Source organism: Callospermophilus lateralis, unplaced genomic scaffold (assembly GCF_048772815.1).
Source record: "Callospermophilus lateralis isolate mCalLat2 unplaced genomic scaffold, mCalLat2.hap1 Scaffold_113, whole genome shotgun sequence".
NCBI classification, from domain to species: Eukaryota; Metazoa; Chordata; class Mammalia; order Rodentia; family Sciuridae; genus Callospermophilus; species Callospermophilus lateralis.
Genome location: NW_027511570.1, coordinates 3,168,105 through 3,240,193, shown reverse-complemented (window position 1 = coordinate 3,240,193; position 72,089 = coordinate 3,168,105). Strand labels below are relative to the sequence as shown.

General features: G+C 37.6%; 1 pseudogene; it reads right to left on the bottom strand.

The window, feature by feature from the left end:
- Nucleotides 1-32,735: 32,735 nt before the first annotated feature.
- On the bottom strand, nucleotides 32,736-66,264 carry LOC143386131 (E3 ubiquitin-protein ligase Mdm2-like; annotated as a pseudogene).
- Nucleotides 66,265-72,089: the final 5,825 nt, after the last annotated feature.

Here is a 72,089-nt window from a genome sequence, read left to right as displayed (position 1 = left end):
CAGAAGCAGTATCTCAAATCCAAAACAAAAATCTGAAATCCAGAACTTCAGTTTAGCTCTCCGTAGGACTTAGAATAAACCCCTAATTTTCTAGCTCTCTGTTCACATATGCAAAACTAGGGTTCTCTGTTCACAGAGAATACATATAAAATAGAATAGATAGTATAATGACCATGTAATGGGGATAATGGGCCTCATTCAAACACACCTGGTGGCTAACTGAAAGATGTAAATGAGCAACATTAAGGCCTATTTCAAATGTAAAAGACCTTGAAGCCCACTTGTGGGATCACCTTCAACAAAGTCCTTTGTCCCAGGGGTGATTCCTGATTGAATTTGAAGAGAAAAGGATGGGTCATAGAAAGAATGAAAGTGAACCCTTATGGTAGTCAGGATGCCTTTTCCAAAGCCTATTCTAAATGCATTATGCTTTGTGTTCTGCCCAAAACCATCAGTAAACTTCTAAGTTGGCACACAAAAATAAGTTTGTTTTTTTTCTGGTAACATTCCTCATACCACATGGTGGGCATTCTATTTCTTCTTGCTTAAATAGATTTTTTTTCTTTCAAAATTTATGTGACAAGCACCCAGATTCAGTTTGCGTACTGAGAAATTTTGGTTCATCTCAAAACTCCACTTTCAAAATTATTAATCATTTTCCCATGTTTTATTTCAAATGTATGCATCATTTATAATGTTTTTCTTGAAGAACTGGAGGGCATTTTTAAGAGATTTTAATTTATTATTCTGAGATTTTCACATGAAAAGAAAGCAGAATAAAATTAGGTGACATTAAAAAGAATGAATCTCTCCTAAATGAGGTTTTATGTGTCCCAATTAAGGATTTTTATAAACTCTAATGGGACATCAATTGAGGGTTTATTTATTGATTAATTTGTTTGTTTGTTTATTTATTTATGATCAGACAATCTGGGGTTGTGGCTCAGTGATAGAGACCTAGCGCATGCAAGGTCCTGGGTTCGATCCTCAGCACCACATAAAAATAAGTAAATAAAAAGTAAATAAATAAATAACCCACAGAAACATTCCAAATATTTCAGAAAACTGTTTTATTCTGGTGTGGCAAAAAAAAAAAAAAAGTGGAACTAACTTGAATTTTAATTACATGCAATTTCAATCTCTCTCTCTCTCTCTCTCTCTCTCTCTCTCTCTCTGTACTGGGGATTGACCCCAGGGCCTCATGCTCAGAAGGCAAGCACTCTACAAGCTGAGCTATTTACTCAGCCCCATTTTTGTGGGTGGGAGACCAGGGATTGAAGTCAGGGGCACTCTACCACTGAGCCACATCCCTACCCCTATTTTGTATTTTACTTAGAGACAGGATTTCACTAAGTTGCTTAGTGCCTCACCATTGATGAGACTGGTTTTGAATTCATGATCCTTATGTCTCAGTCTTATAAACAGCTGATATTACAGGCATGCACCATCATGGACAACTTCAATCTTTTTTTTTTTAAATACAGTATGTGAGAGAGAGAGAGAGAGAGAGATAGAGAGAGAGAGAGAATTTTCTTTTAATATTTATTTTTCAGTTTTGGGCAGACACAACATCTTTGTTTGTATGTGGTGCTGAGGATCCAACCAGGGCTGCACGCATGTCAAGCGAGCCTGCATGCCAGGCGAGCCTGCCAGCGCTTGAGTGACATCCCCAGCCCCAACCAACTTCAATCTTAAGGGCTAAAGTACTCGCAAATTAGATCAAAGTCCATGTCAATATCTTGGTTCTATACCTATAAAGTTGTTGATAGACCTTGTATTCCAGTGCCTCATATGTGCCAGACATAAGTGAGCTCCACTGAGCCCCAGCACCTAGAATTTTTATGGGGGATATTGGAGATTGAACTCACGAACACTTGACTACTAAGACAAATCACCAGGATTTCTTTTTACTTTATTTAGAGACAGGATCTCACTGTGTTTCTTAGCACCTCGCTTCTGCTAATGCTGCCTTTGAAATTTTGATAATTCTTCCTCAGACTTTTCAGCAACTTGGATTACAGGCTTGCACTATAACACCCAGACCCTGGTACATTTTTAACACCTATTTTACGTAAATTTTAACCAGTAGCCTTAACTTTTTTTCTAATATATATTTGATTTGAATCCATAACCCAGAAACCAGTGAAACGGAATCTATTTTTTATCTGCAACTCTGCTTTTGGTTATGTCAGTGTCTGAGTTAAAATTTACCATTAAAGAATTTACTATGTCTTGTGTTCTCATTCTCACCTCCCATATGACCTAGTTCTGAGTTTTAGAATATCTGAAACAAGGTTCCCAGAGATTCCAAATTTTTTGGAGTATTTAGAAAACACCACTCTCTGAGTCTTGTCTTCTAGGGACCAGTTTGAATTTTAAGTGTGTAAGCTTCTAAAGGGATGGATTAATTGGATTTTTTGCAGCTGGAAGGCATTTTCTGATATACTTTCTATCTTAAAGGTACTTTATTTGTTTTCTTTTATTAGATACTGTGAATAATGGTACAATAAAAAATAGATATGGGGCAATATATTTAGAAAAAGGATTCCAAATTTTTTACATATATACACAAAGTTATTATTACTGGATTGTATGGCATTTTTTTACCGAGAAATATTATTTATATATTTTCTTATTTATTTAAATTCTGGAGATTAACCCCAGGGGACTTTACCACTGTGCTACATACCCAGTCTCCAACACTTTTGTTTATTTATTTATTTTTGAGGGAGGGTTTTACTGAGTTTCTTAGGACCTTGCCAAGTTCTTGAGTCTGGTCTTTAACTTGAGAATAAATCCCTAGTTTTCTACCTCTTATTTTCCTAAGCCACTGAGAGTACAGGCATGTACAATTTTGCACTTCTACCCCAAATTATTACTAGTGGTTATGTGGCATTTTTATTTTGGTCTTTTAAAGAACCTTAACACTTTTATAAAAATATATTTATTAAATTTATATTGTCACCAACATTTTTACATATTTGTGTACCCTTGAATCTCTATAAATTATTAGATATTTGCTTGGTTTTGTATGGTTTGGTGCTGGGCATTGAACCCAGAGGTGCATACCACTGAGATACATCCATATATTTTGACTTAGGCTCTCATTAAGTTGATTGTAGCCTTGTTATGTTACTGAGGCTATCTTTGTACTAACAATTCTCCTGTGGCATTTTCCATAGCTTCTAGAATTTCAGGCATATGCCACCACACATGACAATTTTAGATTTTTATAATAGCCATTCCAACAGCACTGCATAGGCTGAATAAAATCTATTTGATTAATGCATTAAATCCCTGAGGCAAGTTTATGTGAAGTAGCCAGTGTAGGAGAGTTGTGTAAAGATTAGCAAGGATTGTGGAATGTGAAAGACATTATTATCTAAAGTACATATATGGGGCTGGGGATGTGGCTCAAGTGGTAGTGCACTTGCCTGGCATGCGTGCGGCTGGGGTTCTATCCTCAGCACCACATAAAAACAAAGATGTTGTGTCTGCCAAACACTAAAAAATAAAAATAATAAAATTCTCTCTCTCTCTCTCTCTCTCTCTCTCTCTCTCTTAAAAAATAAAGTACATATATGAAGACAGGAATTGATGTGAACATACTTTATACACAAACAGAGGTATGAAAAGTTTTTCTATATGTGTAATAAGAATTGCAATGCATTCCACTGTCATGAATTTAAAAAATAAAACAACAAAAAAATCTTTATATGTATTGCTGAGAATCAAACTCAGTGCTTTACATTTTCTAGCAAAGTAGTCTACAACTGAGACACAACTCCAGCCCATGAACCCAGCTTTTTATAGTCTCTTTGTAGTAATCAGAAACAACTTTAAAAATTAAAATTGCATTTACATCACTTTTCCTAGTACAGTAATGTATTACTAACTAAACTTATTCTTAGTATTTTTAAAACATAATCTAATGGATGACTGTTATTTTTCCAGATATTATTTTATCACTTCTTTAGGCCTTGGTGAAGGGTCTTTTTTTTCAGAATATAGATTTCTTCTGTTATCAAATGGGTCCATGCTAACTGTGTTGAAAATAGTGATTCTAAAACTCCACACAATCCACACATTTCCAAGACTATAGTGGAAAGGGAAAGACAATATTCACAAGCAAGAAACCATTCCCCATGGAAGCATAGTATCAGTGTCCAACCTGGAGTGTAATCCAGATCTTTCAGTGGTAAGGTTGTTTAAGAACCACAACCATAGGTTTTTGGGATCCTCTAAAGTACACTGAATGGCTTTAAATCACTTACTCTTCTTCAAAATAAAATTTCTGCTACCTACTTAAAAATAAAACACTATGAATGAGAAAGGTTAATGAGACTTAAGTTCTGTGGAAGTACTGAGATTGACCTTTAATTATAGTTTATAAATAGTCAAATAAGAATAGCCTTTGTGTTGTCTCAACTTTTCCAAAACATGATATGGAATACTTAGATGAACTGACATAAAATAATGAAAATGCATTTCAGGGAAGTGATATCACAGAAATTTTCAGGGTAGAATCTTGGAAATGTGGGAAAAATATATTCATATACATATGCATTTCTATAGAAAAAATAAGTGATAAGGATATGAGTATGAGGGTAAATTCAGTGTGCCTCATGCATTGTAGGTTGAAGGTAATGATAAAGTAGTAACTGAGAATATCCAGAACTCTGTAATCCTGGGAGACATTAATAGCAATTTAGAAAAAGAAAATATAGTTAAATCCCTTAGATTTATGTCTGTCCTCTGTTCCTCTTATGAATAAGATTCGGTCAAATGAGATTATGTGGGTATGGTTCTCTCTGAATTTATGTTTTCTTTTGTTTTTAGGATTTTGTCAGCTATGTCATGTAAAGCCCTGTCTTAAACTCACTTTGGGGGCTCTTTTACCTCCTCTTCTGGACTGTAGAGCAGAGACTCACCTCACTCATTCTGTGCAATGAATTGACTTTTGTCAATCATTGCAAACAATGGTTCGAAGAACAACCATATTGGAGCGTCTTTCCTATCCTATAATATGTTTGTCAGAACCTATAGATTAAAGGGTAGTTACTTGCTATGTTTGAAAAATCTCCCCTATGAAAAGGGCTTATCTATATATTTTTTTTTGTTTTGGAAGCCCATAAATACAGAAGAGAAGCATTTATGGTCACAAACAAAGGAATGCCAGAAGCCATTAGATATGAGAAAATAAAAATAAATAAAATCTTCTCTTAGAGCTTTTAGAGGTAAAAGTTTATTTCTGTTTTGTGTAATAAAACTAAAATTTCTCATTGGCTGACAATATTTTGATGTTTTACACTTGCTTGCAATCTCTACCTGTGTTTTGAATTCACCTATGCCTGGCTATCCCTTACCAGATAAGAATCCTCTCAAAAAACCTTACTTGTGCCTCATAAATTCTGGCTCCTGCTTACCAAATAACAATTCTCTCTAAATTTCAGTGGAAACTTATAAATTCTAATGTCTGGAGCTGAATTTATTTCATTTTAGGGTCTGCTGGCTGCTCCTTGTCAGTCATATGTCATTTGGAAGCCAATGACAGAACCACAGGGGCCCACCACAGATGTTGGATCACACACCTGCACTCCGTTGCTCCAGGCCCACTTCCCTGCTGGATCCTACTCACTGGCATCTCTGTTCTTCACCATGGTAAAAATATAATAATTTTGATTGAAAATTTACTTCAAAATACACATCATGTTCCATATGAATGTACTTTCATTGATGTGAAACTGGGTCACTTACTGTAGAAATATTAGGCTTAGTACTCAATATTCCCTGAAGTTCATTTTGAGTGTTCAGAAATAAATATGTATGTCAAGAAAATGAATATTTCTGAGAAATATCTTGTGAAAAGTTGATTATAAATCCACACAGAAAGACATGGAAGAATCAAGGTAGTATAAGTATATGACACATATATTCATGTTTGCAAATCCAATCTCTCTATATATATATTTAATACATTAAAGTGTAATAGTACATATGCCAATTGAAATTCATAAAGGGATATATATCCTTCACACATGTACCCAAAATATTCGTTTTCCTATACATTTTTTCATGTATAAACTTGTTGAAGTATAAAGCTCACCACAGCTTGAATATTCAGTTACCTCAGTGTATTGGGGGGCAGTGATTTCTTCAAGAAATTTGTATTTTCCAAAGTGAGAGTACTCTCAAGAATATACCTGTGATGGCAGTAGGATTATATATATGTACATAAAAATGTACATTGTGACCCAGGAGACAGAGACAGGGTGTCAGGAAGTTACATATTTGTTAATTTTGATAATTCATGGAGAAGTAAAACGAGAAAAATGTGTGACAGTTTTTATAATATGTATCTCTGATGAAGCAAAAGGCAAGTCCAAGTACACACCATGCCTCCTATCAAAGCCTCTACTTCTATTCCTTTAGGATTATTTTTATCGGTGTTAGGATAAGTAGTAGAGTCTAGGAGGTAATGGGTTAGTGTCAGAGATTCAATATTTCAAATGGCAAAACGGAAAATGAGTCTAATATATATGCGAGCATGTGGCACATAAAAATCTTCCACTGTCATCCACCACAATGCCTTGACATTACTATCACCCCAAATAAGACACAATGAGAGGAGAAGAGGAAAAAAATCTGTGAATACATATCTGAAATTGGAAATTCTGAGCAGCTCACAAACTTGGGTGTGGCAGAAGAGATCCCAGAAGTAGAGGACAGGGTAAACATTCCACAAACATGGGAGCTATGCTGGCCTTATGACTTCTTGACTATCTGCCTCTAACATTTGTGCACTAGACATATAGCTTTGTGCTTTAGCTTCCTTTGTAGTGAGACCATCAAAGATTGGTCTGAAACTATGTGAACAGGAGGACATGGGTTCATATTTTCCAATATGAACAGGAGGCAGCACTTCTAAATCTTCTCTTTGTAGGTAACTGTGGCCATTGTGGTATGAATATCTCCCTGGCTGGATTGTGAAGCCTTTGGGTCACCCTCAAGTTTTAATGGCATTTCTCGCAGCTTCCCTGGAAAATTGGTGTTTGTTTTTGAAATACAAAAAGTCAACCGGGACACAGTGCTGGAGGGATCTCTGTCACGTGGGGTGAGTCAGGGTCTAAAGGAAAAAACACAAACTGGGCTGCTATCCCATATATCTGTCCCACTGGAGCTTAGCAACTTGATACTGAGCATCACACCCAATCCTCTCCCCACAACAACATGCCTTTACATTTTAGGTTCTGCTGGCTGCACCATGTCAGTCACATGTCATTTGGAAGCCAATGAGAGAACCACAGGGGTTCACCACAGATGTTGGATCACACACCTGCACTCCATTGCTCCAGGCCCAGTTCCCTGCTGGATCCTATTCACTGGCATCTCTGTTCTTCACCATGGTCATGAATTCCATTCAGTCAAAAACGGCACTCACTGGTTCAGTCATGATGAGCAACAGGAGATCTAAAGGTTCTCCAGGGAATTCTGGTCATGGAATTCTCAAAAACTTCAAGGTATTGGCCTAGCCATATTTCAAGATCTGTGTCTCTCTACACCATCTCTGGAGTATGTGGGTCTGGCTGGGTCCCACCACACTGTGTGTTTTGTGCTGAAGTTTCTTCTTTTGTCACTATATTTTAAACATTTTGCACATCTGAAACTATTCTTGTTCATCATGCTTTACTAGTGTGCATGGAATCCCTTCCAGAAAATGTACTATATTTTATTTATTCAAACCTGCATTGGCCTCTTATACTGGCCACAGCCAGGTAGCTGGGCTCTAGAGATGCAGCTCCCCTCTCATACACATACCCCAGCAATTTCTCAGATCTAAGGATGGCCATCTCTGCAGAGGTTGTTTCAGCGCCTCTCCTTGCCTACCCTTTTCACATAGCTTCCAGCCTTACCAGCTAAGTCTAACAGTCTTCCCTATCTTTGGGTAGAGTCCATATCCTTGCCCTCTTGTGTGAGGATAGAGACTGAAATGATGATGTCACTGACCTGCCTTGTTTGATGGCAGTCTGATGTCTTATTCTGATGGAGGCTGCCCATGGCCCCTGATGACCCTCCTTATGGTAGCCAGACCCAAGTAGTGGGGACTGGAGTCATGTCTATTGGTAGACCTTCCTAAGTAGCCTTGGGGAACTGCTGAGTAGACAGAAACCAGAGTTCCCAGGTCAGCCCAGTTGGGCCTGGCACACAGTGAGCCCCATTCAGCACTCTGATACATGGACCTGGGCTGATCTGGGACATAGGGGTGTTAAGAGCTGATTTATTCTCATTCATATAGCCTATCTCATTCCCAGGGGTGCTCTATGGCCCTCCAGTCAATACCTCAGCACTCTTAACTGGCCCTCATGAATCACAGTCCATAGAATTGAATCTCCACAGTTGGAAGATGTCAAACAAGGGTTTTAGGGTCAAATTTGGGGTCATTTGGGTTAAATGGTACTGAAATTCTTTCTTTTCTTCTTGACTGTAGGTCATCTCAGGGCCTTGGTTTTAGAGTGGGGTAGGTAATATTCTCTCTCATAGAATCCCTATGTGCCAAACTTCAGGGCCTGGTGTGCCCAGGAACCCATTTGGGGACCTGGTGACTGGGGTGCTTTAGAGAAGTGGAAGGGAAAACTCTCAGGCCCTCAGCAAGCAGAGGTCCTGAGATAAGTGGGAAATCCCACACAAATCTATACCCATGGGGTTCCTGATGGGTGGAGGAACCATGATGTTGCCTAGCAGTGAAAGGCAATGTACAAATTTAACCTTTGGATTTATGACTCCATTTCTTTGCAGCAAATGTCATGGGAAATGTCAGACCAAGGCTGAAGCTGGGTGAGGGGCCCATCCAGAAAGAGGGTGGGGTTGAGGAGGCTGGAGGACAAAGGGACTTAAGCCAGCATGAGACTTCAGGCACCTCACCACCTCCTGGGAGCACTCTCAGATTGCTCCTTGCTTGTTTAGATCCCCAGCACTGTGTCCTCAATTTGCCCCAGCCATTGTAACCTTGTTAATATGTGGCTTTTATTTGCCCTCCTGCCAAAGCCCAGATGGGGCTGGCTCAGGGACCTTCCAGAAGTTCCCCCCTCCCCAAAGATTGGGAAGCCTTAGGATCAGCTTGTGAATTATTGGCTGGCTGTTTGACCTTGGGTAGCACCGGCCTTCCCTGGTAACTGGAGGCCTCATCTATAAACCACAGCTGTTGACCAGAGGTGGTGTTCCTAGCTCAGTGCCTTTATGAGTAGGAAACACTCCAAATCTTGGGATTGTTAGGTGTGGGGCTCTGGAAGAGATGGGTGGGGCTGGGTGCAGGGCCAGGATGATGATTGGCTTGTAGCATCTCACAGTAGCCCCAGCACCTGGAGCAGAACCCACACTGTAGGTGCTCAGTAAAAATAGTGAGTGAACATCGAAGATAGAAAAGGTCTTAAGCTGACTGGGAATCCATGGCCACCAGAGTTACTTGCCCCCTATATCTCCCCGATGCCACATCCAGCTCAGCCTGTCTTGTCACTGGGCTCTTCACTGGTTCTCAAATCTGGAAGGTTGGTCAGTGAATGCTGACCAACTCCCTGCCATATGTGGGACCTATACAGCCAAGAAGAGGGTCTTCAACTCCCTGGGCTACTTCCTCCTGGCAGCTCCACATCACTCCTGTACACAGCTGCACTCCACTGGGCATCCAGGACCCCCAAATTCAGTCTATGTGATATCATATCTTTTGTATTGGACATCCAACCCCACAATCCTTGTGTGCCCACTCTACTTATCCCCAAAGACAGATTCATTGTACAAAGTCTGACCTTCTTCCCTTTTATTCCTCATGGCAGGCCTGCCTTATTAGATCACCCCTTCTACTTCCTGGCTCAAGACCACACCCTGTTTACTATCTTATTTTCCAATAAGATGGTATTTTCCACCCCTCCTGCCTAAAACCCCCAAAGGCTACCTCTAAGTGAAGCTTTTTCTCCTTACTTTCAGGGCCTGGGCCTGAAGGTCTCATGTAAGAAGCTTTTCTTCCACCTTTGCTGGGGGAAGCTCCATGTGCTATTTTCTGTCACCCCATCTCCGTATCTCCCAAAAAGTCTAACCCTGGCATAAGAGTGCGGAGAGCAATTTGTGGGTAAAACAAAATATAATTCAAATTAAATGAACATAATGATGGATGATGAGATATCTCATGTGTGTAATGCATCATGATAGAAATGTTAAAATGATGTCACAATTCTATAGTAATGTCTCACACTTTGCAATTGTTAGGGTAAAATGTACTTCTGACAATCAATAGTTGAATTTAATTTAAAATTGCAACATTGCTTCAATTTTTATTTGTATATCTTAACATGAGACTCTTGAAAATTATTTTGCAAATTTGACAATTTCCTCAGATGTAAATTGATTCAGTAATAGTAATATAAGTTTATTTGAAGATTAATTGATACAATGAATTTCTAATTATAATCTCTTACAAAGTGCTTGATATATAGTAAAGTGAAATAGAGATTAAATTATTTCTGCTTAATAAAATGCAATGAGCAATCCAATTCCCATTATTTCCTTTTCCTTAAAGATAAGTGTCAATTTTAACATCTAATTTTGTCAATGGCAAACCAGTATCTTTCAATATGCCCATTTAAAGAAAAATATTTTGATTTTCCATTTAGATTTTCTAAATCCGTAAATTTTTCTTTGCACTTATTTTTCTTTTTATTACATGTATTTACAATTTATAGAGCAGAAATACTATATATTACACTATATATATCAGGCATTTCTTATTAATTTAATTTTTAAAAATATTATAATGGAAAAAAATATGTGGCAACTTTAAATGGTGACCTTGAAAGTGAAATATTTTCCTGGTAATGTAAAATGTTATTTGATCAGTTTTTTTTTATTTTATGTTTTGTAGTATTTTAAACTGTGTATAATTTTTATTTCCAATATGATAATTAAATCATTGATTAAATATTATGTTATGGGTTATCTTTCTTTCTTATTATAGGCTTGAGTTTAGAAAGTGTGATTCAAGTTAAATAATTCAACACAATCACAAATTTGTAGGATCAAAATTATGGCAACTCTATCAGGATTTCAAAATGCTTTTTAAAAGGAAAACAAAATTGCAATAATAAAAGTTACTTAATACTTAACTGTAATTCTTGTGAGTGTCCTGGTAAAAGAAAGAAAATCATTCATCACTGTAGTTAAGCAGGACTTAGAGGTTAGAGTGCTTGTCCTCAATGGTGACAAAACAGCTTCACACTCTCCCTCCAGCCTGGCTAAGGCATCAGGTTTTCTTGAAGATGCAGCCAGGGTTACAGTGCTCTGTGTGCTGACACCATCTGAGTTCACCACAGAAGCAAAAGCATGTGATGTGAAGCCTCCTGGAGTTCCTGACAGTTTTCTCTCTCTTATACTACTGAATTTATTATGAGTAAATGGAGGTTTTTGAGAAACAATAATAGGGATGTGTTGACTCTTGGATCCAGAGCTGTAATAGTGTTTGAAAGCTATCCCTTTGGATGCCCTTACTGAATGACCAAAGTTCAAAAAAGAATTAAATTAATTTTCAACTGTGATTTCCTTTAACTCAATCTCTAGAATCATGGCAGTTTTCCTTATTTTTAATAAGGAATTCAATCTAATTAGAATTACATATAAATCTAATCATTCAAGCATATTACCTAGAAGTTTTAAAACAATCATTTTATATTAAATAACAAGAGATGGGAATAAAGCTAGAGTAGGGCTACAGCCAATTTGTTATTCAGTAAAGACAAGCTTCTTCTTCATTCATATTTCTGCTCAAATTCCTTTCAAATACAGTACTAATCTTCAATGTTGTGATCCTAACTCATGAATATTTGTGAAAGACTAAAATATATGTGAATGCATAAAATATGTATTCAGAGATACTACCACCATTCAGTGTTCTTGAAATGATTTACAAAATCTTTAGTCACGTTTTGAAAGCCTCATCTTTTACTAAGTACTTATCTTCACCAAGAGAGTACAGCACAATAATTTCTAAAAAATGAAGAGGAGTAGGACGGGTAGAAGAGGCAGGAGAGTGGACTTCTAAAAATTTTGGAACTAGATTCAAAAAAAAAATTGAAAAAGAGAAGAATTTTTTTGTTGAAATTTTGGATATTAATGTAAATAAAGTTTACTAATAGGGATTTAAAAAAATAAGCTTTTAAGCAAAAATGTAAAGAGGTACAAAAAGACATGTAAATTATGAAAATCAGTGTATAACAGATTATACATACTAATAGATTTATGATACATTTTTTCAATTAAGTTTTTGCTGGGTCAAATAATGGACTTAATTAATATTTGAGGATCATGGCTGGAAAGGCCCTCTTTTAGCATAAGCATCCTAAATAAGTAAATGATATACAGTTCTGTTTATTCTATTATCAAGTAATGCAAACAATGGTATTTCTGATGGAAAAACAGTCACCTTTCCTTGTGTTGTAGTGCACAGTTGTTCCTCTGTATTCATGGGAGAGTGATTCTAAGCCCCACCCCAAACACACACACACTAAAATCTGCTGGGTTTCAAATCTATTATATACAGTAGTGTTATATGTTTATATTATTTATTGCATATCTTCCTGTATACTTTCAATCATTTTTACATATAATATCTCAACAAAATATATTTTCAATATTGTTTAGGAACAAGTGTCAAGAATAAATGTGTGTACATGTATAGTTAAGATTCCATTTATTTCCAGATGTCTTCAAAATCATAATTGATTGAATCTACTCCTACATATCCCACAGGTATTCAGGACAGACTGTACTTCAAACATCATATAGTATTCTAATTATGACATTAAATGTTATAAGTTTCTTTATAAATATAGTATTTAAATAACCCCAAATTACTATATCACACTTCATATTTTATTATATATAAAAAATCATATAAAAATTCATTTAATTGGCCAGATGACTAAAAGAATGTTATTAGTACATGACTGACACTGCCAGATGCTTTGGATATGATGACACATTTTAAAGTTGATGTTAATGTCTGACACCCACAGTTAAAGCCTAGACAAAGAGTCCCTTAGTGAAGTTTTATTCTAATGTAGGAAACAGATATTAATTGTTAAAGACACAAATAACGGTCAAGTTATACTTATAATAAGACTCTTAAGAATGCTCAGTGTCAATTACAGAATAGAATAAACTATGTCAAGAGAATAAAAAAAAACTTATCAGAAAAATCACAATCAAATTAAGATTTTATAGATGAGGAAGAACTTTTGGAAAAGAGGGGCAGAAAAGACATTCCACTGAGAGGGAAAAGCAACCATAAAAGCCTCTGGAGAGGATGAATAAGGATAGGTGTCAGGGAATAAAGTCAGTATACCTGCAATCAAAAGCTGCCAGAAACTGTGGCATTGAGGAGGCTAAAGAATACATTAGGCATCCCAGTCAGGATGCATTGATCGAGTCCTTGAAGCAGGATGATTATATGATGAGAATGGAGTGTTCCTACAGGATAAGGGAAAATATCTGTGGTTTACATGGAATTCACATGAAACTAAAATTATACAATGTCAGGATTTACAGGATTGCTTGGACCTATGTAAAAAGCCACAAAACATGGTTTCTATTGGTGACATTAGGTTCATTGGTACTAGTTTCTACATAGACTCTGTTATTCTCTGAGGGCACAACTCATATATTGTGCAATGTACATAGAGCTGGGAATTGGTTTCTATACTGGCATATAACACAGAGCTAATGAAATATATAAGAACTTGTGTAATATTCATATTAGAACTCTCAATGTTGCTGGGCTATTGGTGGAGAGCCACAGAAAATGAGATATATCAATGTCAAGATAAGCAGGGTAGTGTGACCCTATGTGGAGAGCCATATAACTGGCATTTTATGTTGGCAAGACTGCCAATGTTTCTGAATTGATTCAAAAGTTTTGTGATTCCATAAAATTTTTAATGCTGACCATAACTTTCTTCTAGTTTTACTCTTATTAAAGTTTACTAATTTATAATACCATAAACTCTTCCACATCTATGATTATACCATACATTTATTTCTTGCATTTCTCTTCCTGTGCGAATGCGTGTGTGCATGTGCCTGCACACCTCTCACTTTCTCAGGGCTGGGAATTGAACCCAAGGTCTCACACATGCTGGGCAAGCCTTCTACCACTGAGTTACACATCCAACCTGGGGTTGTGACTCAGCTAGGTAAAGTGCTTGCTTCGCACATGTGAGCCACTGGCTCATTACCACATAAAAATAAATAACAAAATAAAGGTATAAATTTTTTTTGAAGTAGGGTCTACCTAAAATTCCCTGACCTTGAACTTGAACTTGCAATACTCCTTCCTCAGCCTCTTGATAACTGGGATTATAGAAATGCATCCCCATATATTGCCTGTGTCTAATTTAAAAAATAAAATAAAATAAATTTGCTTTAATTAAATTTGTCTAATTTTTAAACCAATTCTTTTACTTTGAAAAATTAAGGTGTGAAATTATACGAAAATAAACTACATACTCATTTATATTGATTTATATAGATAAGCACCCATACCTCGCTAAGAGCTCCCTGTAGTGAAAGTTGAGTTTTCTGCTTGTCTTGTCGGGTGGGTTCCTAGTAAGTGGCAGGTCTCTGAGCCAAGTTCCTTGATGGGAGACTCTGCCCACCGGTGTTGCAGCCGACCACAGACACTATTGCAGGGTTCCAGGCCTTTGAATTCAAACAATGCAACCTACTCCCAGTAGCCCACAATAATTCTCCAAGGGAGGGCGCTCAGCTAGGGGTTTATATACCTCTTGGGTCAACCCTATTGGTTCACATTTATGCTAATAAGGATTTGGAAAAAGTAGCAACCCTATTGGTCCAAATTTAGGAATTGCTCCTGCCACCAGCCCCTTGAGTAAGGGCAGAGCACTTGCGCTTGTCCTTTAGCAAGTCCACCAGTCCACGCGATCTCCAGAATATGGGAGGAGGAGGAGGAGGAACTGCCACCGCCTCGACTTACCTCCGCCAGGAAGCTGCAGGAGCGCAAGAACTAATGGCGCCCCCAAAGAGCAGAAGACAAAGCCGCTGCTGCAGCTAGAGCTTTGAAGCCAGCTCGAGGTGTAGGAACCGCTGCAGTGCGGGAGCCAATGCTGCCGCCTGAGCATGGAAGCCGCTGCTCCTGCCGGACCACCAGAGTGGCTGGAGTGCAGGAACCCTTGACTTAGCTAAAGCGCAGGAGCCAAAGCCACCCCCAGATCATGGGAGGAGGAGCCACTGCTTCCGTTGCCGCCGCCGCCGCTGCTGCTGCTGCCCCCTCCACACCAGAGCATGAAAGCATCGGGTTCATGGGAGCCTCTGGAGTGCAGGAGCCAACGCTACCACCACCCAGGGAGAGCCGGAGCTGCTGGAGTACAGGAGCCAGTGACACTGCCATGAGAGCGTGGAATCTAACGCTACAGAGGTGATGGCGTCCAGAACTCAGGAGCCACCAACACTGCCAATAGAGCACTGGAGCTGCTGGCGTGTAGGAGCCAATGCTGTTGCAGCTGGGATGCAGGACCTGCAGCGACCAGAGCTCAGAGCCGCCAACTATGGGACCCAAGCCAAAGGAGGTAGGTGCTGGGAGCCTCACGGGGAGTGTGCAGGCGCCTTGGGTTGGAGGATAGCGGCTTCTGGAGAGGTACTCTTTGGCGACAGGAGTTGCCACATTAGAGGTGGGCTCACCTAGGATGGGCATCTTCATCTGCAATGTATAAAGTGTGTCCTGTTAGTTTGGGGTCTTGGGCTAAAGGTAAGGTTACCTCTGGTGTCTTTAAGCTGTGTGCATGGGCGGATGCAGCATGAGGATCCTTCAGAGGAGGACATTACCTTGAGGTGTCTGAGTGAGACCCCATTTTGTGGAGGTACAGGTATCAGTGAGGAGATCTTAAAGGAAAGACAAGATCCTGTGGATAGGCCTAGAGTGGGGAGATGTCGATGTGGAAAGGGGATGCCTAAGGTGGTTCAGCCTTCAAAAAAGGGGAGAGGTTCAGTTTGGGACCATAAAGACTTCCTTCCATACTCCAACATTCTTATTCCTGGGGGACATCTCTAGGAGCCAGGAGGCCCCTCACTGAGGGTTCCAGGTCAGAGTGTGTGAACTGCTTCTTTGGTATGTAGGTTCTCCTCACACCTTGCTTCCTATGACAGGAAGATAACAGATTTCTGTTGTCCCACTGCCTTTTTACTCTCCCTTGGGCCAGACTGGAGTTTAGCCTGCCTCTGGATTCATAGCTAGCCACCTTCCAGGTCCCTGTAGAGGTCAGGAATGTTTATAGTCATGGAGACTAAGGAGAGATTTTGCATGTCTGAACTGTGAGTGTGGGTAAACAAATATGGCTGTGTGTGCATGAGGACATGTGTCTGGAATATGCATATATGAGAATGAATGTCCATCTGTTTGGAGATGTCCAAATGTATACCTAGGTATTGTGTGTATGTGTATCTGTGTGCATGAACTGTTTTGTGAGTCTGTATTTGTGTGATGCATAAGTTTGTGGGAATGAGTAAGGCTATGATTGTGTGCTTGTGTGGTGGTGTGTGTATTACCCTTCCCTTGTTGCACCCCGTCACTCAGCCTGGCACCTTGTTGCAGCTATGTTTGCATCTTGGGAGTTGGCAGCCCAAGAAAATGGGAATACAAAATAAAGGACACAAAATAGAGAAATGGAAAAAAAGGCATAGGGCAGAGTGTGGGGTAAAGGTGTGAACAGAAAGGGCCTGAGCATGCAGGGAAATCAGGGGCATAGGAAGTGGCTCTTCCCAGCCCTGAGTGCTTCCATTTGGGCAGGTGCTGCAGCCACTGCCCAGAGGCAGCATATGACATGGGGCCACAGGTGCCTGTTGTTAGAGAACTCTGAGAGCTAGGAGTGTGCACCTAGGGGCAAGTTGGTACCATCCTGGATCCTAAGTTCTTCATTGGTTTGCAAAGGTGGTAGCAGCATTCCTGGGAAGATGGGCCATGAACAGAGGTGTGACTTGGAGCAGGGACTGTATAACCTAAGGACAGTGGCTACCTGAACACAACCAAGAGATGATGGACCACATGATCTCAGGATTTTCGAGCAGTACAGAGGACCAGTGTGCAAAGTCCACCTGGAACTCAGGTGCCAGGTAAAGACTGTACTCACTGTCTGATGCTCAGTCAATTTAGTGGCAGTAGTGGATGCCATGTTTCCTTGGTTTAGCTACTTGCTAAAGGAAGAAAATATTTTTGTGTTAGTAGGAAACGTTTTTGCTAGAGGCATTAAAAGAAGGAACTGTGGAGAGAACAAAAGAGGTTGTTCTCTCAGTTTGGTGCTGGGGTCTGGCAGAAGAGGAACTTCTGTAAAATCCTAAAATATAATTCTCTGAACTAAGCCTCATGATTATTGACCTTTAGAGGTTTTACCTTATGTCTTCTAGAATCAAGATCTTCTTAGAGGCCACACAAACACTATCTTTCTCAATTCCTTTTGCTAGATTAAATTTGAAAAAATTACTGAATGTATATAGATTAATCTTTGACATATATTTTAACTGAAAGATTGACACAATATGTAAAACTAACCCCCATTAGAACATTTTTACTAATTTTCAGAAAGCATATGACATGTAGACAGTAACTTCCATCTATTAAATTGTTCGTGAATGTGTTTAACCACTCACTCACAGGGCACATGCTGATTAAGGATCTGCATTCTAGTGTTGCTTCTCCCAGGAATTTATTGAACATTTACTTCTTGGATTCCAAAATAACCAGAGTTTGTGGTAGGTGGCAAATAGCAATACAACAGAAGAAACATTTAACTAATATAATCTTTACATTTTATGTTTACTTACATGGGCAGGGGGCACAGGACCATACTTCTCACTCATGTTCAAAGCTCTACAACTAGGGTACATAAAACTCTGAATCTTTAAAAAGTAAGTCTAGCTATTTCAGAAATTTATATTAATGAGTAACATGGGATGCTAATTACATGTTGTCTGAATAGATTATCTACATTTTTTTTTCTTCAAGGAAAACTAGAGACCTTTTACTAAAGAAACAATTTTGCTAGTCCCAAATTCAAACTATAACCAAATAATAGAAACTTTTCACTTATATAAAGAAGTATAGCATTCATCAAGATAACAAGTGAATATTTTTACATATGGGATTTATAATGACTTTTAAATTTGGAAGAAAAATGAAATTAAGTAACATTTTTTTCTGGTAATTTTATCCATTTTTTCCACAAATACTTATTTAATACCTATGATGTGCCAAGGTTCACGCCAAGTAGCAAAGATAATAATCATGAACATACTAAAGTCTTGTCCTCAAAGAGACTAGATATAGTGAGAAAGCAAGGCTGAAATATAGTCACAGAGCAGTGTAATTCTCATAAAGGATATTTAACCCAGTTTCTTGAGGAGAGGAGATAATAAAGTCTCAGAAACAAAAAAAGCATTTGAGGCAGGGGGTACAGTTAATGCAAAGTCTGGAGACAGAGTTCATGTATAATAAACACAACTAAGAGCCTAGATTGTATATGACAGATATTTGGATATGCTTGAAACTTCAAACACTATGTGATCTGTAAAGAAAGTTTTGTAAAATAGTTAAAAAAATAAAATTTGATTTTAAAAATGCTGAATCCTCATTAAAGCCGGAAATGCCATATGTTAATAAAAACTCCATCAAAAAAGGAAACTAATAGAAAAATGCTTAGTTTAAAAAATTATTACTTTCTATGCCTTCTGCAAAGATGGCTGTAATTTGTTGAGAGAAATAATAAATACTTAGTACATAATTTTAAAAGTTATAACCAGAAATGTTATCATATCTAGATTGTACATCCTGCATTTTGGTTAATTTATTTTATATTGCAACAGTTACAAATATTAGTTCAACATTGGAATGTGGGCAAACTTTCACAATGCCAGTGGCAGGGTGGTACCTAGGTATCTCTGTATTGCATGGGCACTCAAAGCCCCAAACACAGGAGAATGGGACCATGGTACTGAAGGAGCATTGCTAGAGGTATTTTATGAATTTTGAAATACAGTCCCAACCTAAAACTGCTACAGTCACTAAGTTATTAAGTTTGATTCTGACATCCCACTTTGTGCATGTTCCATGTAATGATTTTATGAAGAAATGCTAATATATTACACTATGGCATTTCCTTTAAAAATAGCATGATTTCAGTGTTAAGATTTGGACTGAAGGGTTTATAATGGGCTCACTCAATGCCTGTACCTAGGAGAAAAGAGTCCTTTAGTCCTTCAGATCTAAGTACTGGGACAGGCAGGCTACTTGTACATACGTTGATGCACACAATGACACCAATGATGTAATTACATTTGAAATCTACACATTAAAATAATTGCAGAAATAAAATATCTATTATCCTAATATAAAAGGTTAGTATTGCATAATCAAACTTAGGCTATAAAAGTTAGTACTGGCGATAAATGTGTATTTTTAAACTTTTGGAAATATATAATATTGGCAGTTTCTCACAACTCACTCATTGTAGATATTTGCATGAATATTAGACCATTTTAAAGTAATAATGTGTTAACGTAATACTCAATATGATTTGGATTTATTTCCAAGTATTATGCCTAAGGAAGGAAGAAAGAAGAGATTAATCCCAGTTGTAAAAATTGATTGTCTGTATAAATTGACCCCTAAGGGGAATTTTCCAGATTGGTTTCCTTGTTACTTGACAAGATCCAGTCAAAATCACATTTGTCTTTGTCGTGTTACTTTAGCAGGGCAAGTTGAATGAAGGGAACAGGTGCCCATGCATATGAATCACTGATCATGGCAAAACACTTATTAACTGTAGCAGGGCACATTAAGGCATGAGGGATTAGTGGGAGCAGGAGCACCAGGTTATTGATGAAGGTAATAACAAGGCTCTTGAGGCCATAAAGTTTACCAGACAAGCATATCAGGATGTGTAGATACATTGAGGGGGAGTGACAAAATGAATAAATATGAAGCACAGCTTCACACCTGTCAGAGTTATTAAAAGTCCACTGCAGGAAGATGAACCATTTCAATATATTAAACACTCCAGGCTGCTAAGGGAGAGTTGTTGTCACCACCAAGGCCATTATTTGAGGAGTTTTTGTTGTCTCTGTTTTTAATTCTCTTTCTCCTTTTGGAAATTTGAATTTTTTTTTCACTCCAGCCACACCTGAATCTCATCTCTGTGCACAGGCTTGGAAAAGCAAAGAAACACAGCCTTTCTGCATGAGCTTAGTTAGCCTCTAATTTCTGCGACTTGCTGATCTACTTGTAAGTCAACAGGGAGCCTGCAGTTAGATGTGCTTACTGTATTTTAAATATTAATTTGCTTTTCCATTTGTTCTAGTCCTCTGTACCTAGCTTCACTGAGCTCAAAGACTTGCCATAGAATTGTATTGGGGGTACTGAGCCTTGAATGGCTCTGTGTGAAAGGAAGACACAGAAGCAGAAATCCAGGTTTAACCAATACAATATGAAGGCAGAATGTGCAATTTTAAATTACCCTGATGTCATTAATTTGGGAGCCACATAATCTGAGAAAAATAATTCTACATTTGCTGGAGTACAAAAAGCTCTAAATTGATATAGGCAACTCTCAATAATTTTGCTTCAGGGTTAAACCTCTTCCTTCTAAGGAAAGGTCACTGCATGATTCAATATTTTAAATCCTACTACAACATAATGACATTTTAGGGAGTGTTTGCAAATGTACACTAAGCTGCCATACTTAGAACAGTATTTTATTTTAGTATCTAAATCAGCCTTCTGCAGAGGGCTAAGTAATTATTTTATGTTAAATAACACCTAGATGCAGGCAAGCAGCCACATAGAGGTAATCAGGAATCATTACCAAGGTGAAGAGAAAGGATGCCCACAGACCTCTCCAGGGACCATGTCTGCTGTCCTCAGATACTAGCACCACCTTGCAAAGGAAACCAACAACCCAACATACCTACACACCATGGCAGCTTGTCCAATTACAGGGCTGCTTGTAAGAGCTTATTCCTTCATGGGTTTTCATTACTTTATAAGCTGTTGTTTCTAAAATTGCCTGTCCCATGTTCCAGCACAAAATCTGACACTTCATGCATGGCTCCATCTTCGACCCTGGCTGCCAGGCTTGCCTGAATCTCTTAATGAGCATGCACACGTAGATTCTCATGTTGCGGGTCTCCAACTTTTGACAAGTTAGACAAAAGATCACTGTAATCTGCAATAGCATTTGGTATTGATCTTTTTCTTTTCTTAAAAGAATTATCTGAAATTTTTGAAAATTATGGAGCCATTGTGCAGGACATCCTGCCCAATTTAGTCTAGACATCCCAAAATTCTATTCTGTCTCAAAGGTAGAACTAGTCCAAGGACTCTATTCAGAGCTGGCTACAACCCTTTATAAATAAAAAAAAAAAATTAATATAATTTTCTATTCCAACAAAAAGAAAACATGTTCCTGCTCAGTGAATCTGAGAGAAGCAACTCTATTTAGACATGTTTATCATGAGCATCACTTAATGGCAGTGTTGATGGGGCCTAGGAAGGGACCCCACACTGCAGCATGGAATTATCTAATTAAGGCTCCAGCCATGAGAACCAGGTGGATAAATCACAACCATCAAGCAGCAGAAATTGCAAGGTGGTTAGAGAGCAAGGTGCAGTCTGGGTAAGGCAGGCCACAGTTCTATGGGCTGTGAGACAAATACCACTGTGGGTCCTCACAGAAGTGGTCCCTCCAGCAGCAGGCATGTGAACAGTGGCATGGCAATTCTGTAGTAAAGCAGGAGGGCTGCTCTTTGGTTGAACACAGTACCTCACAAAGGGTCTTCCCCCATATGGAGTATGGTGATGGGGAACTCACGGCAAAGTGTCCTTTCCCACGTGGACTATGGTGGTGAGGGGAACTCGCTACAAAGCATCCTTTCCCACATGGACTATGGTGGTGGGGAGCTCACTGGTCTGCTGTAACATTTGCTAGTCCAACCTCCTATGGAACTGTGTTGGCTTCCACTTTTGAGGTTTTCAGAGATCTGCAGGGTGGTGCCAGGCCTCCCTGCCCAGCCTCTTGCTCCTCTCCTCTGGGATGGTGACTGCCTGGGTGGAGGAGCCATGTCTCCTGGGGCCACGATTGCCTCTCCGTGCACCTGAGGGTGAGCCCCACTTGCAAATTACCAGAGTTTTCACAACTCCATTCTGGGCTCTGAGGATGTGGTAAACACAGCAGGAGATGGAGAGATCTGAGCTGAGTCATCTAACCTGCAGGAAAAACTTTCACAGTAACACCATTTTCCCCTTGTATACATGAGAAAACTGAGGCCGCCTTCTCTTTTATCTCTGCCTTAAGTATTAACCTTGCCTGACTAATCCAGCCCCAGAAAGCATTCAACTTCAACTGAACCATTTCCTCTGAGCACAGCTTGTCTATCAGTTTGCTTTTGGCTGTGTTCTGTAAATATTGCAGTATTATTGCTTGAACATATGCTCAGGTTGAGCCATTTCATGAAGTGTGTGATCAAACTGTTTTTCCCCACACTGAGCACACCCCTCCACAGAGAGATGGGTGGTGAAGGCCAGTGTGTCTCCCCTCAGCTGGGATGCCTCATCCATCGTGCAGGTATCCTTTAGGCCTAACACTGATATTTTTTATAACTTGACTCCAAAATCTATAAGAGGGAAATTTTTAAATTAAGGAAAGTCTCACAAGTATTCTACCTCAGAGTCATTAATATTTCTGTATGCACTTGGCCACTTTCCTTAGGAAGAAAGCAGGGAGACGGCTTTTCTTTTCTTTTGTTTTCTTTTTTTAGTTGTTGATGGACCTTTATTTTATATATTTGTATGTGGTGCTGAGAATTGAACCCAGGGTCTCACACATGCCAGGCAAGTACTTTGCCACTGAACTACAACCCCAACCCTATAATGGTTTTTCTTAATGTCATATTTTAGTATAAAAATGCTAATGATTCTGGCATAGCCACTTTTGGCTTGGTTTGTGGAACATCCTGACAGTCTTTGCTCATGCTCTCTGGGAACTTGCAGGAACAACATATACACACAGTGTGTCTTATGCACCTTTTCCACCTATTTTATCCAAAGGATGGACTGCTTATTTCTCAGGAATTTAACAACTTTTTCTGTGGACTTGATTCATAAGCATCTAGTTTTATTCCAAAATCAGTTATCATCCTCACTACATTGAAATAGTGCTTGTCATCCTGTGACTGCTCCTGTGGGCTCCATGAAGTGCTGCTTGTTCTTATCACTGGCAAGGTGACAGAAACCCATTATAGCTTGTATTCATGGTACTGAGAGCAGGTCTTGGAGCCTGATGTATGGAGGTGCTTCTGGCCAGAGGAGTCCACTGCCCACCTTTTGCAGTCATCTGACCAGTCCATCTCTGCTCGAGCTCCTGCCCTGCTGGGATACCACTTTGGGAAGCCTTGCTGTTGAGAAAAGTTAGGATTCTGCTTCTGAACAAACCCAAAACCTGTAGAAGTGCTCTTACTCACTGCCATGCGGTGGGTATCTTCAATGTCTCTCACTCCTTTGTAGGTGCAGCATGCCCCATTCTGTGGGGTAGCACCTCTACTACCATAATGGGTATGATGGGATCCCTCTGGTTAAACAACAGAAAACTGGTTTTATTTTCTTTTTCTGTATTGACACCACAGTAAACCTGGCTTCTTGTCTCAGACTTCACATATGAATACAGTGGAAATGGTCCTTTAAAGAAAGTGGGAGGCACAAAAGATTTCAAGAATAAACAAAATTATCCCCCCAAATTTTGTGTTTACTTGGGCTGAGACAGAACCCCTCTGTGGGCACTTGCCAGCAGAAATGCGAGCTGCCCGCACAGCCTGGTCTACCCTGTGGTGGAATGTGCCTAGTGCCATGTGTGTGTTTGGTGGCTCTGCTAGGAGGCAGCCTGTGCAAGCTACTTTTCCATCTCAGCAGATGGTGCCTGGGGCCAGAGTTTGCTCACATGTGCTTCTTGAGGAGAGCTGTCAGCCAGAGAGGTTCTTGTTCATGATTGGAAGTCTGCTGGAGACCTTGGGGAGCCTGCTTGGTGTTCACACCCCTCCTGTTTTTCCATCCTCAGCTCTGGGTGGAGACCACTGTGCAGGCAGAGGCCTGGAGGCTCAGCACAAGACCTGCTTTGGTCTTCAGACTCCATAACTCAACAGGAGGTGCCTGCCTCCCTGTGGGCCTCTCACACTGCAGACCTTGGAGCACAAGCTCAGGAAGGACCTTGACTTCTCAGCCTGACTTCCTATCCTGGCTCACAGGTGGGGCTGCACCACTGAGGACTGCCCCTCTCTAGAAAGCTTGCCTTCAAAGGCCAATATCTACTCTGCCTGCACCCTGCTGGTCTGGAGGCAAACCCTTCTGCCTCCACACCCACACTGTTCTATCTTGCAAAAACTGAAACTTTTTTTTAAAAAATATTTATTTCTTAGTTGTAACTGGATACAGTACCTTTATTTATTTATTTTTATGTGGTGCTGAGGATCAAATCCAGGGCCTTACATGTGCTAAGCAAGCTCTGTAACACTGAGCCACAATCCCAGCCCCTGAAACTTAGATTTTTGTCTCTCTTCTTTCTCTCCTTCTCCTCCTATTCCTCTTTTTTTTCAAAAAAAAAAAAAGATTAGACCCAGGAGGTGAAAGATGGATACATAAAAATTTATCAACTTAAGGGAAATACTAACATGAAGGGTAGAAGCAGAATGGGATGTTTGTTTCTGCTAACATTCCCTTCAGGGGATTTGAACTGTGTGAAGAAGTGAGATAATGGGGTTTAGTGCCGCTGACTTGGAAAACACTTGCATCAGTGAATATGAGTGCTTTGCCCCTGCTGGGTGAAGGGGACAGCAGCCAAGACCATGGAGAGACATGCTCCCAAGGTGTTGCCAGTAGCAAATGTGGGAGGAAGGTGTTTCCCCAGCACCTGTAGCTCAATGCTGGGTAGCTGTGGCTTGGCTTCTCCTTCCCATGTCCCTGGTGTGAAGGTGTCCTGAGATTAAGACCTCTGCCTCTGAAGGCCAGTTCTTGACTAATGTCACCAATAGCCTGTCCTGGAAAAGCAGTCTTGCCCTGCACTCTACTCTCTCTGACAGCCCTGGCCCCAGGCTTCACCCAGCCAGTCTCTCCTGGGTTCCTCTTTCTCAGCTGGCTCCAGGATATTCTCCCCTGGCCCAGCTGACTGAAAAGCCAGGGGAACACCAGACCCTGGCACCCACACACCCCTCTAAGATGAAAGTTGCCTGTATTGATATATAAACACAAAGAATTTCACATCAGCCTTCTTAATCCTACCTATGATTGAAGCACATTCTAGATCTTTCTTTCACTATTTACAACACTAGGTCCTTCATCTGTGTTCATCACTTTCTTTCATGTTTTAGATAACCATTTACAGCACACTGCAGACCAAACAGCTTTCCCACCTATTTTATCTGAGTGAAAGAGGCTAGGGAGGTGTCTAGTTTCTGCCTTCCAGGAGGCAGTGTTCCTGGATTTAAAAAGAGCTGAGATCAGCTACACAGAGACCTGGGGCTGACAGGTGGAGAGGTGTTGATTAGTGACAAGTGTTTTGGCTACTTAGATTTTTGCATTTTAATAGGGACAATTCCTTAACTAAAGGAAAGTAATTTCTAATGGTGGGAACTCACTTAGGGTGTTAAGAATGAAGTATAGAGGGAATGAGGGCTTCTAGCAGCATCTCAAAAGCTGTTCTGATAGATGTTCAGTAGAAACTGAAGACTGGATTTTTAAATCAAAAAAACATTTTAACAAAGATCATTGCCTCTTTTAGTACTCCTTTCACATTTAGCTGAGTTCTGGATCATTCTAAGATGAGGAGAGATCCCAGCATTAGGTATAAACCTGAGTACCATCTGTAACCCATAGCACTGAGGGAACTGGAGCCATCTACAGGGTGCCTGGAATGTGGGAGTTCCCTAAATCTCCTGAATGGAGGATTGATGTGTGCAAATGCCCAGGAGTTGAACAATATCTGCCCATAGTAGAATGATGTTGCTATGTCTCCATGTCCTGGGTTTGGAGGGGTGAGACTACAGAGGACAGGAACTGCTATTTATAGGCATTGTGCACTTGCTTGACTTCCTCACATCTAATGGCTGATTTACCTAGTTCTTATTCATTAGAAATCCTTACACTCATTTTAAAGGTGAGGAAAGTGGCTTGGTAAGTTATTGAAAGGTCTTCTTGTCTCCCAAGAGTGTGCTAGGCCCAGGATGATATTTTTGCCTAGAATACTTCAAACTACCAAAGGCATTGCTAATAGAAGCCTAGGCACCATAGGGCTTCTCCAGACACTGGGCTTCTTATTAATGATCTCAGAGAAGAGGCATATATTCTTCCAGACCTATCACAGAGGGACCTGCCTGTCTGGGGTGATCTTCTGAGGCACTCTCTGTGAAGTGTTGGGTATTAGGAGTACTCCCCAGCTGTACCAGCCCCGTGGTAACCACGCTGAGTGTTGCTCTCCTGCAGCTGATGAACTTCTGTAAATGGTTCAGTTCTACTTCTGGTTTAGGGAGACATGATCCCATGTGGAAGACACAGCAGAGTGGGGGGCTGGGAAGAGTTGGAAGGTAATGACCACAAAATCCCAAAGGAGAGACTGAGGCAGAGCAGGCCACCTGCTCCCTGTGGCCATGCCTGTCCTCCTTAGGATGGTCAGTACACTCAGGCTGGCAAATAGCACAAGCCCCAGAAGGTGGAGCTCAGTGAGTTTGTCATACCCGAATGTCAACTGCTGCTGAAGGGCATCTCTTTAAACTGTAGTACAATACAATGCTTGTTGCTTTACTTTCTTTTTTACATTTTTTAAAATTTATTTTTATTTTCTAGTCATAGTTGGACACAAAACTTTTATTTATGTGGTGCTGAGGTTGGAACTCAGGGCCTTGCACATGCTAGGTGACCACTCAACCGCTGAGCCACCACCCCAGTCCCAACTTTCAGGCTTATATTTAAGATTCTTTAAAAGGAGAATTAGGTATCACTGCAAAGCATCCAGAATTTTACTAATTTGTTCAAGTGCAAAGGAGTTCCCTTTTTATGTGTGCATTACCCAGGTGCATAATTAGTGTAAAGGAATTTGAGCAGGAGTGAGCACAGTTGGGTGACTCCATTATTACCCAAGATTTTCCATTCCTCTTTGTGAGGAAGTCAGGCTAGGTGACCTAAATTTGAACAACAATCTACAGTGCATTGGTTGAGTTCAGATAGAAAATGAGGCTTTCTCAGCTTTGGGTTGTGGGAAATTGGAATCGCTCCTGTGTGCTGTTGCCCATGAGCTGCATGGGGTGAAGACACCTGGGAAGCTGAGCAAGGGGTTCCTTCTACTTCCAGTGAGACACCTGGGAGGACTGTGTTCCCAGTGCATGTGCTTCTATTCCTTCTTCTATGTAAGCCATTTCCCATAATACGTGGCTCTAGGTTTTTATCCAGATCCTATACGTTTCTCATTGTTTTGCTTAACTCAGGGGTTTTGAAGGGTGTAAAACAGGGAAGGGTAGACTTGGAATCACTCCTAGTACCTTTATAAGCAAATTGAATAACAAAATGCAACTAGCAAACGTGGCTTTCAAGACCCAGGGCCATGGCTTCATTTCTTCAGTGGCCTGTCATTTATTGGTGGCCTGAGGAGGCCTGGCAGGTGACCGTCCCAGGAAGGATTTCTGGTGTGCGAGCACATGCAATCCTGTGCCTGTGCTTTGGCCAGGTGTCAGAACAGGAGCGAGGTCTTCCTTATCAGGTGTGCAGTCCTCATGGCACAGATGGTTTCAGAGAGCAAAGACAAACTTGCCTGGATCCAGATCTCTGCTCTAGAAGCCTCTACCTGTAGGACCTGATGAAAACATTGAATCACCTGAGACTCATATGCCCTTTAGTGAGATGAGGATGTCAGCAACCACATAGGATATGATGAGGAGGTTTAAAGAACACAGAGCAGCCCATGGAGAAGCACCCGAGGATGAGTGGTGCAGGACCCTAGGCTTTGTGTTCCTAGGTACCTATTTTTTATGCAGCTGAGGAGAGGGTGGTGAAGTATCCTGGGCTTCCTGTTCCTAGGCACCTCTGTCTATGCAGCCCACATTACTGAGCTCAGGCTATTTTGAGATCTTGTTTCTAAAGCTGTGTGACAGTGATGAGCGCACTCTCATGTTGCCCAAGATTGGATGATACCTTCAGTACAGCACTCCCTGGGAACAGAGCCATGGTCTGAGTAGTGACCCCAGGTGCATCTGGAGTGTGGAGCCATCAGAAAGACCCAGAGATGAGCTTTGTGGGAGTTTATGTGCAAAGCTGAAAGCAATTTTGTTTATGAAAAGTTCTATTTTTTTTTTTTTTTTTTTTGCTGAGAGTTCAATTAACTTCCCTAAGGTGCATGCATTCTTAAAGGGAGACCCAACAACTTTATAATGAAGAAAGGGAGAACTCCAGCCCAAAGGCTCTTTGTATACTTGGCTTTCCTGACCTCCTGCCTTTGGCAAGTAGCAGCCTAATTTTGTGTCTGTAGGCACTGGGTGCTGACTATTGTGGCAAGGTTCTTGACTTGGTTGAGACTCTGATCCCTTAGACCCCTTAGTATTGGCCACTACTGTTTAGCTAATGGGAAAAGGTTGTTTTATTTCAAAGCAGAGCAGATAAATTCACAGAGGTGGACATTACAACATGCAGTGACTGTCTTTGGGAGAATGACAAGGCCAGGACTAAACCTTAGAATAATATTGACTGGAATGTAAAGATTGGTGCCCTCTGCGACCACTCTGAAGTTGGGTCCTGTCCCCACTCCCTCCTCAGCCTGCAAGGGCAGCGCTGGGCTGTGACTCACCTTTATCCTTTCCTGCATGGAAGGATTTCAGAGATGCCAGCTGTCATGGATGCTTTTCTCCAGTTCTCCACAAGTCACACACCTGAAGCCCAACTCCTACATGTGGCCACTCTGCTTATCTTTCTCTATGATCATGCTGTTGTTTAATGATATAGGGCCAAAGGAGTCAGCCATCCATCTTCGTTTGATTTTTGCTGACACAGGAGCTTCCCAGGCCAGGGAAAGGTCACCCAGGGGCTGTTAGCCCTCATTTGCATGATTGTGCTCCTCCTAACCACCTATAAGTTACATCTGAAAGATTTGGGCCAATGTCAAGCCACCCTTGGCTTTCTACATGGTGGTGTTTACTCTTACCTATGCTCATTTTGGGCTCCTGGATGTCACAACATGTTTCTCCTCTTTCTTCTGTGCTTTGAGATAGCCTTGAGTATGGAGGGCCCAGTTACAGAATGTTATGATACAATCTCACAATGTTTACAGTAATTTCAGTGTCACTTTGTGATTATTTCAGGGCCATTTTGAAGCATGACTGGAGAGAATCGTGGCCCTCAGCACATTGGGATGGAAGCCATGAGCATACTCCTGCCCCATGCAGACTCAGGGAGGCAGAGACTGAGTCCTGTTCTCCATAACAGATCCCAAAACTGGAATTAACTGAAGCATCTGAATAGACAAAATCCCAGGATCCTATTAGGAAGCCCAGAAAGAGGAACTGCCCTTGTCACAACCTCAGGCCACATCATCAGTCAAGAGGACAGCCCACATCCCTCTCTTCTTCCCATGGTTTCCTCTGAGTCACTGAGCTGTTCTCTGCTGTACTCTGCTGTCTCTGGTCTCTGGGAAAGGGGACCACATTCCCCTGGTTCTCCTCCCTCTGGGGCTCACTGGATCATATATTGTATCCTCCCTGAAAGTAAGTGGCTTCCACAGCCATTCTTATGAGGGTAGTTGAGGGCATTATCACCTCTGGGCTGCCAGAGGGGACACATTCAAGTTCTTTCTTTCCTTCACGTGTGGTCACCTTGAAATGTGGGCTTCTGTCTATCAGCCTGGGTCCACAAGTGGCCTTAATGGCAGTTAGTAGTAATGCAGAAAGCTGAAGTGGCTTGGGCAGTTTCAAGGCCTGGAGAGACAGGGGTTGCTGTTACAGAGCATAGCCTGTTCCTGTTGACTGACAGATGGCATTAACAGATTTCCTCTCCGAGGACATGGCACACTTCCTGGTGGTAGACATGGGCCTTCTCTTTCACTCTATCTTAGAGTCCTCATTGACAGGATGTCATGGTTCATTCTGGACAAACATGCCTTGAGATTGTGGAGATCTTCAGCATGGGGGGCCTAGGGTCCATAGAAGGAAGAGAGAGAATGAGAGAATACAAATGGCCACTATCAATATATTAAAGAACAAATAATTTCACACCTTCACTGTTGTGTTTCAAATTCCAGCACACTATTCCCACATATAGCTCATTTCAATTTTATGCAGTCACCCTGTTCACATGTCACAGCTTCTCAAGTTTATAAACATCACCTTCTCTACAACAGAAACAATTTGGTTTGGAACTAATCCAGGTCCATTGTTTCTTTAAAAAAATCCTGTCTTAATATTAAACAAAGACTAGTGGGGGGAGAGAAAGGGAGAGAGAAGGGAAAGCATATGGAAATGGTAGGAGACCCTCAATGTTACACAAAATTACATATAAGAGGTTGTGAGGAGAAAGGGGGGGGAAAGGGAGAGAATTGAACAACAGCAGATGAGGTAGAGAGGGAAGATTGGAGGGGAGGGGTGGGGGGATAGTAGGGGATAGGAAAGGTAGCGGAATACAACAGTCACTAATATGCCATTATGTAAAAATATGAGTGTGTAACCAATGTGATTCTGCAATTTATATTTGGGGTAAAAATGAGAATTCATAACCCAAATGAGTCAAATGTATGAAAGATGATATATCATGAGCTTTGTAATGTTTTGAACAACCAATAAAAAAAATTTAAAAAATTAAAAAATAAATAAATAAGTCAAATTATACTCTATCATCATGTATAACTAAAAAGAACAACAATGACAAAAACAACAAGTTCTTGCTGAGTTTCTGAGGGTCTTGCCAATTTGGTAAGATTAGACTTGACCTTGAGATCCTCCTGCATCCTCCTCCCTAGCTGCTGGCATCACCTGTGTGAGCCACTGTAAAATTTCCCTATTGAGAACCCTTTAATTGAATAAAATATGTATTATTTAAAAAAAAATCCTGTCTTCCTCAGACTATTAGTTTTTATGACTATATCACCTTTTGGAATCCACTAACTTCTTACTATTAGAAGAGATGGTAAATACATTCAATTATACACATTTTCCAGAGCATAATGTATTTTATTTTATTCAAACTTTTTATAAACCTCCAGAGGTTAAGTATTATATCACTTTTACAACTGTGAGATTAGGTGCTTTCCTGAGATCACATAGCTTGGTGATGGTAGAATTGGGATATGAATCTACTTCTGACTTCAAATTGAGGCCTTGTTTTTTTATGGTGCTTCCCTGCAAGAAGATGTTTTGTTTTGGTGGAAGAAGAGAGCTTTAATGGAAAACAGAGGTGCAAACAGCTCCATTTATTATTTTCTTTCTAACTCAGTCTGCATTGCAAATATTGATGAACCTTAAGAGTGTATCTGCCCCCTTTTTGCCCCTGGGAAAGAACACAAGCTAAATATTCTCTGTTAAGAGGCAGAGACAAAGAGCAGAGTAGATATTTAGTCTTTCTAAAGCCTTTGGTGAAGACCAGATCTCCTGATACCCAAAGAAGTTAACAGAGCTATTCACGAATAACTAAGTTAAAATATATAAAATAGATTCCAAAAGTTATTTTTTACAACCTTTCCAGTTAGTTTTAATAAACAGTTGTTTATCAAACTCCTGAATTCACTGGTTTCTAAAACAAGACTTAAACCAAATTCTGAAACTTAGGAAACTATTAAGAACCATATAACCTAGACCAAAAACTTATTTCAAATTGTCTTAGAATCACTTTTCAGTTTATAGAAAACAATACAATTTTCTCAGGACAATTCCACATTTTACTGACCTCATTTCTACATACCCCTTACTACATATAACAGAGGCTGTAGAATAAATTCATTTTTATTTACATAGCACAAAATATAACTCTCAACTTATGAAAGAACTTATGAAAAAAATCAGAAACTTTTAGAGTATCTAAAATTATTTTTTGGTGCCAGGGACTGAACACAGGTACTTAAACACTGAGCTACATCCGCAGCCTTTTTATTTTTAATTTTGAAACAGAATCTTTCTAAGTTGGTGAGGCTGGCCTTGAACTTTCAATCCTCCTGCTTCAGTCTCAGTTACTGTAATTACACGTGTGGATCACCACATCCAACACAGAGTATCTAAAATATAAATATTATATTTCTTATACATATTTTTCTCCTTACATGAAAAGTGCTAAGTAACACTTAAATGCCTTATGTTAAAGAAAAAGAAAATTAGGTACTTCTCACTTAAGAGAGTTGAAATTATTTAAAATTAGGGGTGAGGGTAAAAAATGAGTTATATATTCAATGTAAATTTTATTAAAACCCATATATAAAATATAAACAGAAGGGAATCTTTCCTAGAAGGGAATACGTATTACCTACTTTTCCTGCCAAGGTAGGTAAATTATATTACAAAGAAATCTAGAGGAAGAAAGTTTGAGTTTCTTTCCCTTATAAATGTCAGTAAAAATAAAATCCATAGGGTCAAAATATTTAGGGTTATAACTAGAAATATATAATCCTATTTTTATGACATGGCAGCTAGTTGAAATAAGTTAACACAATCATTTGAATTGGTTGTCTGCATACTGGACAGGACTTATTCCTTTTCTTTAGCTTCTTTGCACATGTGAAGCATGACATAAGATATCCTGATTTACCATAAACATTTTTAGGTCAACCTTGGTAAATCACACATGGATCAATGACATTAAGGAGAAAATCAGTTTTCACACCTTTTTCTTTGTCTTGTGTTTCTTCCTTCTCATACTCTTTGACATCTTCTTGACTGTGATAACTAATGCTATTTGAAGTTGATAGTTGAGAATAGTCCTCACTTTCTTGTGACTGGGAAGCTTGTGTGGTCTTATCATTTTCCTCAATACATGATTCTTTGGAATCATTTGCTGTAGTTTTTTTGTTTTTTCTCCAGCATATCCAAGCCTTCTTCTGCCTGTGTTGAGCTTTCTAGTTTGGATGTCACAGAAATTCCCCCTTTATATTCAGGAAGCCAGTTCTCATGAAGGGTCCAACATCTATTGCATTGTGGTGGAAAGGGAGGATTCATTTCATTGCATGAAGTACACTTCCAATAGTCAGCTAAGGAAATTTCAGGATCTTCTTCAAATGAATCTGTATCACTTTCCCCTGCCTGATACACAGTAACTCAATTCACCACATCATCTTCATCTGAGAGTTCTTGTCCTTCTTCACTAAGGCTATAATCCTCTGAATCAAGAGATTCAACTTCAAATTCTACACTAAATTGATCTGAAACTGAATCCTGATCCAACCAATCACTGGAATGTTCACTCACACCATCTTCAATATTCATATTTGATGGAATCACTACTGATTCACTTCTACTGATTCCTTCACAACATATTTCCCTTTCTACACACAGAGCCATGCTTTCATCAAAGGAAAGGAAAATACTATCAGATTTGTGGTGCTTTTGTCATTCACCAGATAATTCATATAAATTTTCTTCTGTCTCACAAATTGCTCTCCTTTTAGATGAGGTAGTTGGTCTAGAAACCAAACAGGAAGATGAAGTCTTCTCTCCCTGTAGTTCTAGCATAAGGCCCTTCTGATACACTCCCACCTTCAAGGTGACACCTGTTCTCACTCACTAATGTGCTGGCATCTGATGGTTCTCTTTCATGGTGTAAGTGTCTTTTTGTTCATCAACAGACTTTAACAACTTTAAAAGCAATGGCTTTGGTCAAACCAGGGTCTCTTGTTCCGAAGCTGGAATCTGTGAGGTGCTTACAGCACCATCAGTAGAAACAGATATGCTTGTATTGCACAATGGACTGGATCAGTACATAAAATTTGCCACATATCGTGACCACGATAGACAAAAGTGAGAAAGGATCTCTTAGGAAAATAAATAAGTGTTGGATATAACTATGTAAAAATGCAGGGAAAAGGCCTAAGAATCCATGTTTTCAAAATATATTTCATGACAATATTTTGCTGGTAGCAAGCAAATGAATTTGCTCAAAAGTAGACAGCAAACAAAATAAATTTGAAACCAAATAGATTGAATTCTTTTTCTTCTTCTTTGAACTCCCACTCATTAAACAAGTTCTTACTGTATCATCAATTTTAATTATTTTCCATTTATTGGGCACTTGACATATTAAGAACCTTATTGGATATAGTGAGAACTCATTCATACACAGTACCCTAAAATAAATTAGGTTGAGGGGTAGTAAACTAGTAAGAACAGCCTCTGTTTAATTTCTGGAGGCATCTAAGAATTAAAAAAACTTTAGAGAAGCTAATAAGAAAATTTAGAAAGTGACCAGAGAGGTTGTGTTAGGTCACTATTTCTCAAACATTAGCAGACATCTGGATCACCTGTGGATTTTTGTAACAGTGTAGAGTTTGGAGTTCCACCCCCAGAATTTTTGATCAAGCCTGGAGGAGATTCAATAATTTTCTGTTATAATGATTCCTACTAGATACTGTGGTCTGGGGACCACTCTGGAGAACTCTGATGTTTGGGAGATGGCTTTCTAGATTTCTGGCCATTTTTACATTGTCCCCAAAGTATTCCTCTTCTCCATCAAAGTCATAATTGAACCTGTCTCCACATGGATTCTTCCTTGTGACCCATCTGTCAGGCAAGGAAGAGCCCTTCTTCAGGACCTTGGAGGTTTAACAGCAGCAAAGACTTTGACACTCAGCTTGCAGCTTGTATGTTTATGTTACTGATGTACTTTCTTTTTCTGAGGAGAGAAATTATTCTTAAAGAGATGTATTTTATTGATTAACAGTAAGTCAGCTGTTTAAAACTAAAGTAACTAATTTCCAGAATGTCAAGTTAAAAGAGTAGCACTGAAGCCTGAAACAGCTGCAGAGGCAATTGCAGAAGTCTGCGCTCAATCAGTGGAAATCTGAAGCAGCTGAATCAGCTTCATTTTTAAACACTTAAGTGCTTTCTTCTTTCATATAACTCATATTCATTCAACTGTATTATGATTCTCTAAAAAATACCAACATTGTCATTTCTGTATGCATTTTTAAGCCAGTTCTTCTGAAGAGATGAAAGTAAATTTTCAGTCTCTAATGACATAAACTAGCCCTCCTAATATCTTGCTGTGTATAACACATGCTCCCATTCTCCAAGACCTTAAGGGAATCAAGAAAAATGCTAAAGAGGATGGAGAGGCTGCCATTCTGTACACTCTGCACTTTTCTGACTCTTAAATTGAAGGGACTTTATGATTTTGGCTTCCCCTCTACAGGTTTCCTGTTCATTGGCCCTGATGTAGCTTCCCAACTGGAGTCACCATATTAAAATATCTGTATTAGTTTTCTCCTGCTGCTATAATAAATTACCACCAATTTGACATCTGAAATGAATTTATTACTTCACAGTTTTGTGATTTTGTAAAATTTCACCAGGCTAAAATCCAACTTGCTCTAAGGGTGTGTTTTCCTGTTTAGAGGTTCTAAGGAAGGATTCATTTCCTTGCTCACTTGCATTATTGGTAGGATTTAGTCCTTTGTGGCTGTGAGCAGAAGGTTGTTCCCAGCTATATACATTCTTTAACTTGGTCCTTGTCCTCCATCTTGAAACCAGCAAACAGAAGTTGACCATACTGTGCTTGAAATGTTTCCCCCTTTCCATCTTGTCATATCCCTCTGACCTTCATAGGAACAATTCCCTGCTTTTAAGGACTCATGTAACTAGACTCAGTCCAAGTTAATCTAGGATACTCTTTACATCTCAAGATCCATATTCTGAATTATATCTGCAAAATTCCCTTTCCATGTAAGATAATGTATGCATGGAAAATATGTCGAGGAATTAGACATTTTGGGGCTTATTATTCTTCTTATTACACTCTTTAAATAAGACCACCTCTAAAAATGATTATGGCATATTTATTAGTCAGCTTTTTATCACTGTGACAAAATACCTGGGAAAATCAACATAAAGGATGAAAGGAGATCCTGGGGCAGGGCACAATTCCAAAGATCTGGTCTCTCAACTAGTTTCCATCCCCCACAGTTTCCACCACCTCCCAACAATACATTCAGTTATGATACCATCAATGGAGATGATGAAGTTAGACTCTTGTTATCCAATCACTTCCCAAATGTCTCATCTCTGAACATTTCTGCACTGAGGACCAAGATTTTGATACATGAGACTTTGGGGGATATTCCAGATCCAAACTATAATAGCATTACAACAGGAATAAACCAAGGCAAATCATCTTGTGTATGCAACCTAAAAGTTAAAAGTTTAAAATAAGATGGTGTGTGTGTGTGTGTGTGTATTTGTATGCTGGAGTAAACCAGTTAGCTCTATCATCAATTGGTTGAGTTAAAATAAATATTTTAATAGTTACATCTATTGACAAGGAAGTTGTAATGAAGTGCCAGAGATGAATCACACAACTGTGCCTTCAAGAAGTTTCCAGCTAGTTTTTAATAGATGCATTTATGAATGTCCAACTGCCCTCTAAATTAATGTTCTACTTCTATGTGAGTTAGTGAGGATATACAAACATTTTGTTTCAAAGTAAGGACACTGGTTTCAGAAGAAAAATAAATTTTCCTTGACCATGAAGGCACACAGAGAGCAGGATTATAGAAATCTATTATCTAACCATTAGGCTGACAAATCAGGCCCATTGGGTATTGCTGAAGAGAAGATAAAATAAATGTCCTATTTAGAACATTCTTTTAATTAAGAAGTAGAATATTGGGGGTTTTGGTTTAATAAACCACACAGTACCACATTAACCTTTTCTGAAATTCTTATAAGGTTGAAACTGCCTTCCCTGAGGTAGAATTTTTTTCAAATGAATTCTGCCCTCCTTTAGACATAAACGGATTGAAGAACAAAAACATAAATAAATAAATAAAAATATGAAGATGCTATAGCTACTCTTTCCATTAAAAGGTAATTAAAAAATTCAAATTTTGCATATATTCATACATGATTGTATAATGATTTAAAACGAGGCAATTAGTTCAAGACATTTATTGGTTCTAGTTAGAAATGCTTGCATATTTTACACAAATTAATGTTTTATATTTATCTACATTTGAATAATACTGCAATATAAGACTTTATAGCTTGATAATCTTAATGCTATTAATTTGTCATAATCCTATTCATACAAGAATGGCTATAATTTTGAGTTGTGCATTATTTTAATATTCTTAAGATCAACTTGTATCTTACGCATTTTGAAATATTTTTTTTTCATAAGCTGTTAAGCATTTGTACAAAATTTAGGTGGTGTTTCTAGATAAATGTATTTAGAGACATGTATTATTAAAAAGGCATATACAAAATAGTTTAATGAATAACAATATACTTGCATGCTCATCACTAAACACAAAATAGAACATTATGAAATACTTTAACCTTAAACTCTTTATAATTAAATAATTTAATTCTTATTTTGAATACCACATTATTTCTGCTGGATATTTAAATTTTAATTTTCATAATTGTGACTTATATGAATTACCTGAAATTGAGTAATGCCAAACTTGAAAGAGATATATAAAATAAGCCTGTTTCATTACAGGAAAAATATGATAGCAAACAAAGAAAAGTTCCTTTAATTATGTGAAATCAAAGACATTGAATATGAATGTCCACATCAGCACTGAAAATGATGTAATTTACATAAAGGGATATAAAGTTATAGAATAAGATTACAATCAGGAGTGAAATATTATGTCAAAACAAATTTCATTTTACAGATTATAAAATACAATTTTACAGGCTTTTAAAGTTTCAAAAAACAACTAACTCAAAAATGTGTATATATCAAAGAATGTGTTTATATAATGAATGTAATTATGAAGGAATTAAAATTTCTTCTCATTAGTTTAGCATCACAAATAGTAAACTGCATTTGGAATAGGTTTGGAAGCATCATGTCATGAGGGATGGGAACTTAATATGTTCTAGCAGAGCAGCTGAGGGACCAAGGATACTGAAGACAGCATAGAAAGAGGAGGTAAATGAACTGGCTGATAATGAAAAATTGGAATTGGCTGGGAAACCCAAGATTTTGCAGAGCAAGAGTCTGATATGAAAAGTATTCAGAATAGATTTTGAAATTTAAAAATAGCAGGGGAGTATTTTTGAGGGGCAATATGATGTCAATCAAAGTATTAGTTTCAAATGTCTTTATTATTTCAATGATAAAAAATAACCTAGCATATGTGAGTCACTGGGTTAAATTCTCAGCACCACTTATAAATAAATGAACAAGATAAAGATTCATCAACATCTGTAAAAAAAGTAAATTTATGTATTCAATGCACACAAAAAAGCATGTCATATAAGCAAGAAAATAGGCTGAACATAAAAGATGCAAATATACATTTGACATTGTCTTGCATTTCTGACAAATTAGTGAGAAAGTGATACTTATAAATTATTATAATATGAAAGGTTCTATAAAACAAATGGGTACAATATAGTATGACCTTATGTATGCCACAGAAGGTGTGGATAATTGAGTATGTACCTTAGCATGACACTATAGAGGTGGAAATTTATGGTTTAAACTGTAATTTATGGAGTTTAAAGGTTGAATAAGCACAGAAAGGGCAACCTTGCCTGTACTCATTTCTAATCACCTAATAAGAAAAGTAAAGTAAATGCACCTATCTTGACTCATTATGGATAGCCTCATTGATTGCTGAAGTTGATGCAATCTATTGCCACTTTGAATCTGTTCAGTGGATTCAGACTCAGATGGCAGGGACATTCCAATCAGGCACTTTTGGGTGAGAATGTTTCAATTCATTATATGACGCATATGAAAAGCATGGCTTACACTATCTGATCAAGTTTTTATTTCTGAAGCTTTCAATTCTTTGAGATCCATTTCTAGGCATCCTCCTCAAAGCCTGGAAAACCCAGGTTCTGCTGCCACACAAATAATAAAAAAAATATTTAGGGGAAGTGCAAAGCACACTGAAAGACAGAAAATAGTGACTGTGTGGAGTTTTGAGACTGTATCTGTACACTGGAAAGGAAGACCATTTGGAAGAAGTTTTACACAGCAATTGCTATGCCTGAAAGTGATTTTGGTAGATGGGAACTTCCCAGCATAGTCTCCAGAATATAAAAAAATGAACATTTCTATGGAGAAGATTATTCCTAAGTCTTCTATGTCAAATCCTGTGGGGAATACATCAACAGCTGAATCCTGAACATTCTGTCCTATCTAATCATGGTGTCTTCAGGCATGGCCTGAAGCCTACATGGACAGCTTTGTTCTGGAAGCCTGGCATCTCCTCAGATTGTGTATTACTTAATGCCATATTATCATGAGAGTATTCTGAATTCAGATGTGATTTTCTTTTCTCTTCATAAAAGTGTTGCTGGTATACAGGTGACTAAGTTGCTTTTTCATTCTGAGCTTTCTATATATCTGAGAAGAAGGACCTCAAATTCAGAATGCTGGACTTTTTTCTTCAGTTTTATTTTTTAAAGGTTTCAAAATATAATCCTATAATTTCATTTTCCTGTTCATTTTCCCAATGCCAAATTTATTATTCCACAACATAATAAGTTGTTTCACATATTTCAGATGAACAAATTATTTTGTAACTATTTTTTCCAACACTAGTTGACATTGTTGTTTTTTAATTTTTTTTAGATATAAGTGGACACAATATTTTTATTTCATTTTTTATGTTGTGCTGAGGATCAAACCCAGTTCCTCAAACATGCTAGGTGAGTGTTCTAACTCTGAGCCACAACCCAAGCACTAGGTGGCAGTGTTATGGAATTTTTATCCTCCAGTTTTTGTTTAATATGACAGAAAAAAAAGTGTCACTGACACTTTGTAATGAAATACTTATTCTTTTCCTCTCTTTGTCTTTCATAGAAACAGATACCTTACTTGATTGTCTTTGAGTTGTGATTTCCTCTTGTGGACTTTACAAGATGATATGTCCTCTTTTCACTCATGTAACTCTCATACTTTCTCCTTAGTCAGGGGTTTCTGATGTATCCATAGCTATCATGTCCACATAGTTTTGGAGTGTATAGCCTATTTGTGTCTCTGTGTCCTCTTCTGACAAAAGTAAGTAGTGTGAAATATGGTGTTCAGATTATCTGGTGAGTAATTGGATGCCCTGGAGCTGAAAGAAATCTCTTGAAACACCCTTCACTTAAGTCTATCATTTTTTTTTTTTGACTACTGAAAATACTGCTATGTGATAATGGACATGCAGTCATTTCTTTGACTTCCTTTTCTAACTTCTTGAAATTCTACCCAGAATTAATGTAATCATGTTATGTGTTAGCTTTGTTTTAAATAGTTCAACGAGTCTACATGATTTTCCCAAATGAGTTTTCTAAATTTACATTTTTACAAACAGTGTACAAGGATTTCTTTTTTTCTATATCCACAGTTTCTTGACTCATTTTTATTTTTAAATTATTGACAAAACTGTTCTCCTTTTTAGTGTAGGCACTGGGGATTGAACTCAGATGCACTAAACCACTGAGCCACATTCCCAGCCCTAATTTGTATTTTATTTAGAGACAGGGTCTCACTGAGTTGCTTAGTGCCTCACTTTTCTTGAGGCTGGCTTTGAACTGCAGGTTCTCCTGCCTCAACTTCCCAAACTGTTTGGATTACAGGCATGTGCAACCATGCCTGGTGGCATAAGCTACTCTAATAGTGGTGTTCAGTATACAAGTGTCCACTGTTTGGCTAGTGCATCAAATTCATGTTAGAAGATTGTAGAGTCCAATCTGTCAAGTGGCCACAGAGAGAGTGTGTAGAAAATCTTTTCTGGGAATTAACAGATATGTGCGCTTTCTAACCTCTTCTCTGAACTACTGGTTGGGTTTTAGCAGCCCATAGACATGCTTACAAACCAATAGAAGGCCTCGGGTTTTGATCTAGTAGATATTTGCATATGATCAGTAAGCTTTACTCCCAGAACTTTGAGGGCTTGAAATGTCTTTCTATTTGTGGTCCTCCTGCCTAAGCCTTATATATTTTTTTTTCAGAGTGTTTTGTTATATATGAGGAAAATATTTTTTTTGTCCATTGAGTGGAACATGTTAAAAGATTAGATGGTCAGTGAAGAAATCATTTTTCTCCTGGGAAAAATTGGCAGTCATGGAATTTTTAGAAGGGAAAGCTGGAGATTGGAGCTCTTTGTGTGTTGAACACACACAAATGCATAAACCAAATATTTTGTGATTAACTTCTTTCTCCTGATCTCAGGGTTTAAGCACATGGATGCCCTTGCATGGATGTAGATAACTATCACTTTTTCTGTGTTCTTAGCACTTATAAATGTCAAGATCCTTCTTCAGCACAAGCAAAATTAAGCTGTAAGCACAAAAACTATTTACAGGTATTGTGTTATATATATGGTCCCAAACTTTCTCTTTTCAGGGTGACACTGGCTGTTGGTAATTCTGTTCCAATTACATAGTACAATGCCTAAGGCTGAACTGAGGCCCAAGTTTACCCTAGCTTTTTAAAATCATCAAGTGGCAGGTATTTTCCCTGCTGTTCAATTTATATAAATCTTTCAACTCATTTTTTTACTTTGCCTCAGAGGAACTTGAAACAATATTTCATTCAATGTATCCATGGATGGCGAGAGAGTCAGTATCTCCTATTCTTTTATATTCCCAATATTGCCCTCACTTAAAATATGCCTTTTATTATTGTGCTGAAATTTGAACCCAGTGCCTTGCATATTGTATACAAAAACTATACCAGTAAATTCTGCCCTGTAGTTGATTTTCCTTTAGGTCTGGCCATGTCATCCTTTCACATGTGGTGAGTTTCTTAAGGTGTTTAGATTTATGTTGGCTTTTCAATTTTTATTAAATAAACATTGAGTTTTACAGACATATACATTCATTTATGGATATTGTTTTATATTATGATTCTTTGGTTTTTATTATTGAAAAATAAGTTCTTTTAATTCAGAATTTGAGTGCTAATTTTATGTATAACATATAACATTCCAGATAAATTTTAGAATTTTTCTCTGGTCACTTCTTCCATAAAAGTAAAATATGCTAACATTTTAATGAGGTGATGCTTGAGATTTAGGGGGAATTTTACATCTTGGTAATGATAAGTTTTATCATGTACACAATAGTGAGTATAATCAAGTCTTTTATATGTATATATTTATTTTCTCAAACTCTAAATATTTTTAAATATGCATGCATGCAAAATATTATATATATGTGACTTCTACATAAAACTATTTGACGATTTACATATTTGTCAAACTGGATATATTATGATAAAATGGGTTCTGGAAATCATTTTCCTCACTTTATTCTTATATCTTTCTCAATGTACATTGCCTTTTCTTCATGTTTTGAGTTTTATCTGTTTGGACCAATACTGTCATATCTTTATATGTCATCATGGTTAAGATGTGCAGTAATTTTTATAAGCATATTCTTCTGTTGGGGAATAAGCATGTATTTTCAATAGCCAGTTTCTTCGAAGAAATAACAATTTTTACTTCATCTTTAGTTCATGAAAATTTGTTTCATGTGTTTACTCATACTATTTAATTTTGTCTCACAGTTATTATTTTATTTGTCATTTCCTAATTTCTAACGCTATTGAGATATCTTATGATTATTTAACACTTATGTTTCCTTTTGAAAGATGTATATTGAAATCTGTTTCTTTTTTTTTTGGTTCTGGGAATTCAATCCTGAGGCACTTAACCACTGAAAAATATCCTAGATCTCTTTAAATATTTTCATTTGACTCACAATCTCACTTAATTGCTTAGGTATTCACTAAATTTCTGAGACTGTATTTGAACTCACAATTCTTCTTCCTGAGTATCCCAAGCTGCTAGTATTATAGGAATATTCTACTATGTATATATAGCTTTTATGTTCTCTTCCTTGGAGTCTCAGTTTTTGACATTCTTTTAATTATTATTTACTTTTTTGGTACCCAGTTTTAAAATCAGGGATGCGTAACTACTGTGTAACATCCCCTCCTCTTTTTATTTTATTTATTTTTAAATTTTAAGGCAATGTCTCTAATTTGCTTATGGCCTGAATGAATTGCTAAGGCTAGCTTTAAACTTGGGATTCTCTTGCCCTAGTTTCCTTCTCTCTTTTTTCATATGTGAGGCATACATTTTGTCATATGTGAGGCAGTTAGTTTTTCCTAATTTGTTACTTCAGTTGGTACCATTTAATGGTATCATATCATAACTATAAGTTACAATTTAATATTTCCCTGTTTTGTTATGGAAACATTATATAACTTGAAAACAAACAACCATATTCATGTATTTATTATTGTTATTATTATAATTATTATTATTATTATTATTTTATTTTGGATGATTAAAGAAAGGCTTGCCATACTACTCAGCTACAATTGCGTCCTTTCTAGAGTTTATTTTAAGTATCTCACTATAATGCTTAAGCATTTAAAAATATTTTTAGTTGTAGAAAGACACAATAACTTTATTTTATTTATTTATTTTTATGTGGTGCTGAGGATCAAACCCAGTGCCTTACACATGCTAGACAAGTGCTCTACCAACTGAGTTACAGCACCAGCCCTGAAGATGAACTTTATCTTGCAATTCTTCTTACTTTTCTTACCAAGTAGCTGGTATTACAGTCACCCACCACTATATAAATTGTATAAATCCCTTTCTTGTAAAAGTTTTTGCATATCTTATATTTTTCTTTTATATTAAAATTATTTTTTTTTTACCAATGAATGATTTATTATGTCTTACCAGGAAATGATACCATGACTTTCTTGTTATGCATATATTCCATTGTTTTAGCAGCTTTCTTTGAAAAGAATATCATTTCTTCTCCTTAATGGCAGTAAAGTATCTGTCTTTCATCATTGTATAAATGATGAGAGCCTTTTTAAGTTTTCTGTCTTTAATTCCACAGGGCTAATTATTTGTCTCATTATAAGGTCTATACTGATTGTTATAATGTTAAATCCTAGAGTCATATGTGGCTCTGTGGATTTAACATTAGAAATCATATTGTTTTCATTAATGATGGACTTCATGTACAGTAATGGCTAAATTATAATGTAGGTATGTAATGGTCTATACCATCTAGGACTGTGTTAGTACCCATCATATTAAAATGATTGAACTGAGACTTAATGAGTTAAAGACACATGGACAAGATCAGATAACTAGGTAATGGTAACTCTCAAGTTTGTGTATTTCACTTTGAAGTTAAGCTTCCTTTTATATCACTTGAAAAATATATGTGCACTACTTGGGAGAGATAATTACAAATATCCCTACTTAACAAAATATTTGTAGTTACATAGAAATGAAGTTAACATCTAAAAGCCTTCCTGAATAAATTACTCTCAAATGAGTATATTAATGATTCAAATATAAAACCTTTTGTAAAAGAAAGACCAATTTATAAACAATTTTTCAAAGGTTAGATCATCATTATTAATATAGAGTATTAAATTTTAAAATTCTCATTAAACATTTAAAAGTTATAAAGTGAAAACAATTCTCTCTTAGAAAATTGAAAGTATATGTCAGAGATAACTTGCAGAATCAAATAAAATGAGAAATTATAAAGAGTTAACTAATTCCTTAACAGATAAACATTTTTAAAAATTTTCACATTTAATAATGCTTATATTAAATGAAGCATGTGTACTTTTAAAGTATGTGAAATTCATATAACAAAAATATGAAAATTATACAACCTCATGATAAAAACTTACTTGAAATGTACATATATCATGTAAATCACTTAATTTTCTAATTTTTTGAAATGGATTATATTGGAATAAATTATTTCACAAATCTCAAAATCTATACTTGTATTTTGCCATAGGCAGCAAACAATATCCCCAAAAAGGAAAGATGATGTAATCACCATGAGATTTTTTTTTTGTTATCTGCTAATGATTTTTATTGATTACATTTCACAATTGAAGGATTACTTTCAATTTGTTTTTTTTTTCTTTCTTATATACATGACAATAATGGAGTGCATTACATTCAATTTTATCTAATCACAGCATAATTTTTGTAAGTCTGTATATAAAGTATGTTTACACCAAATTATTTCAATACACATGAGCTCTCTTATTTTTTGCATTCAATTCTTAATATATCTTTATACCACCATTTATCATATCTCTGTTTGTATATAAGGTATGCTGACAACAAATTTACATCATCATACATGTATTTTGTATAATGATGAGGGTCTCCCTCCACCATCCTAGCTATTCCCCTTCTTCCTTCTAATTGTGTAATGAATGAATTGTTGTTAATTTTGTAGAAAAAGAAAACTATTGGAAAGTCCAGTGAACATTTTCAGTTTTCAATTTATACCAGGTATCAAGATATGAATATTAATTTCTTAGGGCTGCAATTGGCAAATAATATTTAATTTAAAAACTGTTTCATGATGTCAAGTCACTGTTATTCTTTTTCACAGAAAGAAAAACCAAATTGCATTTATATTAAAAAGTGCTGAAGTCATGTCTAATAAGTGATGTAGCAAGCCTGCATAAATCAGCAGATTCTTATCTGAAAATTTTCTCCACTACTTTTTATGAAGACTACCTTGAGCAGGTTGCCTCCCATCACTGTGCCTCGGATTGCTCATTAATTGAATAGATTTTAGTAATTATTATGAGGATACCATGAGGATGTAATGATATAAGAAGTAGAAATCTTCTAGTGCAGGCTCCAAAACATTGTTTTGATTCAATAAATATCACCTATGATACTCATAAAAATATAATATTTATATAATCTTATACTAGACAGTTAATTAAAACAAAAAAATAAATAATAGTAAATGTATTCAAACTTCTTCAAACACTTAAACTTATATCTGTTTCCAACATAGAAAATAATTCCTGGTGACTTTTTTATCTTAGGACAATGAATTTCCATTTCTGAGGTGGTCCCTGTAGACTTAACTCAGAACAGTGATTCCTGGTTCTAGAGTTAACTGTGTAGTCCCTACCTTCATATTATTTAAGCATTTTAGTCATTATAGACAGAGTACCAAGATAACAACTCTGCTATATTTCTTAAACATGCTTAATGCTCACAAAAATCATAACCTGAACACTTGGACAAGCAAAACAAGCCATGGTAGCTTTTCTTTTTTACTTTAATTTTTATTTTTTAAAACAAATATATATTAGTAGGTGATTATACTGTAATAAATATGCTATTTCACAAGGTAGAAAATGTATTTAATTCCATCCTGTTAGCCACAGTCATATATTTACTTGGGCCAGTGGAATGGGAGATTGATGTCTTCCCTTACCATGAAAAATGCAAAGCTTAAGCATTGGAGACACTCAATTGCCTGGACCTTCAGTTCACAGCCTTGAGATCTACTTCTGTAAACTTTCAAATCAGGTAAGATAATGAAATTTATTAAGACCATTAACTTTCCTTTTTCTTTTGGACTTTATTCCACCTGAAAGACAACAATTTTGAGGATTTCTCTTAAAGGAGAATTTCACTGATTAAAATTTAGTTGTGGTTTGGAGTAAAGTAGCCATATGGTTTGTAGTCAATGACACTGTGATTCCTTTATTGCTAGCCTTGTTACTATAGAAATTCTCCTCTTTTTGCCTTCACTCTTTCAAACTCTGCCAACTCACATGGCATCATAGTAAAACTCTGCCAACTCACAATTTTATTGCTAAAAAAAAGAGAGGAAAAATGAATTACAGTAGATGGGTTAGAGAGAGAAGATGGGAGGGGAGAAGGGGAGGGGGATATTAGAGGACAGGAAAGACAGCAGAATACAAAAGACACTAGTATGGCAGTATGTAAAAAAGTGGATGTGTAACTGACATGAATCTGCAATATGTACATGGGGTAAAAATGGGAGTTCATAATCCACTTGAATGAAATGTATGAAATATGATATGTCAAGAGCTTTGTAATGTTTTGAACAACTAATATTAAAAAAACCAATTTTATTGCTAAAATAGTTTGAAAACTGATACTTCTGCATCATACAACTCATGTAGAAAAAATGACAGAAACTTTCCAATTTGACAAAAAAACAGATTTATGACAAAAACAAAATTGTAAATTATTGAAAATTGAAATAAAATTCTTTCATTTATCTCTATAGAAAGCATGCAAAGAAATAATTTGGACAATTAATCAATGAATCTGTTCACTTTTATGATCACAGTACACTAAGCGATTCAATCTGTATGATCAATCAGTCTTGTAAATTGAAGAACACACACAGAAAAACTTTTTATTTGAGGACACAAACATTACAAGCAATTCATGAAAAATTATTTTAAGGAGAAAGGTAATGCAGTACTGGAAATGCTACATAGAATTTCTAATGCCTGAGCTCATCCATCATAACATCATTTTCTTCTCCATTTTTATTTCAATTTCTTTCTTATCCCTATTGTGAGGGGTAGTATAGTGTAATCTTACTTGGTTAGTTCTGCTATAACAAACCACCTGAGACTGTGTAATTTTCAAAAGAAATTTATTTCTTCATAGTTCTAAATGCTTGAAACCCCAAGATCAACATGCAAGCAGGTTCAGTGTCTGCTGAAGGCCCTATTCTCTGGTTCCAGGATGTTTCTTGAACACTGTCTTTACAAGTCAGAAGAGCAGAAGAGAAATGAAGGTCCAAGGTCATTGTTTAGAGCATTTTCATAAGGTGTTAACCTTTTCACTGTAAATCTGTCATGGCATTATCACTTCCCCCAAAGTTGTAACTTCTCAATACCACCACAAAGGGGATTGTGTTGCAACTGATTTAAGAGGCACACAATCAAATCATAGCAATAAGTGACCTCAGTGGTTTTCAAAATAACCCTGTCACTGTCATCTGATAATGCATGTCTAAAATGTCAGGATTGAATTTCAGAACTAGTGAGCTAGTATCTTTTCTAATAGAGCCAAGAAAAAAAATCTTTGAAAGAGAAACTAAGGGGTTTATTAGGTAAAAATGTTTTGAAAACCAGTGACTTAAACAATAGTACATGTGAAGTGTAAGAGTCACAGGTATCCAATAGATACAAATTCTCCATAAAAGTTGTCATTTTTGACATTGAGTAAAACTTTGAAAATCAGTCAATAAATAGTTGGTCTAGAGAATGATTGGATTAATGTCTTTAATCATAGACAAATCAGCAAAAATTCTACCAACGTAAAAAGAAAAAAAAACACAATTAAAAACCAAGTATATCTATATCTACAGATACAGATAACCTTAATATACCCAAAATAGAAATCTAAATTATATATACACACAAACACACACATGCACATGAATATATCTATCTATCTATCTATCTATCTATCTATCTATCTATCTATATCTATATTTATATCTATCTATATCTATCTATCTATATATATATATATATATATATATATAGAGAGAGAGAGAGAGAGAGAGAGAGAAACATTTCTAATTTCTAATAAAGTGCCAGAATTTAGAAGCATAATCTGTCCCTGTATTTGAGTATACAGTTCAAAATTTATTTCATAAGTGAAGGAAATGAATATACAATATGTTTTAAGCAAATTGAACATTAGGTTTGAAATTATATTTTAAAATACACATGGAATCTTATATTTATAAATATGCATTTATGTCAAACTAGTTGTAGGAATAGTGGTAATATTGGTGTTAATATTATATATTGAGTTGGTTAGAGTTAGGCTTACTAAAAGAATATGTGTATCAAATATGTATATATATAAGAATGTACATGTGAAAACATGTATGAAAACACATGGATATATGTGTTATAAAACAGAAAATTAAATAGGGTGAATCATATGAATATATTTTTTTCACTTGGGGAGAGTGGATATATAATAAAGTGAATATATACCAATTTAAACACTAATAAATAAACCATTCCTAATTGAAAATATAAGTCAAAGAACATATCACATCTTATATGAATATACATGCACTTATGTTAAATTAGGTACAGTTACAATAGTCACATTAGGGTTAATAATAAATACTGAAGGGTTTAGGGTTAATGTAAAGGAATGAATATATACATCAGGAAATATGAATATTTCTAAGATGTTCTTGTGGTCTCCCATACTTCCAGCACACATTTCTGTCTCCCCTCATGGTAGTCCAGGTAGGATATAAAACAAGTTAGCAACCAGAACTCATAGAGATGATAGAACTCACTAAAACCAGAATTTATAGTAGAGCTTAAATCAATCAAATGTAAACAGTTTTGAATTGAACAAGTGTTTGTATTTTTAAGATGTCCTTCTATAAACTTCCACACAAGAATTCTGCCTGTATCCTTACTTCACCTACTCTTCAGCTTTTCTCCCCTCACCTTCTCCATCCTTCTCTTGTGTCCTCCCTTTTTGGGAGTAAAACATAAAATTCCTATAATTTTCTTATTATAGGAATAACCTCCTCTTTTTATAGACTACAGAAGCAAGCAGGGGTTTCCATATTTATATCAAATAAAAAGGACTTCAAGCTAAAGTTAATTAAAAGGGATAAAAAATGACATTACATACTGCTCAAGGAAACCATACACCAACAAGACATAGCAATCATAAATATATATGCCCCCAACAATGGTTCAGCTATGTTCATTAAACAAACTCTTCTCAAGTTCCCGAGTCAAATTGGCCACAACATAATAATTTTAGGTGATTCAACACACCTCTTTAACCACTGGATAGATCTTTCAAACAAACTGAAGAAAAAACTATAGAACTCAATAACACAATTAATAACTTAGACTTAACTGAAATCCATAGAATATTTCATCCTTCAATAAGAAAATATGCTTTCTTCTCAGTAGCACATGGATCCTTCTCTAAAAGAGACCATATATTGTTCCATAAAGCAACTCTTAGCAAATACAAAAAAAGTAGAGACACTACCCTGCATTCTATCAGATAATAGTGGAATGAAACTAGATATCATTGATAAAATTTTAAAAAAAGTGACTCCAACGTCTGGAGACTAAATAATATGCTACTGAATGAACAATGGGTTGCAAAAATTTCAAGGAGAGAAATAAAAATTCTTTGAGATAAATGGGAACACTGATACAACATATTGAAATCTCTGGGACACTATGGCATTATGAAGAAGAAGGTTCAACATAAAATTTTGATTTAATGATTAAGAGTAGGTTTAGTCAGTAAATATTGGTACTGGGAAACATGAATAATCATAAGGATGCATGAAAATATATATGAAAACATACATAAGTATATAAGTTCCAAAACATATATAAATATATAAGTTCTGAAATATATAAGTTCTGAGCATAGGGTTCATAATTTGAATACATACTTTTTACCTCCAGAGTGCATGGATGTTTCATATAAATGAATATATGATAACATTTGCAAGTATACCATTGGTAATTGAATGTATAAGTCAAAATACTCTTAAATATGTATAGTATGTAGCCTTTCATGTTACTTTAGATTTAGGAATAAGACTGAGTTTAGGATTAGTATTATCATTTTTTTTGGCAATAGGGTTTGTGTTAAATAGTGAATGTGAGTGTCAGCAAACATAAATATTCATAGGAATGTACTTATGTAAATATGCATAAAAATAATATAAATATTTATGTTCTGAGATATAAATAGTATAATGTGAGTCATATGATTCCAAATACTTTTAATTTAAGTATGAATACATAACTTTATGGACTCATAAAATATGTATGCAGGGCCTGGGGTTGTTGCTCAGTGTCAGAATGCTTGCCTAGAATGTGTGAGGCACTGGGTTTGATTCTCAGCACCACACATAAATAAACAAAATAAAGGTCCATTGACAACTAAAAACTATTTAAAAAGACAACAAAAATATGTATGCAAAAATACTATTGAAAATGTAATGTAATTGTCAGTGTATACACAGATGTTCATAATAATACATGCTTTTTAAAAAATAAGGCTTAGGTATAAATGTAAGGTTAGGGTTAGTATTAAATTTTGTATTCAGTAATGTTAGTTTTAGGAAATAAATATGTATGTTAAGTAACATGAGTACTTATTGCATAGTACTTGTGAAAATGTTTATGAAAACCTATAATGTTTATGAATAGAAAAATGTATACTGTGAGTTTTGTGAATACACATTTTTATCTTGATGATGCATAAATATAGTATATAATGAAAACATAATAACTTTATGCAAAGTTAACATGGAAGTTTGAATTTATATTTTAAAATACACATGGAATCTAACATTCATATACACACAGTTGTGTCAAACTTGGTATAGGTATAGCAGTAAAATTAGAGTTAGTATTATATATTGAGATGGTTAGGGTCAGGCTTAGGGAATGAATATGTACATTGAAAAGTATGTATGTTTATTAGAAAGATCATTTGAAAATGTGTATGAAAACAGATATGAATAAATATATTCTGAAATGGAAATGGTATAATGTGAACAATATGAATAAAAGTTTTTTAACTAGAGGATGAATGGATATGACATGTAATGAATATGAACTAAGTTATACCTCTATACACCATTGATTATTGAAAATATAAATGAATATACAAATAACATCTCATAGGAATATACAGGCATTCATCTTAAATTAGGTATAGTTAAGTGGTAATTTTAGGGTTAGTATTCTATATTGAATGGAGTTAATGTAGGTTGAGGTAATCAATACATACATCTGAAAATATGAATTCCTGAAAATGTACTTGTAAACATTGTATGAAAATCCATATAAATGTAAATGTACAGACTGAAATAAGAGTATAATGTGACTCATGCATTAAATATTTTGTAATTTGGGGATGTAAGAATATATCATATACATGATATTTAGTAATATATGTGCAAATATAAAATTGATAATAAAATATATAATTCACAATACACACAAATATTAATTTAAATCTACATACTTTATGTAAAACTTTGTTTATCTATAGAGGTCACTTTAAGTTGAATTTTCAGTTCAGATATCATTTAGGGTTAGTGTTCTGTTTAGGGAATTAATTTTTATATTCTAAAATCCACGTATTCATAAGAACATACATGTAACCGTCTATACAACATTAAATATTGATTTAAAAATACATGTTCTGAAACAGGGTTGATTGCAATGTGATTCATGTAATTATACCTTTCTAAAAGTTGGGGATTCGTGGATATGTTTGATAATGTATATATGACAAGTCATATAGCATATACCATTGATAATTGAAAATGCAAGTCAAAATACATATAAAACCACAGACTATTCTAATTACATTTACTTTATATTAGATTTAGATTTAGCATTAATATTAGGGATAGTAGTAAATATTGAGTAAGGTTTGATTTACAGTTAGATTAAATATGTAGATTAAGAAATATGAAAATTCACAGAATGTACCTGCAAATATATGTTGCCCCAAAATACTTACAAATACCATCCTAAATAATATGATATAATTCCCATCACAAAAATTAAAATAGACAATTATAGACAGAAGAGGAAGGATATCTGATGAGTTATCTGGCATTGGTAATAATCAGGAGCTCACAATGTTGCAGGTGGCATAGAGGACTATAAAAATAGGGTCAAGGGAAGAATGTTCTAGCACTCATGGAAGTGTGCTGACCTATAAGTTTCTTCACCAATGCCTCTAACCTTTTGGTGCCTGAAATATATGTGGCTTCCAAGAATGTTGACTCTCTTTGGAGTGAGAAAATTGCAGTGGATGTCCATCTATGTGAACTGGAAGACATTGTTTAATACCCTTGGACATGCTTGCAGAAGCTAAGCTGAATCCTCTTCTTGGAGGTGAAATGTGGCCACTGGTGGCCAAAAGTCTCCCTGTGTGGATTGTAAAGCCATTGAGCCATCCTCCAGGTTTCATGGCTGTTATTGCTCAATCACAGGAAATTTGGTATTATGCTGCAAGAAATACAAGAGGTAAACTATGACATAGTGCTGGAAGCAGTTCTATCCTGGAAGGTGATTCAAGGCCTCAGGAGAAAACTCATTTAGCCTCTCCAAAATTCTGAGTTGAAACCTGACTCTGAACCTATTCCCACCCCACTCCCCATAAAAAGATGCCTTCCCATACTAGGGTCCACCGGCTGCGTGATGTCAGTACCATGTGATTTGGAATAAAAAAAGAGATTCTGGTGGCATTGGCAATGATTTCTCTGCACACACCTATAGTCATCTTCCCTAGGCCCCACCATCAGAAGGCTCAAACTCACTGGTATCTCTATTCTCCAGTATTTTAATGAGTTCTGGCCACTGAAGTTTATCTCTGATTCAGTCGTGGAGAGAAACAAGGAATTCCTAAAGAGCTCCAGTTGTTCATGGTCCTACAGATTTAAAAAAATTCTGGATAGAGATATAGCCATATTTCTTCTGAGACCTCACGCAGGTGGACTTTCTAAAGAGTGCAGAAGCAGGGAAAATGATTCTAAAATGTGAGGCACATGTGTGTTTCAGGCTCTTAACTTCGGCTAACAAAGCTCTACAGAGAAAATTGTGTGAAATCCTGGCTGAGACTTGTAATGTTGTGGAGAAATCCACACTGGGCCTAGGTCTAGGTTCCCAAAGACACCTCTGATGCTTGAGTACCCAAAATCTCAACACAAATCACTGTGATTCTTCTATGAAGTAAGCCCCAGAACTCAGACCACTGATCAGATTCACACAAGGGTGGAGCCTGAGGTTTATTCAGACATCCATTATAACAATCACACAAATACCCACACTTAAAACAGGAGTCCTCCTTTATGGAACAAATTACACTCATTTTCTTCTTTGTATGTACTTCTCTTCAAAATTTGGTTGGAAGGTTCTGTACTTAGAGAAATCTAGGATTGTGTCAAGTTAAACATCCTGTTTACCTCATCTGCTAAAGACTGTGCTCCTGACTCACTTCTTGAGAACAATGGAAAGTAAGGTGGGCTTAGAGTTATGACTGTGCTAATTCCCAAATTATAGGCCAAGTGTCTGCCAATGGTAAGTTCTTTATGTGTATTTGACTCAAGAATAAACCCAATCACATATATCCTAGCTCCCTCAGGTACAAAAGAACCTTATTGCACTCAAAGTGTCCCTGTTTTTGCTACATGAATGTCAGGAATCTTACCAGATGCAATCTACATACTCTATTCAAATTTTGAAACTTTTTCCTGGGTTTTCATAAGAGGTCCCTGGGGCCAGAAACATAGGGAAGACCATAGCCCCTCATTAACTTCTCCACAGGACCAAGGCTATGGTAAAGACTCCTACTGCTCATCCTATTTGGATTTCTAACCATCCAGGCAGGGTTCTACTCTGAAAGCCTTACCTTCCACAGTGATTTATAAGTTTCAGAAGTGATGTTCAGTATTCCCTTCACCAAGCCAATAGATGACCATTTCACAGAGCTTGGAGGTGGTATACAACTTTTACACAAAACCACCTGCACCTTCTGGGTACTGGTGAAATTTCAGGAAGAATACAAAAAGTCATGGACATAGGAGGTCTTCCCCATCCATAGGCAAGAAACAATCCATTCATAAATTTGAAGTCTGAGTACCGGGAATGTTTCCACTACACAGGACATGTTCACTGAAGGATATTGGTTATTTTCTATTTTAGGATGGGAAATTAAAGATTGATATATAAACATGGAAGCAGTAGCCATCTGCCAAGTGACTCACTGCTCTACATTTCATGTGAAAACTGAAAAAAAAAGGTTTTTCCTCCATATTCTCAGGGGATATGGGACACACACACACACACACACACACACACACACACACACACCTGGTAAGGGTCTTGGTGTATCCAAAGTGTCATCAAACATATGCAACAGTACAAAAAAAGAAATCAATGGGTCCTCACTCTTTGCCTCGTTATTCTTTCATTGATAATTCACCCTGGCCTTCTTCTAAAACTGAGATCCGACTGACATTCTATCAGTCTGAGAACTCTTTATCCATGCCACTTTAAGCAGGCCTCGGTGGTGCTACATGTCTGGGGAGGCTGGGTAGAATCTTTTTAAACAGGAGCCACTTGGCAGTAGTCTTCATAGGTGGGCATATCATCTGTTGACTCAGGCATAATGAACAAGAATTAGTTTCTACCCACACTGAGGTGCAAAAAAGAACACAAAACACCACTCTACTGCATTCAAAATTTTTACAGCACATCAGCCAGTCTCAACCCTGTTTATAGTGGTATTTTCTTAAAGAATCAAATAAATATGGGTATGGTAGCTCAAGCCTCTAATCCCACTGACTCAAGAAACTGAGGCAGGAAGACCTCAAGTCAAGACAAAACTTAGCAACTTAGATAGTCCCTAAGAAACTCAGTGAGACCCTGTCTCTAAATAAAATAGAAAACTGGCTGTGGGGATGTGGCTCTGTGTTTGAGTACCTCTGGGTTCAATCCCCAGCCCCCTCCTCTATACACAATGTAATTATCTGGCTATTTCAGATGCCTGTAGTGAAAATGTACAGGTGCACAAAAATTTGCACATTTCCAGGTGGCAATGTGAGAAGTGTATCAATAGTCATTTTTTCTTAATGACTTTCTGGCTCCATTTTAGTGAAGACATTCTTTGGGTAATACTGTTTTTGTTGATAGTCTCCTTTTTTGGGTGAGGAGGAGTGATAGCCGGGATTGAACTCAGGAACATTCAACCACTGAGTCACATCCCCAGTCCTATTTTGTATTTTATGTAGAGACAGGGTCTCACTGAGTTGCTTAGCACCTCACAGTTGATGAGGTGGCTTTGAACTCATGATCCTCCTTTCTCAGCCTCCCAAGCTGCCACTTTTTTCATACCACCAAATGGAAACTTTGTGGAAGTAATCTCGCTCATACGTTAAATATAAACTATGAAGAGTATGTAAGACCCAAGCTCAAAGATGGATGAATAATCTGGTGCCTATGACCACTCAGTTGCTCAAAATAAGCCTGAAATATATTCTGATCTGCTCCTATTTTAAAGTAATTTTCTATATTATTGATTTCTTAGCATGGTCTAATCTTTCTACCTCCAGTAAAAGTATTCCATCAGCCAAACTTTTCAATACACACTTTATTTTACACACCTAAAACACCAACCATAATTCTACCATTTCTTCTCCTCCATCCAATGTGTGCATGGTAGCTATAATATTATTTTAAAAAACATAAGTCATTTAATTCTTCTCTGTAAACACTTTCAATGCCCTCCTATTATACCTAGACTACATGTCAGACTTTATCATATGGTCTACAAAGGCACTCATAAACTTTTCTTGTAATAAATATCCAACTTTATCTTCAAGTTATCTTTAGTTATTTCCTTCTTGCTCACTACGCTAATAACCACTTTTTCTTTTGTGTTCCACAAGATGAGAAGTTGCTGACTCAACAAATTAGACCAAAAAATTCACTCTTGCAAAGGCAGATAATTGGAGAAGTTGAGAATAAAGCATGGCCTGACTCCACTTTGAATGTAGGCTTTTATTGCTCTTCTCCCTGTTACTACAGTTTTGAATTCATAATTATTCTGACAGTGATGTAAAAGTATATAGCCATGTGAAGTGATTTGAATAAGAGGAATGTATCTTTATTACTAGATATCTGTATATAGAAATGGCCCAAGCAAGAACCCTAGAGTCTCTACTGCACCTTGTGCTAGAATCTTGCAAGTGCAAGTCACTGAATGAAGTAAATTAAGATCCCTCCTCATTGTGAGTGAATTAAACATAAAATACTGGAGATTAAGGCAAGGAACACAGTGACCAGAGGACTTAAGAAAGAAAAGTAAACAATCTGCCACCCTATTTGGGCTGATAACAAAAGCCAGAAGGGCCCTTCTCCCTGCAGGCACAATTCATTTGGAAAAAACTTAAGTACACAGCAGAGTAAATAGAAGCAGTATTTTGAGTGCATTGCCAAGTGCCCCCTTCACTACCTTAATCAAAACAGCACCCTATTATGAGAATTTCATTGGGAGGAGATGTAATGAGCTGGTGTCACCTCAATTTTTTAGGGTTAGAGTCATGTTGTGTGAGCCTGCCATTTCTTCATGCTTGAGCCTCCTTTTTCAGCCTCCTTTTTCCTCATTGCCCAGAGCACACATGGCTGTCACTACAAGATAAAATATATTTGCAAATTAATTAACTTTGTCCAACACTTGGATAATTAGATTTCTGTTCAGGGTTCTTCCTGAGTCATGGATTCTTAAGACATTGAAGGAATTCAATATCACATTTTCCTCATTTCCCTTTTGTATTCTCTGGCTATCATTTTCCTACTTATTCCTTCTGTCCCCCATTTATTATCATATTTCACCCAGCAGAATATGCTTTGAGAGGTGATGCCTTGTGCGAATTTTTAATCTCTATAAAATAATAATTCATAACAAAACCAAACAGCTAATAAACATTAGGTTGAAGAATAGTAGAAGGCAGCTGCACTGGAGTTTCATTTTGTCAGGATTTCTTTCCTTGACTGGCTCTTTGTTTTCATTAAAAAGTGCACAAGGATGAGGCAAACAATATATAAAATGGAGAGAAGAATTTACAGAATGTTGGATCTGCGATGAAAACCATTAAGGGATTTTTTTAAACAATCAAAAGCTTAATTCAAGAAGGAAGAATTTCAAATTCCTTACCAGTATCAAAGCAAAAATACAAAATACTGTTGAATGTGTTTATTTGTGTTCATTGTATATTTCTAATGACATTTACAAAACAAACTTGTACAGTATACTATTTTAATGATACTGGCATATACAGACATAGAGCAGTATTGCCTAAATGAAAGGAAAGAAAGTTTAAAGAGACATTTTGAGGATGTGTTTACTCAGATTAGAGTTAAAATTGCGGCGCCCAAAACATAGAAAATTCTTCAGAACATTAGAATGGTCTAGGATATTATGGGAAAAAAAGAAAAAACAACGGCACGGGGAAAAAGAGAAGACAAACTGAAAAGCTCCTGCACAAGATTGATAAAAATTGAAAGAATGAAGAGACAACCTACAGAATGGGAGGACATATTTGTAAACTATATTATCTGATAATTGGTTAACAGCCTGAATATATATAGAATGCAATCGATGCAATAGCAAAAAACAAATGACCTGATTTAAAAATGTGCAATAGATCTAAGTAGACATACTTCTAAAGACATACAGATTGTTCAGAGGTATAGGAAACATGATCAATATTACTAATTATTAGGGAAATGAAAATTAAAGCCACAATGAGATCTCACTTCACTCTAGCTTCAATGGTTATTGTCAACATATTTAAAGATAACAAATGCTGGGAAGGATGTGGAGAAAAGGGGACCCTTGCATTTTGCTGACAGAAATGTAAATCAATATGTTCATTGTGTAAAACAGTATGGGAATTCTTCAAAAAAATTAAAATCATGGCCTAGGGTTGTGGCTCAGAGGGTAGAGTGCTCACCTAGCATGTGTAAGGCCCTGAATGTGAACCTCAGCACCATATAAAAATAAATAAAATAAAGGTATTATATTCAACTACAACTAAAAATAAATATTTTAAAAAATGAACCTATATATGATCCAGCATTTCTAGTACTGAATTCAAATACAAAGGAAATAAAATCAGTATTTCCAAGAGACATTTGTAGGCCCATGTCCCATTGGAACACTATTCATGACAGATAAAAATGTAAAAAACCTAAGTGTCTATTGATTGATGCAGCAGCACTGCATCTATTATGTAAGACTTAGGAGGTACTAGTTCTTTTTTTCCCTATTCTTTTCAAGTCTCAAACTTAAGGGATAGTCAGTAGATAAATCCTTAAGATTATTTTCTTGGTCAGTATGTAGTTAATTACTTCAGTAAATGTATAAACAGTACAAAAAGTTACTTGATCAACCTTTTCTTTCTCCCTTGCAGTGCTGGGAATTGAACCCAGGACTTCATGTATGCTAAGCAAGAATTCTAATATAGAGCTACTTCCCAACAAACCTTTTTTTAATGATTACCACACATAGAACTCAGATAAAACTTGCAGCCTCTATTCAGCTGACTAAAATGGGGCTGCTCTAAGAAAAGTCAAGTGTTAAAGTCACAGAGAATGATTACTTAGAACTATGTTTCTCTGAGTGTGTGTGTGTGTGTGTGTGTGTGTGTGTGTGTGTGTGTGTGTGTGGTGTGCATTTGAAGTGCCTGAATGACAGTCAAGTGATGCTCTACTGCAAAAGACACTCTGGGATGACATGCAACACTACTGTTCAGAAGCTAAAAACTACTGTTATTAGTTTTTAAGTCTGTTTTCAGTATTTGATTTTTGTGCTACTTCCATTTAGTAAAAGAGTATTTTGCCTTATTCAAAGCCATCAGTATTTTATTGGCTTGCTATTTCAAAAGTTTTTATTTATTAAATGGATATATATTGCTTCATGAAATAGCACATTCTACTTTAGAATTCCAATAGTAAAAAGAGCATTGGATTTTATATCATATCGATTATAGGGTATAAATCTAATGATTTTTGTAAATATAATAATTTGCAAATATCCCTTTGTTGTGTGCTATCACATGAAAGCAGCTTTCTCTTCTTGCTTCCCATCTACAGCTGAGTCATGGCACTTCTTGTCCCTTGGAAATGGGAATATAAAATTTGTGAAAGGTACTTTTAGAGAGGAAAAGAAAATAGTCTTTCTAAGCTGACAGACTGTGAAAGGATGTAGGCAAGATTAAAAAAAGGCTTCTGACATTGATGTGTTAGCAAAATTTCAGAGAAATGGAGCCCCAGTACAGTTTCTGCTCCTATTCTGCAGTGTTTGCTTGGAAGATGATGCTGTTCTGACAAAGATGGACTAGAAAGATCATCTGGATGCACATCTGCTATGCTCTGTATGTCTATGTTTTCGTATGTAGCATGTGAGCGGTCCAGACACTTTTGTGACTTCTCTTGAGCTCAAATGGAGGTGCTTAGAAAGCAGGTACATTACTAGAGGCCCAGAAGTAGAATAAACAGGCAGATGGAATGATTCAAGCCCAGTATTCACTTTCTCCAAGCATATCATTCCCAAAAACCATGCATGACTTGAGTGGTTCTGTGACCAGAACAGATGTGATACCTATAGCAGCAAAGAACTCCATTCAATATACTTAGGCCTGGTTCCAAGATTTCCATCTACTTCATATCTATGAGCATATATAAGATATTTCCTGCCTCTCAATTAATAGCCAGACTTCATTCTAAGCAGCAGGAGAAGATGCAGCAAATATAAAAGGCAATATCTTTAAAAGATACCTAGATATCCAAAAGAGACTATAGGACACAAATAAATTGTTAATGGTTAAAAAAGGTCTTCTTCACTTCACATTAACCTCAAGGTACTGACCATACAGAAGACAAGCTGAAAAAAACTATTACAGAAAATTAATTGCATTTATTTTTGTCACCTAAGCAATATATACAGTTTCAGCAAGGTTAGGTACCTGTCTTTGGGAGCACTACTGCCTGTTTCTCATTACAGTGTAGGCAGCTGAGAAAGAGTGCCCAAATACTGATAGCAGTTTTTTCACCTTTGGTATTCTATAAGTACATAGATCCTACACCTGTGTACAAAAGTAAGGACAGTGATTCAAAAAAAATAAATGACATCAGAATGCATTGCAATTATCATTACACATATACAGCAGATTTTTCATATCTCTGGTTGTATATAAATATGTTGACACCAGTTCTTGTCTTCATACATGTACTTTGGATAGTAATGTCTATCACATTCCCCGAGTCTTGCTAACTCCCTGCCCCCTCCCTTTCCCTCCCACCCCTCTGTTCTGTCTAGAGTTCATCTATTTCTCCCATGCTCCCCCTCCCTACTCCACTATGACTCAGCCTCCTTATATAGAGAAAACATTCAGCATTTGTATTTTGGGATGTGTTAACTTCACACAGCATTATCTTCTCCAGCACCATCCATTTACCTGAAAATGCCATGATTTTATTCTTTTTTATTGCTGAGTAAAATTCCATTGTGCATATGTGCCACATTTTTAATCCATTCATCTACTGAAGGGCATATAGGTTGACTCCAGAGTTTAGCTATTGTGAATTGTGCTTCTATAAACATTGATGTGGCTGTGTCCCTGTGGTATCCTGTCTTTAAGTCTTATGGGTATAGACCGAGGAGAGAGATAGCTCAGTCAAATGGTGGTCCCATTCCCAGATTTCCAAGGAATCCCCACACTGCTTTCCATATTGGCTGCACCAATTTGCAGTCCCACCAGTAATGTATGGGTATACATTTTTCCCCACATACTCGCCAACACTTACTGTTGTTTGTCTTCAAAATAGCTGCCATTGTGACTGGAGTGAGATGGTAGCTTAAAGTAGTTTTGATTTTCATTTCTTTAATTGCTAGAGATGATGAACATTTTTTCATATATTTGTTGATTGATTGTATATCCTCTTTTGAGAAGTGTCTGTTCAGGTCTCTGGCCCATTTATTGATTGGGTTATTTGTTTTTTGGTGCTTAGCTTTTCTAGTTCTTTATATACCCTAGAGATTAGTGATCTGATCTTTTCTTTTTAAAGAGAGAGTGAGAGAGGAGAGAGAGAGAATTTTTTAATATTTATTTTTCAGTTATCGGCAGACACAACATCTTTGTCTGTACATGGTGCTGAGAATCGAACCCAGACTGCATGCATGCCAGGCGAGCGCGCTACCACTTGAGCCACATCCCCAGCCCCTAGTGATCTGATCTTTTAAGGGAAAATATTTGCTCCCAGGATTTAGGCTCTCTGTTCACCTCACAGATTGTTTCTTTTGTGCGAAGAATCTCTTTAGTTTGATTCCATCCCATTTATCAATTCTTGGTTTTAATTCTTGCTCTATAGGAGTCTTATTAAGGAAAGTTGGGGCATAATCCCACATGATAAGTTTAGGGCCTACTTTTTCTTCTATTAGATGCAGAGTCTCTTGTTTCATTTCTAGGTTTTTGATCCACTTTGAGTTTTCTGCATGGTGAGAGATAAGAGTTTACTTTCATTTTGTTGCACATGGATTTCCAGTTTTCCCAGCCCTATTTGTTAAAGAGACTATCTTTTCACCAGTGCATGTTTTGGCACCTTTGTCTAATATAATTGTAATTTTGTGGGTTTGTCTATGTGTCCTCTATTCTGTACCATTGATCTACCAGTCTGTTTTGGTGCCAATACCTTGTGTTTTTGTTACTATTGCTCTGTAGTATAGTTTAAGTTCTGGTATAGTTATGATACCTGCTTCACTCTTCCTGATAAGGATTGCTTTAGCTATTCTGGGTCTCTTATTTTTCCAAAGAATTTCATGATTGCTTTTTCTATTTCTATGAGAAATGTCATTGAGATTTTGGTCAGAATTGCATTAAATCTGTGTAGTGTGTGTTTTTTTTCTCTGAGAAGAAATGAGGAAAATTACCACATTTACAATAACCTAAAAAAAACCTCGGGAATCAACTTAATGAAAGAGGTGAAAGATCTATACAATCAAAACTACAGAACCCCAAAAAAAGAAGTCAAAGAAGACCTTAGAAGATGGAAATATCTACATTGCTCTTGGATAGGCAGAATTAATATTATCAAAAGGACAGTGAGTGATTTTAAGCATTTTCTGGGAGTCTGAAGGTTAACCCCCACACCCATATTTTCATTGATTAGTTTATTCACTTATTCACAAATGCAGTCTAATTCATCATCTAGCTTTGTATGCTAGTTAATCATTTGTTCCCACTAATAATTTTTTAATGGCTCAGCTTCAACATGCTGGAAGGAAGTTTGAAAAAATAAAATTGCATAAAGAGCAGAAATATAATTTTGAAATGAAAAGATAAAGAGAATAAGTTCCAAGTAAGTGGAGAAGCAGAGAAAAGTACTTAATGGCAACCATGAAGCACACACAAAAGCAAAAGAAAAAAAAAAAACATTTCCCTAGGAAGAGGAGTGTGGAGAATGGTGACAGTGATTGAGAGATCAATGTCTAAGAAGAGGGTCCCTGATGACTTTTTGGCTGTGGCATGCTTGGTGCAAGCATGGAAAGTTTCTGTACAAAGGTGTAGGATGCCCAGTTGCTATGGTAATGCCCTTCAAGTGGAGGCTCTGTGCTAGAGTCTTATCAGCCTCAACCTTGCTCTCAGTCACAGAGCTCCTGGGAATGAAGAAATTTATTTAAGCAAAGACAACCATAATTTTCTACCACCTCTGTTGCTCTTGAACCTGCCCACATAATAGTAACTTTAAACAATGGACTTTCTTGAGAGATACACAATGCTCCTAACATTGCATATTTCAACTGCAGAATGTAACTGAGGTATAAGCTGCATAATGTTTCTAACTCTGAAACTTTCATAAATACAATGAATAATACTTGTGTAGTCTTTAATCTAATTAATGAGATATATATATATAATAAAGATTGCTGGCATAATTCTTTAGATCTGCTTCTCTATCCAAGAGCAGCACTCCACACAATCCCAGCTGTTATTTTCACAATCTGAGTATGTGAGTCTTTATTCTTCCAATCTCCCATTGCCTGTCACAGGAACTTTCTAGTTTGGCTACACTGGTCATGGCAAGGGAGGGTTATTGATTCGGAAGTCACATAGAATGTTTCTCTAAAGTGGAAGCAACATAGGTGTTGTGCACATGGTGGTTCTCTTAGAATTAAAGTATCATGAAACTCAACACTTACAGACATTGCATTAAATATTCTGTCATTTCAGAGTGAAAATACTTCCTTCAACTCAAGGAACCTATAACAAATGAAATAAATAAGCCACAGATAAATGGTGTCTGTAGGCTATGTAACCCAGGTAGTACTCAGAAGAATTAAAACTGATAGTGTTGCCAAAAACCCATTATTATTTATTTCTTTATTATCTTATTTCATCCTTATCTTATTTCATTATTATCTTGTTTCAGAATCAAAAATAAGCCCCTTATTTCCAAATCAAATAGAAACATCTGTTTGTTCAGAAGTATAAAATTAAATGGCAATCTTATCCTCCTAGAAACATTAGCTGACTGTCCGGATATGAAAATTTTCTGTTTTCTTCAAACTTATTTTCCACTTATCTCTTACTGTTTCTTCCTATAGCCAACACTTGACCTACATGAGGCTAGGTTCCAGTCTGTGTTACTTTCTTTTTTCATGCTATTTTGTTAACCAATCTTTAAATTTATTTAACTTTCCATGTCATTTCACTGCTGATTCTTCAACATTTATGCCATTTGATCCAACACTACTTGATTTTTTTTCACAAACATTAGACTGCCTATTTAGTCCCCTCAAACAAGAAACATCAAAATAAAAATCTCAAAGTTTTCTCTGAAGTAATTACCAAACTGCTTCTCTGAAATCTTACTCAATTGATTAATAAATTCAATTATTCCTAATTCATCCTTTGTGTCCATATGCTCAACCAGTCTACTAGCCAGTTACAGAAATAAGATTTCTAGAACATATATCAACTATTTTTGTTTTAGTATTTGTACCCATATTCTTCTTTGGGTAACTGCAATTTCCTCTGGGTTATCTCCCTACTTCAAAATCAAATCTGACTCCAAAGTATTTCCTCCCCCAAACCCATAATAGGTACTACAGCAAACTCTCCCCCTTATTGATCAATACTTTGTTCTAAGAGTGAGATAAATGTCTAAATTCTGAATTTCTTAGCTTTCTTAGATTGTGTTAATGATGTGGCCCTTTCAAATATGTTTTTTTTTCAGAGAAAAGAAAATACCAAACCAAGGGATCCATATTCTAGTTTCAAGCATGCAACCTATCCTAAATTCTACTATAAGATTATTTGGTATTTAATAATAAGTGGATTCTGGCATCACTTTTAAAACTTATTTAACCTCCCATATCAACAAATCTCTTTTATATTGATACATATGAAAAGTGCCCATATATCACTAAAAGGTACTCACAGGGTCAGGAGAGTTTCCCACTTTTACTGGTTGTTGAGGTCCATGTAAGCAGAAGGCCTCTGCAGTCAAGCAGCTCTTAACACCAGGCTCTGCCCACTGGTATTCCAGCAGAGTGCAGAAGCTGAGTCTATTTTCTCTTGCAGGGTTCAGTATGTTCTGAATCCAAATAGCTACATGCAGCTCTGAAAACACCACAGCATCTTGCCACTTAAGTGTGCTTAGCTAGTGATATATACCTCTTGGTCAACAATATTGGTCCACATTTAATAAGAGTTCGGAGAAAGCACCAATGTTATTGTTCCAAATTTATGCTAATGGTAGTTTACAAATATACACACATTATCGGATAGCACTTGAGTCTGAAACTTTAGCTTTGCCCTTATTTCCATTTTCCCTGCAGGAGGCATGGCAGCAGTGACAGGTCAGTATGCCCTTACTCCCTTGACCCTGGCCTGCACCTTCATGATATTGTTGGCTACATTGCCTACCCCCACCCTTTCCAATCCAGTACAATGAGAACCACCCTGGAAGAGCATTCTAAGAAATAAGCCAGGAACAGAACAAAAGGGTTGAATGTTTCCTATGACATGAAAGATGTTGCTAAAATAAAGGGCCCCATACCCCTGCCACCACTGTCTCAGTTGCTTGCTTTGTGGGTAGGTCCCTCTGCACCTGGGCTCCAGAAACACCATAGCCTCCCTACAAAACAAGAACACCTTGGTATTTTTCCTCCAGTTGGAACCATACAGTGAAGATGGAGGACTCTGAGCAACTGGTGCAGAGAGCCCAACTGGCTGATCAGGGGGAGCCCTCCAAAGATGTTGCCCTGGCCACAAAGAATGAGACAGAGCTCAATGAGCCACTGTCCAATGAAGAACAATATTTTCTCTCTGTGGCTTACAAGTATGCTATTGAACATGCCATTCCTTCTGGAGGATCATCAGTAGCATTGAGCAGAAAACATCTGCAGAGAGCAAACAGAAGATAATACAGATGGAAAGTATGGCAGCATAGTGTCTGTAGGGCTAGTGGCTGACATACTCTAAGAATAGAAGAACAGACAGAAACTTCTATTCATCATCTTCTGACCCTTCTAGAACCACCTCATCCAGCTGATTTCTCCTGGAGAAGAGGACAGCTTCTCCCATGATGTTGATAACTCTCCCCTCAAGAGAACCAGAAAGTGCCAGTATGGTCAACACAGAGGTGCTGGTCCCTGTCCTTTAAGTTCTCACCTCAACTCTCACTTAATCTAATCAAGACAGCAGCTTGTGGGAATTTGGATCAGTTCTTTCATTTGACTCCTCTCTCCTCCTACAATTCTTCCTGGTCTTTGGCTGGGTCAAGGTCAAAGGCAGTCAAGCTTGGTCAAGGGCTCAGACCATTTCTCTCTTCCCTTGGCCTTGGCATGGGCCACAGGCCTGAATGCAAGATGCACATGTACCTTTAACTTGCTGGATGAACTCAGGAAGGGTGGTTCTCCTCTAGCCTTAGTCTTGGCACATGTGAAGTGTGGAACACAAAAAAATACCACCTTACAGGGGTCCTCGAGGATTACATGGGATTGAAGTGGGAAAACAGGGGTTACCATGCAGTGATAATTGATGGGCTTGGGTCTTGTGGAGAGAGATACAGCCTAGGTCCATGCACATTTTAAAATTATCCTTTTCAGGGTTGAAGGGTTGTCACATGGGAGTGTATATTTAGGTGTGTGGGATAGCTCAGGCTGGTTCTCAGTTGCAATGGTGAGTCTCAGGGAGTGCACACACACAAATACATGCAAACATACTCATGTGCACCTGGGGGCTTAACTGTCTACGTGGATTCCTGTGTCTTTTGTCTCCACCTTGGCAGGTGCCTTTTTTTTGACCCATTTGCTTCTGCTGATAAGAAAGTTCAGCATGGGTTCTATCTCTCTGAGCAGTTCATTTTGATTCTGGCTATCCTGAGTGCCAAACTTTCTACTTTTCATGGCAGGGTCTCAGCTTGGGGGCGTGGGGGCCAGGCCATAGGCTTGGGACACTGAGTTAGCTTCCTGCCCATTATCTTGGGCATGTTAAGGCACAAACCTGGGACCTGTAGCCTCACCCACTGCCAGCAGCTGCTCTTTGCTGAGTGTTGACTGCTAGGACAGATCAACAGCTTTGGTGGGAATACCCAGGGGTTGTCATCTGGATAGTCTTGGGGGTTGCATCTCCAGTGAAAATGGTATTCAGGTACATGGAAAGCCTCTTAGGACCTCTCAGAATAGGCAATTCCCCTGAACACTTTCAGGGAACTGTCATAGCTTAGGTCCACCAAGGACCATCCATTGACCTAGAGAATTATGTCTCTATTCTTCAGTTCCCCCTTGAATCAGGTCCAAAATGATAACAGGTGACTTGAAGACCTGCTCATTCATCAGAAGCCCCAGACTCCTAGCTTTATGTTTGAAAACGTGAACAGAGCTGACATTACGGTGGACCTACTGAACCCTGAACATACAATCTTCCAATGTGTCTAGCATTCAAAGGTCCTTCCTGAAGATCTCAAAACTTATTGAGCCAAGGAGGGGCCAGAATTCAGCTTTACTGAGAGAGGAGCTGGAAAGACCCGAATAGAGAGGTTTCAGCTATTACTGTGTCTGAGGTCAAGTCTGCCTCACCTTTTCATTGCCATGTGGCCATCAGTGGAATGATTTCATGTGTCTGTCTCCCTATTTGTTCTCTGAGTAAGCAAGAGCTGATAGCAGACATCAGAAGAGCAGTGGGACATGTCCCTGAGCCACAGGTCAGGCAGGCCAGGGAGAAGAGTCTGGGACATGTGTCTAGAGATGATGTGTAATCAATGTGGGCTCTTTTCTGGGCATCTTGACCACCAGCAGACAGGATCTGGGATTTTCAGAGCTGAAGAGAAGAAACAAGGGCACAGAATGCAGAAGAGAAAGATAAAAGATTGAAGGGGACCATCCCACACTATCTTCTAAATGAAAGTGGAAATGCAGATAAATTGTCAAATCTAGCTCAAGACACTTGGAGCTTTGAAGTCAACCTAGAAATGCAGCCTTCGTCCTCAAGGGGACAGCTCCCTGGTTAGCTTTAAGCTTTCCAGTTTCACCTAAAAATAGACATTCTAAGCAATCCAAGGGTCTCCTTGGGGAAATCAGGAACAATCAGAAAGCAAATGTGAAGAATCACAGGATCTTTCTTATCTTTGTCCCACCACAGAAGCTGTCATTTCAACTTGTCATCTGGCTTTCAGGTGTGTATGTTTTGAAAACTTTCCATGCACAGCTCAGGACCTCAGTTGGCATGGCTCCTTGAACTCCTCATTCCAGCCATTCCACAAACTCCTACCACAAGCCCGCCAGAAGAAGAAGGCCACCTTTCCATGGATCCAGGAAGAACAGATGCCAACCAACATGTATGACCATTTTTATAATTATTAGTTTGTTTCAAGTTAAAAAATATAGACTTGGCCATATTAAAAATATGATTAACACCAAGACACAGGTCCACTCAAAACTTTGGAAGGTGTTTGTGCCCCACAGACCATCTGAAACTCGGATGAAAAAAAACATAACTATGGCCTTTGAAATCCAGATGGAAAAACATAAGAATGGTCTTTGATCAATGAATGCTTGCTGATTGAAGAAGAAAAGCCCCAAAGAGTAAATATGACAATACTTATTGCATTTATGCTCTTAACATGCATATTTTTCTCTTTTGATCCTCATAAAAACTCCTCAATAGACAGGTAAACCAAAGCCAGAGAGAAATTCAGATCTTTGTTCAAGACTACTCAGGCAAGAGTGGTGGAGGGAGGATTTGAAATTGGATCAGCCCCACTCTGGAGTCTAAGTTTTGAAACTTGCATGTTAATCATTTTAGATTTAGCCTCTAATTATTCTCAGGTCCCACTTTTTCTCTTTAAAACACTGGAAATTTCCAAGTTATGGATTCCCCTTGCTCAGCAATCTCAGGTGTGGCTAGGGTACCAAGGGCTGGAGATGCTGTGGTTCAGTTGAGGCATATGCAATTGTGTACACAGTGGGATGTGTCTGTGTGTAACTGTGTCCATGTGTGTTATGGTTTAGAGTTGAGGTGTCCCCCAAAACCTCATGCGTGAGACAATGCAAGAAGATTCAGAAGTGTACTGATTGGGTTATGAAATCCTTAACCAAATTGGTGCCTTAATCCTCTGCTGGGTATTAACTGGGAGGTAACTGTAGATAGGAAGGGTTTAGTTAGAGAAGGTGAGTCATGGGTAGCATGCTTTTGGGGTTTATATTTTGTTCTTGGTCATTTTAGCTGTCTTTGCTTCCTAGTGCCATGTCCTGAGCTGTTTTTCCTCTGGCAATCCTTCTACCATGATGTTTTGCCCAATTTTGGGCCCAGAATAATGGAATTGGCCATCTATGGACTGAAACTATGAAACCCTGAATACCAAATAAACTTTTCCTCCTCTAAAGTTGCTCTTGCCAGGTCTTTTTGTCACAGTGGTGGAAAAAGCTCAAAATAGTGTTTCTGACAGGTCTGGGCTGGGGCAGGTGATCTGTGGGTGGAAGGTGGTAAAGGGAAGTGTGGGGGAATCAGAGAACTTTTTTCATCTCTTTACTCTCTTTTCAAGTTCCATCTCCATTTCCATGTCAGCACTTCTTTCTGCCAGTTTCCTCACCACAATTTAGTATAGAGGGAGCTCCCATCTGCCACATCTAACAAACTGACACTCCCTTGGTTCCCTTTTAATGACTTCCCAGGGTCACACCAGGGCTAAGGTAATGATCTTTTATAGCTTCTGAGAGCAGGAGGTGGATTCAGAGACCCTCAACACTCAAAGGAGATGCCCTCCAATGGGGCCCCTTGAGGTACTAGCATATCTGATAACCCCAGTATGAGTGAGAAGTAATGAATACCCAGCCCGACCCAGGCTGCCTCCTCCATCTGGTGTCACTCTGCATGTGCTTCTCTATGTTCATGCATTGTCCTCATGCTGTGTCATTTATTTGCTGTGTGTGGCCTGTTAACCAGTTGAGTGTCTTTCAGCCTCTTGCTGCCAGAAGTTGTGGTTTTCAGGAAAGACCACCAGAGTCTCTGTGCCCTCTGTGAACTTCCTCATCAGGAGGGTCCCTCACCCTCTCTCACTTCTTGAGTTCTCCAGAAGCCTGTTTTATTTTTCTGGGAACCAAATTCAGGCAGGATGCTTGCTGCTTAGTTGAAACAGCTGTCTCTACAGCTGGGAACTCCAGAATGCTCAGGTGTCCATATTCAATTCTGGGCTTTATTCTTTAAGGAAAAAAAAAACTTGAAGGTAAGGTTTTTTTGGGGGGTGGGTGGCAGCAACAAGACACCTAAATATATTTATTTCACTTGCGGAATTAGGTCAGATTTCGACAGAGAACAGAGATTGGATTTGGCCTTTTGTGTTCTTTGCTTATGAAGAAAACAGATATAATGCAACCACATACCCCACCCTGCACCCAGCCATGCTCAGCATTTTAGAGCTACTCTGGGTTTGTTCTCTCTCTCTCTCTCTCTCTCTCTCTCTCTCTCTCTCTCTCTCTCTCTCTCCCAAACTTCTAGAATAAGACTGGGCTGGTGCTTAGGAAACAGAGGGGCTGTTGATCTCTCAGGCCTTAGCATTAAGAAAGTAAGATGATCCTGTGAGGAATTGGAATGATGCTAGAGTAGTGAGAGTAAGAGATATTCAGCATGTGTGCAGGTGCACAACACACACACACACACACACACACACAAAGACACATAGTACACAATTTGATCTATGAATTCTTAGCAGTCACCATTTCTTAATAACAATTCCACAATACTCTGTCTCTTTTCTTTTTCCACCAGAAGAACATACTTATTTACAATCCATTTCAATGTCATCCTGACCAGGATTGGGTTTGGCAGTGTCCATTGTACAAATCAATCAATCAAGCTGCTATAGGAAACCCAAGTTTCCCAGTTTGTGAATGTCTAGAACCCATGAACCTTCTCAGGCCACTGTCCAGCCACCAGAAACTTTCTTAAGGTCCTTTCTGGTTCAGTGTCTTTGGGGGTGAATTATTTGTTTGCTCCATTCATCAGTTTCCTTGTCTGTAAAATGGGGCCATTAGTAGTAACCAACCATCTGGGTAACTGGGAGGACTCAATGAAAGAGAGGACACAAGGCACTTAGCAACACCACAGAGTAAGTGCTCACAAAAATTGCTTGCCTCTTATTGTTATGTAAGATGTAATGATTTGGGCTTCATGGATTTTAATTCAGTATACTTTCTGTTCCACCTGACCTTTTCAAAGGGTCTTTCTGTATCATCTTGAAGGGGTCTGTCCCTGGAAGTCACATGGAGGAATGTCACCTTAGTCACAGTGGGGGTTACCATTCATGGAGCAACAAAGCTGGCTGGAACAGCCTGCCAGCCCAGTCTCTGCCTTTGGAGCTGGGATTTTCAATAAATCCTATATGTACACCAGAGTACATACTATGGAAACAATACTTGGCCTCAAGCCTCATTTGAGTACTTCAGTGGTTTGGGGTATATTTATTTCATTTACCTTACTACAAAGAAATGAGAGGTTAACTATGAGGTTACATGGCAGTGGGAAGGCAGAGCCCAAATAGGACAGTGTGTGATGTTACCTCCTTGCTCTATGGCTCTGAGCATGCCATTGCCCACCCTGGGCCTAATTTATTTCTGAAACTGGGGGAATGGCACTAGCAGCATTTTTATATGATGTCCATTTACTGGTGGATGCTGGTAGTCAGAAAGTGTCTTCCTGGTGGAAAGAGTAAGGATACAGAGCTGCCTGGATATAGAGGAGGAGGGTGGAGGAGACAGGTGGGGAAGAGCTGAGCTTGTGAGATAGCATAGGTGAGAGGGAGCAGGAATCCTGAGGCATGAGACACAGTCATCATGAGGTGAGGGAAGAAAGCCAGCACCTTGATATAAAGCTGGAGGGTGCCTAGAGGGATCTGGACCCCGCCCCCTAGC